This window comes from Rhinolophus sinicus, chromosome X (genome assembly GCF_036562045.2).
Source record: "Rhinolophus sinicus isolate RSC01 chromosome X, ASM3656204v1, whole genome shotgun sequence".
Lineage (NCBI taxonomy): Eukaryota > Metazoa > Chordata > Mammalia > Chiroptera > Rhinolophidae > Rhinolophus > Rhinolophus sinicus.
In genome coordinates, this window is record NC_133768.1 from 49211098 (window position 1) to 49283186 (window position 72089).

General features: G+C 34.9%; 1 protein-coding gene and 2 pseudogenes across 2 annotated transcripts; all 3 read right to left on the reverse strand.

The window, feature by feature from the left end:
- Positions 1 to 5656: 5656 nt before the first annotated feature.
- Positions 5657 to 35153, reverse strand: LOC109437976 (charged multivesicular body protein 1B2). Of its 2 annotated transcripts, none has more exons than XM_019717530.2 (8): positions 34996 to 35153; positions 17816 to 17913; positions 15771 to 15917; positions 15308 to 15376; positions 15118 to 15225; positions 11411 to 11454; positions 8916 to 8988; positions 5657 to 8260 (listed from the first exon to the last, which is right to left on the reverse strand). In XM_019717530.2, exons 1-8 carry the CDS (start codon positions 35009 to 35011, stop codon positions 8216 to 8218), a joined length of 600 nt encoding a protein of 199 aa, XP_019573089.1. In that variant the 5' UTR covers positions 35012 to 35153; the 3' UTR covers positions 5657 to 8215. The 2 variants fall into 2 exon arrangements, with proteins under 2 accessions (XP_019573089.1, XP_019573086.1); XM_019717527.2 differs by having other exon boundaries at positions 17816 to 17950; positions 34957 to 35070.
- Positions 35154 to 54696: 19543 nt separating this feature from the next.
- LOC109437980 (deubiquitinase OTUD6B) lies at positions 54697 to 62456 on the reverse strand (annotated as a pseudogene).
- A 5-nt stretch (positions 62457 to 62461) lies between these two features.
- Positions 62462 to 62965, reverse strand: LOC141569577 (deubiquitinase OTUD6B pseudogene; annotated as a pseudogene).
- Positions 62966 to 72089: the final 9124 nt, after the last annotated feature.

Below are 72089 nucleotides of genomic sequence, written 5' to 3' on the forward strand. Positions count from 1 at the left end.
TGTTTATTGCTACTACCTTCCCTCTTCGAACTGCTTTTGCCATATCCCACAAGTTCTGGTATGTTGTTTCCATTTTTGTTTGTCTCAAGAAACTTTTTCATTTCCTTTTTAATTTCTTCTTTGATCCATTGGTTATTAAAGCCAGTGCTGTTTAACTTCCATGTTTTTGTGAATTTTCCAGTTCTCTTCTTGCTATTGATTTCTAGTTTCATGCCATTGTGGTTAGACAAGATACTTGGTATGATTTCAATCTTCTTAAGTTTGCTGAGATTTGTTTTGTGGTCTAACATATGGCCCATCCTAGAAAATGTTCTATTTATGATTAAGAATGTATATTCTGTTGTTATTGGATAGAATGCCTTGCAACGTCTGTTAGGCCCATATGGTCTACAGTGCTACAGTGTTGTTCAAATCTGCTGTTTCCTTACGGATTCTCTGTCTGGATAATCTATCCATTGTTGAGAGCATTCAAGTCCCCAACTATTATTGTATTAGTGTTCATTTCTTCTTTTAAGCTGTTAGTTTTTGCTTTGTATATTTAGGTGCACTGCTATGGGGTACATAAATATTTACAATCATTATATCTTCTTGATGTATTAACCCTTTTATCATTATGACTTTGTCTCTTTTTATGATTTTTAGTTTAAAGTCTATTTTATTTAAGTATAGCTACTCCTGCCTTTTTGTTATTGTTACCATTTGCTTGAAATGTCTTTTTCCATCCCTAACTCTGAGTCTATGTGTGTCTTTAAGGCTAAAGTGAATATCATACATAATATATCGTTGGATCTTTTTTTAATCCATTCAGCTTTAATCCATTGTCTTTTAATTGGATAATTTAATCTGTTTACATTTAAAGTCATTGAGTACTCTGGTTTCTCTTCAGATCATATCAGTCTTTCACCTTTTAAAGTAATTAATGATAGGTCAGGCCTTACTATTGCCATTTTGTTCATTGTTTTCTGGTTGTTTTGTAGATTCCTTGTTCCTTGTTTCTTATCCTGCTGTCTTTTTTGGTGTGTTTTATTTTTTATTTATTAAACTTATTGGGGGTGACACTGGTTAGTAAAATTATAAAGGTTTCAAGTGTACAATTCTATAATACATTATCTATATATTGCATTGTGTGTTTGTGTGTGTTTTGATTTCTGTAGATACCAGTATGCTTTGACTTCTTTTTTGTGTTCTTTTGTATAATTACTACAGGATTTTCCCTTGTGGTTTCCATGAGGCTCATACAAAATACCTTAAAACTGATAACACCCTATTTTAAATAACAACTTCAATATAATTTGTAAACTTTTCTTCTCTCACATTTTTGGTTATTACTCTTATAATTTACATTTTTTATATTATGTAAGTTACGATTATCTTTACTCGATTGTTAACTTTTAATCTACAGTTGTAAGTACACTATTACCATATTGCAAAATCTGACTATATATAGCGGGTGCCAAAAAAATGTACACACATTTTGAGAAAGGAAAAAACTATTAAAATTACGCTGATGGTAATCACTTCAAGCACCTCTTGTAATTGTAAAAGTCAAACGTAACTTGTATTCATTCATCTTTTGTTATCGGTATATATTGAGTATTACAATTTTAATAGATTTTTCCTTTCTTAAAATGTGTATATATTATTTTGATATACACTGTATTCACCATTACAGTGAGATTTACACTACCTTTTTTGTTTTATGATAATTAGCATTCTTTTATTTCCACTCAAAGAACTCCCTTTAGCATTTCTTTTGAGGATTGTAAGAATATTGTTAAAATGTCAATATTACAGGAGGTATAATTCAGTGCCTTGCCTGGGTGTGGGCAAACCTAAGTTGGCAAAACTCATTTTTTGAGGATCCAAATCAGGCAGATCTGTACCATGCCAAGTTCTCTGGTCAGAGTGCACCACCAGCTTGGTTCTGGAGATGAGAAAAGCCACTGGTTGTGATTACTACTTGGGCACTGCAGGTATGAACCTGGGCCGCCAAGTCTGTGTGCTGGTTATTGCATGTCCCTCCCCCTTCTCTGTTACATTCTGATTCCCAGTGGTTAAGACTCACACAGTCCTGTGCAACCCCCATGGTGTGAGATCCAAATGGGGTTCCCACAAAGCAACCCAGAATGCTGGGGGTGCTGATTATCATCCCTGAGTTCTCTTTTCCCCACTGAGGAAAGCAGAGGCTCAGGGGATACCTCTCTGTGCGATGCTGGCCTGGGGAGGGGCAATGTAGTCAATGTGCAGCAGCTTCTCTTACCCTTCTAATGCAGTCTGTCTTGGTCTCTTGTTTCAGGGCCAGGGTGCTTCAGCTACACACACATGTTCTAGAATTCTCTGTGGTGTCTTATCCTTGAATAGTTGGTTAGTTGTTCTTGGGAGGGGGCTTGCAGTCAGGAACAACCTATGTTGCCATCTTGGTGATGTTACTCTCCCATTACATCTTTCATTTAACCCGACACTTTATGTTTGATTCATTTTAAAGAAATTATCAAAATTCCATATGGAAAGGCCTTGTTAATTATTGTGTTACTTCAACACCCAAATGCCTTTACTGAAGTGACATAAGATCACTATGCAATAATGCTGTTTTCCAAAATTTTTAATCTTTTTCCTCCCAATGATTTCATGTCATTTTCATAAAGCAAAAGCTAAACAGGTCAAGTTCCGGCATGATCAAGTTTAAGAAAGAATTCTAAGAAATAATTTTATGATCTTTCATCTGGTACATGGGCCCAACTTTGTTTAAATGACCAAGCAACACATTAAATGAAGACTTTTCCCCTTCCCTTATTAAATTTGAAAACAAACATAAAACAGAACAAGTAATTTATTTTACTAGGCATAAACTTTCCTTTAACGTTCTATGTGAACTTCTCTAACTGAAGGCTGGAAGGCTTTTAGCTATCTGGCAAACAAAATAACTCATAAGTTAGTGGTTAATATATAAACTACTTATTAAGTATAACAGGCACATTAGCCATTTATTTGTAGCAAGGCATTTCCAAGAACTTTGTACCTGCTACTATAGTAGGGAAGTAGTATATTTACAAAAACATAAACAGCATTATCGGTTGGCTGGATATATTATTTTTGCTATTTCAGTCTAATGGTTTTTCCCGATATATCTTTTTTGCTTGGGAGCATTTTCCAGTGTAGAAAATGAAACGCTTGTGTATGAATACAACTTAACTTTGTAACAAATTAATTCCATTTGTTAACTTACGGAAAAATGGTTATGATTTCCAAATTGGAAGAAAGTCATATTTTTCTGATACCTGAGACTGAAGAAAAAAGAAGCAATCCTTGCCTAGAAACACACTGCTAAACACCTGTTTTTCTCAGGTTGAACTACTCCTAGTCAAGAATTTGACAAGCAGCTTTCACTGTCTATCTTGGCAATAAAATCACAAAATCGTAGTAGTGGGAATAAAATTATGTGGATGAGACAGAATTGTCATGTAATTCCAGTTAGAATCCAGGTATAGCACAATGCCATGGGCACTGGATTTGAAGTGAGGCACATTTGTAATAAAATCTCAGCTGTTTTTTAGTATCTATATGAATCTTGGCAATTTACTTAGACAATTAACCTGTTTCCTGTTCTCTGAAAATTGAGATAACAATAATCCAGCTGCTCACATGATTCTTTTGAGGATTAAATAAACCACAATATATCAAAATACCCAGAACTATTCTTAATGTAAGGAGATGCTCAACAGATCTAAATCTCTTTGGTCTCCTCTTCTGTAAAATGGTGGATCTAAATCTCTTTGATCTCTTTTTCTGTAAAATGGATGGTGGGATGAACTAGATGTTCTCTAGGTCTCCTGAGACCAAAAAAAATAAAAATAAAAAATTCTAAGACACATAACATCTTACTACAGCATTTGGAATTATTTTGGGGGAATGGTAGCAAACAGAGAATAGAGGAAATGTACTGTAGTACAGCAACTCACTTCAATTTGTACAACCAATATACAGCAGGTCCTCAAATAATGCTTTGTTCAACATCATTTCATTATAATGTTGAGATACTGTAGGAACTTAACTCCTGTTTGTATCAATTAGCTTATGATAAACTTGGTTTCATTAAATGTTGTTTCACTTAAAGTCACGGAACCCATTGATGCCTTTAAATAAGGATATACTATACTCTGGAAAGATTCGTAGAAAGAGAACCTAAGGCCCAGAATGGGGTAAGTAAGAGAAATAGCCAAGTTAGAAATCAGTATCAGAGCTAGGGCTAGAAACACACTTCAATCACCACAGATTGGATCCAGGGCTTTTTCCTCTACAGTCTACACTACAGCCAACTTAAGTCTATCTTGGAGCTGTTATGTAGAAAATTATTAGGCTGTTTGTCTTTGGCATCCCATCAATCATTTTGTTTATTTATAAATAACTAGTACTATTAGATTCTCTTCAGATAGTTTGTCCAAGGTTCCATTCCTGTAACTCTCTAAACTATAAAGCAAAGTCACCTCTTATCATAATTTACCTATTCTATCTCCTGTTCCTGTTTCCTCTCTGTAGCAATGATTGGTAATAAATTAACCAGATAAAATAACGCAGCCCCTAATGTTTACCTAAGATGGTTCACAGGAAAGTGGAAGATTTTAGGCATCAAGGCATAGGAACAGGGATATAATTTTTGTCGGGGATGCTTTTTAAAAACTCTTTAAACAATAGCCACATTGCCTACAAGGAAGGTGAAGGTGCAGTAAAATGCTTCTGAGCATTTGACCTTACATAGTCTATCAAATTATATAGTCCAATACTTAGAAAAAAATCAGGACAAAACTGATTGATAAGGAATTAAAACTGAAGGTAAATTAAAGGTGCTATGATGTTTACCTTTCAAGATAGTATAGTCTGGCATGTGTTACTTTTCAATAATTGAATCACTTATCAAACTAGAAATGTAATTTATACTAACAAGGTACAGGTTGGTGGGGCTCTTGGTTTAAGAACAATTGTAATAAAGAACTTTTTACTGTTATTTATAATAATTCCAGAAGTAAAACTTATGAGGTGTGATCAAAAGATATGAATGTTTAAATTAAAAAAAAAAAAACTATTACAGTAAAAGACACATTGCCATTAATCATCTCAAAATACTCCCCCCTTGCTTCAAACACTTATACCATCGATCTTGCCACTTTCTGAAACAGTTCTGAAAGTCCTTTTTCATGAGTGTCTTTATACATCCTCCATCATGACAATGCTCCGTGTTACATATCACTTCTGGTACGGCAATTTCTTTCAAATAGAAACATTACAGTGTGTTTTCATCCACCTTATTCACCAGATCTGGCACCATGTGACTACTGGCTATTCCCTAAAGTCAAAATCATGAAAGGAAAATGTTTTGAATCAATTCAGGACATTGAGGCAGCCACAACAGCCCAACTAAAGACATTCATGAAAGAGGACTTCCAGAACTGCTTCAGAAAGTGGCAAGGACAATGGGATAAGTGTGTTCGAAGTGAGGGAGAGTATTTTGAGGTGGATTAATGGCAATGCGTCTTTTACTATAATACATTTTTTAATTTAAACATTCACCGTATTTTTGGTCACACCTCGTAATATCAAAGAACAATATTTTTAAAAGTCAAATCTGATATGGCTGATAAACAAATAAAACTATGAGCAGTTATATTTAGATCAGAACCATTTATATTTCTAGATTTAAGTAAGCCGTATTAACAATTTATCAATTTTTTTATTGAATGCAAAAGAACAAAAGCTACATTTCCCACCAATGGAAAAATAAGAAAATTCTATTTCATAGATATTTCAGTCTGCCAGAATCTCTTCTGTGGCTCCCCAGTATGTTCCAATATAAACAAACTTACCCTTTAAGTAGAAAGGACAAAGCATCAAGTATAAACACAATGGAAAATTACCACATTGAAGTCACACCATACAGTCAAGTACCAAGAAAGTTACATAGGTTTAAACCAAATTTACCAAAAAAGTAATTTCTCATTTCATTAACCAGTGAAAATAATCTTCATTTATATACTCTGTCATTTACAGTAGGGAACATATATGAATGCTTAGCAAAAAAGAGTATCCATAATTGCACTTTGAATGCCTTCATGACTTAGCAATGGAAAGATTTTTCTAAACAGATCTGCTCTTCAATAGAAATTAATGAAATATTAAAATTATTTCATGGACCAATCATGCAGTAAGTAATGAAAAAATACCTTACCTACTTAACCTAGGTTAGTAGTATAGTACTTGCTGAAATATAGCTTGGTCATGTCTGCACTTTTTAGACTGCTATACATGGTCAGACAATTAAGTTCCCGAACTCGTCTCAGAAAAAAGTGCTACATACCTCTGTTGAATAACACTACAGTCACCTCCGAAGTACTCCCCTTGGGAAGCTATGCACTGATGCCAGCACCTAGTCCACCCTTCAAAGCAATTTTGGAACTCTTTTTCTGGAATGGCCATCAGAGCTGTCATCGTATTACCCTTGGTATCCTGAATGTCATAAAAATGTCTTCCTTTCAACATTTCCTTTATCTTCAGGTAAAGAAAGAAATGATTGTAAGCCAGATCAGGTGAGTAGGGAAGGTGTTCCAATAGGGTGTCCCTATTTATTTACTGGCTAAAAACTCCCTCACAGACTGTGCTGTGTGAGCTGGTGCATTATCATGATGCAAGAGTCATGAATTGTGGTCGAAAAGTTCAGGTTGTCTAACTTTTTCATGCAGCCTTTTCAGCACTTCCAAATAGTAAACTTGGTTAACTGTTTGGCCAGTTGGTACAACTTCATAATAAATAATCCCTCTGACATCAAAAAAATGTTAGCAACATCATTGCAACAAGTTTGTGAACTTAATTGTCCAACGTCATATCAGAAAATTGCAGGCATATGTTAATCTGTTCATGTTAGTGGTAAAACAGAAATATTTCTCGGGAAATGGAAAGTAGAACAGCTAGCCATCAAATGCTTTTCCCCAAGTAGCCTGGCCTTCCAGAGTTTATTCTTCTTTATGACCTTAGGACTTCTCAGTGCCCTCACCCACTAGGTTGTGCATCCAATTTCCATTGGACTGGAAACTGTTCGCATGGCTAGGAAAAACATTTTATTCTAACATTTATTTCCACTTCATTTATTCCAGTTATTAAAGAGTTTTTGTTTAAAATAAAAGAACAAACACATTTAACCAGGGTTTACAGTAGTTGTTACTTGAATTGGTTCAAATTTGTTTTGTTTTTGTTGTTGTTGTTGTTGGTTCCCTTAAAAATGTAGGCCAAGATTCTCAAAAAGCAGTCAACATTCCAATGGAAAATGTAAATGATACTAAGTCCAGGTAAATTAATCTTTTAAAATACAGTGTAACAAGGGTAGAGTAGAAATAGAATCATTAAAAATGTGTTTCAAATTTCTTTGAAAATATGAAAGGTTAAATTTCTCTGAGTTTTAACAACAGTGATATTTAGCAAAGAAAAAATTTAAAAATTGAGCAAACCTTAACTTCTCGGATTTAATGTTGTAGATTTTTTTTCTAGTTATATTGGGAAATTATCAATGAAAAATTGTTTTAAATTTAAGGAATTCAAATGGTCATTAGATTACTAGTAAAATTGGTAAAAATTCCAATAATTTAAAATTTAAAAGCAGATTAAAAATCAACTCTATTTCCACTTGAACAACAAAAACAAACAGAAAACATAAAACACAAAAAATGGCACTCTCCATTGTATGACACTAAATGAGGTGTTTTTGGCTATGTCACCATTTTAAGTAAACATGTTTTTCCTTTTATTTTTATGCATTACATGTGAATGCAGACAGGGGTTTAAAACTGCTTTGAATTAAAAAGAAACCAAAACCTTTATCCTATACATTATTCTGTATAAAGTACTTTATTTCTGTAGTACTTTGGTGCTAGATTTTTAATGTAATTTTTTAGGAAGATGTTTCATATACAAGCTAAGACATCTACAAAAAAAAAGTCCGTCACACTTTTTAACATGATATATAGAACTGTAAAATCTGTCAAGATGGAAACTCTGGAATTTCTTAAAGTATTGGAAAGTACAGCATGGCAAAAGAAAGCAATACACATAAATAGTGTTTAAGCATTCTGTAGTATATGGTGTTTTTAGTGTAATTGGAGTACAACTTATCTATCTATACACAAAATATTTCAGAAGCAGGTGATGTAAACAAAAGCACTGGTTCTTTAAATTACACTTGATCACGTAGACGAGCAAGTCTCTGTGATAGTTCATCCTGGAGGAAGCAAATTTTAAGTCAGAAGACTATGACAAATATAAATCACTAACATTTTAAATAGCTCACATTTTAAATAAAATTAAAACATTTTCTCAAAAATTCACACAAGAACCAAAATTAAGAGTTTATTTTTATCAAATATGTGGTGATGGAAGGAGAACTGACTCTGGGTGGTGAACACATAATGGGATTTATAGATGATGTAACACAGAATTGTGCACCTGAAATCTATGTAACTTTACTAACAACTATCACCCCAATAAACTTTAATTAAAAAAAATATTTTTTTAAACATTTCAAAATAAGTGGAGAACTTAACAGAGCAGAAGCTATGAAGGGGAGCTAATCCAATCTCTAAATGAAATGTGCATGCAAATAGAAAATGTCCATCATTGAGATGCTAAAGGCTAATTGCATTTTGCTAATTAATGATGTCATATTATAGTAGAAAAATACTCTTTATAAAAGAGTATAATACTTTATAATACTTTTTAATAAAGAATATACTTTATAATACTTTATAAAAGAGAAATACTCTTTATAAAAGGTATATATATATATATTTATTTACATATACATATAAATATATACATAACATATATGTAATTCATGCATGAAGTTCATACCAATCAAGATAAAATCCAACTTCTACCTGTTCCGTGGAAGCAACACTTGTGCCAACAGATCCTGTCTGACCCTGTGGTAGTTCCATATTGAGATCAAGGCTACAATTTAAAAATAATTAGCATAAATGAACGTTAATATAGTCATTTTCCTTCTTATGTAATTATAAGCAATAAAATAGGCTTATTACAAACAAATATTCCACATAGTATTTTACCTCAATTTAAATATTAATAAATGTAAACAGAACTTAAACATCTTTTGATTGTCCACCTCAGGATAAATGAATTAGCTACTTTTAAAGCATTTTTTTGTTGAGCCCTAATGGTGACCCACGTAGGTGATCTTACGATAGAAAAACTAATAAAAGACAGGAAAATGATCTAGTCGTCTGAACAAAACACCAAAATAAGTCATGCAATGTATTCAATTTACTGGAAGTTACTATATGACCCACACTGTAAAGGAAAATTAATATGCAAAGATAAAAAAGGCTAGATAAATGTAGCCTCAGGATCCATATCTAACATTTGAGCTAACTTCAAATTCAGTATGTCTAGCTCTTGAGCTGCCCTTACTAGGAATCATTACTTGCACCCACCCATACAATTGAGGTTTAGAAAAGTTAAGTACACTTGCCCAAGATCACCCTAGTGACAGAGAAGATTTGAACCTAGGTCTGCCTCCAAGGCCTGTGATTTTAATTTCCATTATAACCGGAGACTCCTATAGGATATAAACTAGACTTTCTGCCTGTCTCTCAACTACTGTATACTGACTTCAGTTTGAATACACTGTACAGGGAAGAAAGTAACTTTAACAGCCATTAGGAGAGTTTATAGATAGGTTGTTATTTAAAAAGTGAAGATACACTATACTAAAATTTTGTTGAGGAAATCACAAATTCAAACAGAATTCAGATACTTAAACATCTTTAAGAATGGGCATCAGTATTTCAACATCAGTGATTTTACCTATTTCTACTGCTCCAGTCTCCACTCTTTATTGATATAACTAAACTCTCTAGATTTTGGGCCCCAACCCCTCCACTACCCCAGGAACATTTGGCAGCATCTGGATGTGTTTCTGACTGTCACAACCTGGGTAGGGGTGCTACTGGTATCTTGTGGGTAGAGGCCAAGGATGCTTCTAAACATCCTACAATGCAAAGGACAGCCTCCAGGAATATCTAGCCCAAAATATCAGTAGTGTCAAGGTTAAGAAATCCTGCTCTAAATCTTACTAAAACTTTGTCTACTGAACTTGATTCCCACTGAGGGTCAGCAAGGCTATAATGTGGCAATATTCATTTTACAAGACCTTCTTTGCTATATTTTCAAGCCCTATGTTCTTATTTAGTCTTTGGTAGGAATGGAAACAAGTCCTTAGCCTCATTGTACTAAAATGGAGTCTTCTGACACACAATGCCTTGGTCTCTTTTGTAATACTTAACAAAAATCACCTTTCTTGCTATCTTCCCTGTTGGTATGTGGGCTAGCTACATCAGGACACTAACAAAGCAAAACAGTGTACAACCTAACCATCAGCCCTGCTCTTAAATATTGCAAACTTGATTAACTTTGGTTTTAATTTACTAATGACACATTAGTGATCTAAACAGCTGACAAACTTAACTGTTCATTCTACATAATCAAGATACAAGAATGCTATTCACCAACTCTATTTTCCAGGTGTCTTCAAATTTTCTCTTTCCAGGAGAAAAGAATAGAATATATGAACCCTATTTCAATCTACTATTCTATCTTTAAGGATAAAGTATAAAACTTTAGTATCACCCAGTTTTATCTTTATCTTTATCTTTGAAAAAAATATATTTTAATCTTTCCCTACAATGGTCTCCTGAACTAAATAATACACTAGAAAATACTGATATAACATGACTTCTGTAGCACAGATACTATCATGGTCAAGTCATTCCCCACAAACATGAAGGGCCTGAAATAAACAGCCCATTAATAGATACCCTATTTCTAATTGCAGTACAACAAAGTGTGTCAATTATTTATTTATTTTTTAAAAATATATGACCAGCTGCAATGATGCAATGCTACAATCCTTTAAACCCCTTGGACATTTTGCCACATATTGCTCAGTTTGCAGAAATCAAAATGGGCTTAAGACTTAATGGCCTGATCGTAGCAGCATTTCTTTTTATATAAAAAAAGAATCCAAACATTTGATATGTGCTGAACACAGAAGGTATCGAGAAAATGTTTAAACTCTCCTGACTCATTCAATTACCTTCCTCAATTTCTTATCACACACTAAATTAATGTATCTTCAGAGATTTTTAAGAAAATACTGGAATGTTCTGAACATTTTTGCAAGCATGGCAAAGAGCTGGATGACTATTTCAAGGGTCCTTCCAACACTAAATCCTAGGGTCAAAAACCTAACTCTAACCATTGGTGCTGAATACAAATATTTTTATCCACATTACATAATTTTAGGACCTCCTGATATCAAATCAAGATTATCCAAAACATCTGAAGAACTTCTTACCCAGCTTCATCTGCCATTTCCTGAAGCAGCATATCCACTTGATTCTAGAAAGAATATGAGAATTTGTATTTTAATGACTATTGCTTTTTGGGTGGTTTCTGTTTCTGATTTTGCTTTAAAAAGGGGGAACTGGCCTACAATTTTTAAAAGAGAAATTTAAAAAATATATTGTTTACCACTAGAGGGAGCTGAATTATTTCAAAAAAGATTTATTAATATTTCTGAATAATGTTAAATGATAAAGCCTTAAATTATGAGGCTATGTAAAAATATTAGCAGTGATATTCACATATAATTTGAATCTGGGTAATGTAGCTCTCAGAGTAAACCAATTTATAAAGTTCTTTTCTAATCCACTTTGCTTGTATTTAAATAGATTTGAATTTTAGATTAATCATAACCGTTCTGTTAGTTGATACAAAACTGATATTAAAGATTACTCTTTAAAAATATCTAGAGATGAATAAAATATAAGTATATTGAGATATTTACTGCAGTACAGGATTTCTCAGGAAATAGTCTGATTAACAAAAAAAAAAAACTCTTGTGTTTGGGGCGGCCAGACAGCTCAGTTGGTTAGAGCGCGATCTCTGAACAACAGGGTTGCCAGTTCAATTCCCACATGGGCCAGTGAGCTGTGTCCTCCACAACTAGATTGAAGACAACGAACTGCTGCTGAGTCCCTAGTCAGGTGGCCAGATGGCTCAGTTGGTTAGAGTGCGAGCTCTTAACAACAAGGTTGCCGGTTCAATTAAGATGGTGGGCTGTGCCCACTGCAACTAAGATTGAAAATGGTGACTGGACTTGGAGCTGAGCTGCGCAATCCACAACTAGATTGAAGGACAACGACTGATGGGTCCTGGAGAAACACACTGTTCCCCAATATTCCCCAATTAAAAACAAACAAACAAAACCTCTTGTTTTTAACTTAGTGGTTAAAAATATTTTGGACATACAAGTGGGATTTCTAAGATGAGTCCCAGCTCTACCATTAGCAAGGTGTATGATTTTAGCAACTCACTAACTACCCTTATTGTTGGCCCTTAAGTTTCTCTTTTCTCATTAACTTTTAAAATATTTCCAAAATGCAGGAAAAGTTCAGAAAATAATAGACTGACTGCTTATGTGCATTTACATTTGGTAAAAAAAAATTTACTTTATATCTAAAATACCATTATTTGTGTGTTTTAAATTTACTTAAACAGTAATATAATATGTATACTATTGTGCAACTTGCTTTTCTCATTCAGCATTGTAAGATCTAATTATATTGAGATCTAAAGATCTAGTTCATTCACATTCACTCCTATGTAATACTACAGTATATAAATACTTTCAATTTTATTTATCCATTCAATTCTAGACATTCAGACTTTTTCCTTAAATTCTCCTGAATACAGACAACGGTGCAATGAACAGTCTCATGTATAAGTATTTTTGTACACATGTAGAGGTTTCTTTGTGTATAAATTTGGAAGTAGAAGAACTAGATTATAAGTTACATACACTTTCATACACTCTGATTTATTCAAATATTAATTGAGGACCTACTTTATGCCAGATATTGTTTTAAGTGCTAGGAATGCATCAATGAACAAAAATGATTTTAAAAAAAATCCCTGTCTTTGTTAAGCTTACATTCTTGCATGTGCATGTGAAAGAGGGGGACAATTATAACTTTTAAAAAAATTATATGGTATATTAGAAGGTGATAAGTACTATGGAGAAAAATAAAGCAGTGATGTAGGAAGTATAAGGAATGGCGGGTGTGCTGTTGTACTTTTAAGTTGGATGGTTAGGAAAGATTCATTGAGAGAAAATAACATCTGAACAAAGAGCTGAAGGAGATACGGAGTGGGCAATGAGGATGACTGCTAGATGGAGGAAGAACATTCAAGCAAAGTAAACTGCAAGAGGAACGGCTTTGAGACTGAAATGAACTTGGTGTGTTTGAGAAATAACAAGGAGGGTAAGTCCCTAAGAAGAGTGCTGAACAGTAGTAGGATATAAGGTTAGAGAAGCAGGGAGAGGCAGATCCCACAGGACCTTACATACAGGCCATTGTAAAGAATTTAGCTTTTATTTTGAAGGAGATGTGGAGCCACTGGAGGGTTTTGAGCAGAAGAGTAACATGATCTGACTTGTTTAACAGGATCACTCTGGCTATGTTAAGAACAGATTATAGATATTACCAAATTGCTTCTCCAAAGTGGATATGCCAATTTAAATTCTAACTTCTCATTAGCAGAGTATGACAATTTGGGCCCTAAATGTGTTAAACCCTCTCCGTTTCTGTTCTAAGTTTTGGTTGAGTTTTTATGGAGAATGTTTTGTATATATTTGAATGTCCCCAGCACCTAACCCAATATCTGAAACAGGAGAGGTCATTCAATAAATGTTGGGTGAATGAATCTCAAGATTTTCAGAGCTAAAAGACATTTAAATATCATCAGATCCAACCCCTAATTTTACAGCTAAGGATACTGAGGTACACAGGTACACATTTATTATTTATTAATAAATAAATATCTTAAGATCCCAAAGTTAATTAGTGGTAGAGTGGGGATTAGAAATCCAAATATCCTGACTTCAAGTCATTTTTCCAATTCACCTGTATTTCATAAAATCACCTGGGGATCACTTAAGGTGCGTGAATAAGAATCAGAAACACTAGGACAGTGCTTCTCAAACTCAGTGCATTAAAAATCATCTGAGAATCTTAATAAAATAATTCTAATTCAGTATGTCTGTGGATGGGGTCTGAATTTCTGCATTCCTAATGAGCTTCCAGATGATGTATATGTTCCTAATTCTTGAACGAGATTTTGGGGATCAAGGCTCTAGAGAAGGTAGAAAAGTAATGGCTAAATATATGCTCACTATAAGACATACGCATGAATTCTTTCTTCTTAACTCTAAAACTTGAATATAGCTTGTTCTCTTATTATTTACCTGTTAGTGAAAAGAGTTATCTGCAAATATTGATGGATGGTTGCTGATTTCTTCCTAACCTATTTTGTAAATTATATTTTTTCCATATTAGCATCCCAAGTAGTAGTAACAAGTTCTTTGTTTATTTGATTAACCATGTGATAGGTACTAGGATCAAAGAGAAGAGTGATAATGAAATTTTCTATCTGAATATTTAAATTTCACAAAACTGTTTATGGCTTGTGTCACATACAAACTAGTTTCACATTTTAATTAATTTTCTCTGCAGCACATCTCTAAGTTGTTTAGTAAACATCCTAGTTTTCTGAAAAATAATCGATCTTGTCATTTACTTTGCGTTCACCTGTGACTTGTGCATAAATAACATACCTAAAGAATAGGGGGGAAGCAGAAAAACATTTGCAATAAGATGAATTAGCTGAGGCTCAGGATAATACCTAATACCCACTGGCCTCAGTTAGCATCTATTGTAATGCCTTCATCAGTAAGAACCACTGGCAGCAAGGAAAAATCAAGGTCTAAACGCTCTGAGATATGTGACCTAGTATGAGTCTTAGAACTTCAAAACAAAATAGGGAATGTCATCTTGCAACATGTTCTCAGGAATCCAGGGGCAGAGCATAACTTCCTACTTGCATTTTGGAGATACACCATGTTTACTTTGCATTCTAGATATGATTTAGGCTCACAAAGCCATTCTATTTTGAAGTTGGGTAATTTGAAAAAGTTATTCTAAGTAGAGAAACTATTCTTACTTGTGGTGTTGTTAGGGTTGTAGTGCTACTCATTGTGTCTTCCATTTGTTGTGTTTGAACATCCAGTGTTTCAAACTGGTGTTCAAATTTGTCCATGAGGGCAGAAATCTGTAAAAAGAAATATGGCCATAAGAAAAACTTACACTGAAAAGATGCTATCTGACATCAAATACATATATATATTTTTTACCTTTTCAAGGTTCATACTCCTCAATGTAGCATCCATAGACTTAACTACACCTGCCATGGACTTGGTTACCTATTGGGAGTATAAAAACAAAACAAAACAACAACAAAAAAAGTTTGAGCGTACTATAAGTAATCTCAAAATGTATGTAGTCTCTTAAATACATTACTTACAGACCAACTTATGAAATTTGTCTACCCTTTCCTTAACAGTAAAAATATAGTGTGTATTTCTGGTCTAGGCACCGACCATCTTTTCACTGGAAGACAAGTAATAGGCCATAGTTTAAAAGCCACTGACAAAATCATTTTCCTCACCAAGCACTCTGACTATTTCTCTCTTGCCCATGAAGGCCTTTACCAGCACCATGTAGCACCTTGCAATGAATTTACATTTCTGACAACTCCTAATACTCTCATTAAACTTAAATCAAGAGTTACTACTGTTTATAGGTATCAAGCCTTACCTTGCCCATTGTTACTGCAGTTTGAACTCTGGCTGCCACAGCATCAACCCTAGCACTCATTCTCAAAAAATTAATTGCTTGGTTCTTCTGGCGGATTGCATTTTCAGCATGTATTCTTGCAACTTCTGTATTGCCTTTCTGAATGGCCTGTTTTAAGCAGAGCAAAAGTAAGTAATGGTGAAGACAAAGAGCAAAAGTAAATATTGGTAAAGAAAGGAAGCAAAAGTACAGATATTTTAAAAAGAGAAAACCCCAAATTAACTATTTTTAATAATATTTAAGAGCTTTTACAATTAGTTTTTAAGGAAATAAATGGAGAATTTATAGTTCTTTTTTTTTTTATTTTTATTGGGGTGACAATTGTCAGTAAAGTTATATAGGTTTCAGGTGTACAATTCTGCAATACATCATCTATACATCATCTATACACTGTGTGTTCTTTAATTTTTAAATTATGATTAGAAAATATATGCTTGTTAGTATTTTAAGAAATTGGAATATAAAGTTTAAAACATTTCCCATAATCACATCACTGAGCCATTACCACTGTTAATATTTTAGTGAGTGTATAGTATTCCAAGTACAAAAACCTATTCATTCCAATATAAATTTATTTTAAAAGTTAAATGCATAAAGCATACTGTTTTCTCACCTAATATTTAAAAAGACATCTTCTTAAATCAAATATATAACTACATCATCATTTCTAAAGCCTGTGTAGTATGAATGTGCCATTAACCAGGGCTTTCTCGTGTGTGGTACAACTACTACTGATAGTACATGAAATGATATTAGATGTTAATACAGACATAAGTATCTTCATTTTAATTATGCATTTATTTAAATGTATATTTGAAATGGATGTAACTAAGATAAATTCATGCTTTTCCTAGTATAAGAGTTTTGGGCAGGGCTAAAGTTAAGTGTCAATTTAAAGGAAAATGTCAAATAGTTCAGATGGTCCTCCAAAAAAGCAAAGTCGAGAAGGTACAGAAGTGACTGAAATTTGAGAACATGGATTGATTAAAATCCCTGATTGCTGGGTAGTTAGTCTGTTTCCAATTCTTGACTAATACAAGCAGCAATGTGATAAATATGTGTACACTAGGATATGCAACCTCACACACTTCCCAAGTTTTTTTCCCCCCTAGTTAACATCCATAGCCACACATAGTTACAATTTTTTTGTGATGAGCATTTTTAAGATCTACTCTCTTAGACACTTTCAAATATACAATATAGTATTATTAACTATAGTCATCATACTATACATTATATCCCCAGGACTTATTTTATAACCAGAAGTTTGTACCTTTCGACCAACCACCTTCACCCACTTCACTCAAACCACCCCCCAGCCCTCAACAACCACCAGTCTGTTGTCTCTCTCTGAGTTTTTTTTTTTTTTAAAGATTCCACATAAGTGAAATCATATGGTATTTGCCTTTCTCTGTCTGACTTATTTCACTTAGCATAATGCCCTCAAGGACTATCATGTTTCAAATGGCAGGATTTCCTTCCTTTTTTATGGCTTTTTTTATTGTTTATTTTGCTTTGTATCCTTTCAGTGTAATACATCATAGCCATGAGTACAACAATATTCTGAGTATTGTGAATCCTCCTAGCAAATATACAGTACACAAATCACAATATGCATTAATGTTATATACTGTTTAGGTATAAAATTTTAGAGACTACAGAAACTAAAATGAGCCAAAATGTTAAATATTATTCTTCCATGTAGGCTTTATACTTCTCAGTAAGAGTGGTTTTGGCAACAAAGCAAAGAATAGTCTTTAGATGCAGGTAACAGAACAGTTATAGTCTGTATGTGAGCCACACTTGAACACATAAATAGTAATAAACAAAAGAGCCATTATTAACTATGTCAGATAATAAAATTTAAATAGATATTTTATTTAGAATGCTAAAGCCAGTAATCTTTCTTCAATATAAAATAAACTGAAACAATTAATCACTCTTCAATGATTAACTGAGCTTATCTCGTGAGTCTTAAAAAAGGTAAAAATATTTAAAACGCTTACCTTTTTAATCTTGGCCTTTTCAGCCTTTTCTTCTTTATCACATTTCTTGGCATTCCTATTAAGTTCTTTTGCTGTAAACTTCAAGTTAAATAGGTGTTCTGTAAATATGTTAAGGCTATTCATTTCCCAACCTAACTGAAAACAAGAAATTAAATTTATAAAAACTATCAGATAAAATTATGCTATTTAAACCAACTCTTCACAAATAATTTGAGAAAGCAGAACAATTTTTATCCTTTCCACATTTGTTTTCTATTTAAAACTTCATTAAATTAACAGCAAGAAAGATATTTATTAATTATGAAGGGAAAGTAGCAACTTTATAGTAGAGAAACCTGACAGACACAACTTTATCTAGGATAACATCACCAGTAGTAAGACATTTCAACATCATTTACCTTCCAAAATGATGAACTGAGACGGGTACAGAATCACTTCTACGGTGGTGTTGCCAAAAAAAAACAAAAAAACAAACAAAAAAAACCCACACATAACCTCAATCTACTCAAGAGAAAACATCAGACAATGCTGAACTAAGACACATCCTTGGATATAACTGACCAGTGTACTCTTCAAGTTTCGATTTCATGAAAAGCAAAGAAAGACAGAGGAACTGGTATAGAGTGGCAAAGACGAAGGAGACAAGCAAACTAAATGCAATATGGGATCCTGGAACAGAAAAAGGGACATTAGTGGAAAAACTGGTGAAATCCAAGTAAGGACTGTAGTTTAATTAATAATATTGTAGTGATGTTGATTTCCTATTCTTGATAATTATACTATAGTTTTGTACGATGTTAACATTAGGCAAAGCTTGGTGAAGGATATAAAATAACTGCTATTTTTGCAATTTTCTTTAAGTCTATAACTATTTTAAGATTAAACATTTTAAATTAAAAAATAGTAATAATGGGAAGAAAAGTGTTCTATTCAATAGGACTCCAATTAGTGATCCATAAATCTTTCATTTTCACGATACAAACAAAAAACAAATATGAAGTATTTGCACATGAACATGACAAAGCAGTGTGGATTATTTTAAAATCAACTGGTTTGTGTCATGATTAAATGACTAGTTAAGAAGTCTATGTGTTTCCTGCCTTGTAGAAAATGGTAAAATCTACTTTCTTTTTAACCCTGAATCTGTATTTCTTCAGAACATCTATGAAAAAGGTTAGTTTTTTTTTTTTTTTGAAAGGTACACATACAGTGTATAAAGAGCTGACTTTAGGATGCATTATATCACTATCAAAAAACAAGAATTATTTGATGGTTTTATTTACCAAAGCTAAATCATAAATTAAGCTACCTTGTTCATGTATCAATGGCTCCATGGTTCTAATTTAACACCTTGTTTACGAATAACAATAAGAGGGATGACTTTGCTACCCTGAGTATTTTTCATCAATGATAGATATACCTAGAATTGTTACGAAAATGAGTATATGTGCGTGAATTTCTGGGTACTTTTAATGTAAAATATACTTTACATTTATAAGTAAGATTTATCATTTTCAGCTAGTTTACTGAGAAAGTTATAGTTTCTTAAGATTACAGATCGGGTTTCTCAACCTAAGCACTATTGACATTTTGGGCCAGACGATACTTTGTTGTAGTACTGTCCTGTGAATTCTGGGAAGTTTATTAGCATTCCAGATTACTAGTCACTGGAGGACACTAGCATCCTCCCCCCTAACTGGAACAAAAATGTCTTTTTATCCAGTCACCTGGGTGGGGGATCACCTGGGTGGGGGGTCAAATTCCAACCGAGCTGAGAATCCGAATCACTAATATAGATGGAAATAAAGACAGAAAAAGAAATAAATTTTTCATTTCCCAAATCATCTCCCAAACAGAATCACACTCTCTATAGAAAAAGTTACTATAGTTAAAAGCTCAATTAAATAGCCAATTATTTTAGATGAATTCCTATAATTAATATTATTTGTTGCTTTTAAAAAATAATTTCAGCTTCCCTTAAACCTGAAATTTACTATAAAATGCAAGTACTGAGGATTGACAGCTAAATTATTTAATATTAATAGTTAATATTGATCATGGTATAAAATACTGGCCAAAAATTAATAGCAGATCCATTATAGAAGTCCATTTGAGACCAGAATGCTTTTCCCCCTTCATTCTAAGACATGAACGATTTCCATAAATATGGAAGTCTAGAGATTTAGAAAAACACATGGAAATACTGCATAAAATACAACAAATGTCCTTTTGAATACAGAGTTTAGCTTGCAAAAAAGGAAGGGAAATACTCAGGGTACAGAATCAAAGAGGAAGAAGCAAATATCAGCAGCAGGTAAGCCCTGAAGCTCCTGAAGCCAAAGCCCCCTACTGGGCCCACAGAAGATGAGGTGCTGAACTGTCTGAACAAAGCTAGAAGGAACCCCTGAGGGCTACAACATTAGCATAAGGGTGGGATAGAAAAATAGTCTTCCGAGCTGGTGAAGGAGATGACTGTGGTAACTGTCATGGGCCTTGGTTCATAGCTGGGGAGAAAACAAAGGAGATAAAAGAAAATTAGATAAAGCTGAGGAGAAAATCAGCAAACTGAATATAGATCTGAATTGAGATTAGAGTGAAAATTAAGGTTAATATGAAAGAGAAGAAAATACAAAAAAAGGTCTAATATTAGGTATCCCATGAAGACATAATAAAGAGAACCTCTGTGAAAGGTTATATTCAAAGAGATGATGCCTGAGAGTCTTCCATAACTGATGAGAGGAATAAAATCTTTAGATTCAGGAAATCTCTCAAAAAAAATCCCAAGCAGGATGAATAAAAATACATCCACACTAAAAAAGTAAATAATAAAATAAATATATATATAAATCCACACTTGGATACACCATAGTAAACCTTGGAACACCAGACAAAAATTACTTTTAAAGAGCCATAGTGAAAATTCAGATTACTTACAAAAATCAAACTTAGCAGAATTTTGAAACAAAATGCTAAAGTAACTTCCAAAGGATGTACAGTGGATTTGTATTATTCATTGCTCCTAAGGGAAATACTTGGTTAGATTCTTGCGAGCCTCTAGACACTATCAATATATAATCTTGTTTCATGTGTATTTCTGTTTTAACACACCTTATTTAATATATATTGTTGATTCATTAACATTGAAGTCACAGCCAACAGCAGTATAACACATGCCTGAAAGAACCTTATCTAACACACATATTCTCCAAAAGGCATATCACAGTCTTGCACTTAGGAACACTATGCAGTACTTCAAAATAATACCCGGGGATCAGTGAAATCACCAACAGAAAGCACAAAAAACGTGGCACTAAACAGAAAGCAAGAGAGATACTGCTTATAGCAGAAGAGCTGAAGTAAGAAGGCAGAGCCTTGCACCGCTCAACCTCAGATGTGGATCTGCGCCTCCAGCCACTCAAATTTGTCACTGCCTGAGCATGTCCACAAATGACCCTGACGCACAGCAAGGACTGACTTTCAGGTTACAAATAGATTATAGCAACCAGGCAAATTTGCAAATACAAAACCCACGAATAATGATGACTGAATAATGATGACCAACTGTACTTCACAAGAAAGAAAGTTAGGTCTGACATAATGAAAGGCTTAGTGAGCATAGAGACTGGTAAACATGGGCAAATCCAAAGAAACACTGACTATAAAATAATCTCAATGTCTAATTTGGGAAATAAAAAAAAGCAGAACAAACATAATCAGACAATGAAAACATATAAGACAGAGGATGGGGTGATTAAAGTTAAATGTTTAAAAATCATTGTATTATTTGGGAGAAATTTTCTGATTATTTAGATATTAGATTAACTATGCATGTTAAAATGTGAAGGGCACTGCTAAGGAAATAGCATTAACTTCCAAAATAGTAGAGGGAAAAATGGGGTGAACCACTTAATCATTCCACAAGAAGGTAGCAAAAAACAGGATAAACAGAAATAAAATAAAAGGATAGAAATAACCCCAAAATATCATGTTGGATTAAAAAATAATGAAACAAATTATAGCTATGCACTTTAAATAGAACTTTAAAACACCAAGGTGAGATGTAAAAAGACAGAAAAAGTTAGACAAATATTAATACTAACCTAAAAAAAACAGGTGTAGCTTTATTAGTATCAATCAAAACAAACTATGTAAAGCAGTATTAGGAATTTTTAAAAAGTAGGGGTTATTATTGTGGATGAAAAAGGGGCCACATACTAAACCTGACAAGCTCAGGGCAGGCCTGCATGGCAGGCCCTATAAACTTAGAGATCAAAATTAACCACATAGGATGGTCTGAACATAAAAATTCCTAATTAAAAGAGGGTCATGACAGGCACTCATATCCATGGCCTGTAGTTTCCTTGGCAAAGATCGATCTTTACCTTAAGTAAGCCTGTCTATTGTCTTTTTTGCATCTAACATACCTTGGAATGTCAAAGTAATCCCTTTTTTCCAGACCCTTCAGGGCATAGCCCATAGAACCCCTCATTGTCATCTTGTTCCGGGAATACCATCTCTATGTATTGTAAATGTTAATTATTAACTATCCTGCACCCACCAATGTAAAATAGCTATGCAACTCTCCGTTTTACTTTTTATCCAATCCCAGAGATTTCCCCCACTTTGTTTTCTCCCACCCCATCAATCTACCACAAATGGATTTCACATAACCCTTCTTATATCTCCTCCTTTGAGTCTAACGTAGAAAATAAGCTGCAAAACTGCTATTCTCCAGAGCATTTTCTTAATCTGGAGATTTTCTTTCCCGGCAATTGTCACTTTGGCTCAAATAAACTCATTAAAATTCTCTACAGGTTTGGACATTTCTTAAGTTGCCACTATAAAATGATAAAAAAATTAATTTACAAGCTGATTAAATAATTCTAAATCTCCATGTACCTCCTACATAGCCTCGAAGTGTCTTTGTGTATACATATATAAAACTGACAGAGAAAATGATCACGCTTGGGAGATTTTAACAAAACTCTCTCAGTAACTAACCAAATTCAGTTAAGATAGAAGTTACAGATGACCCAATTAAGAAGTTTAATTTAATAAGCATATAGAAAACTATAGTCAATCCTGTACCCAATAATTTGAGAATACACATAGTTTTCAAGCATATGAGACATACGAAAACCTATCATGCATTAGACATAAAGCAAATCTGAAATAATAGATATCAGATGAACTTGCTGTCTAACCACAACTAAAGATGAATTAATTAATATGGGAATTCTCTTCATATTTTTTCTGTAAGAATCTAAAACTGTTTGATATAAAAAGTTTATTAAAATATATTTTGGGAATTTAAAAATCTACATATGGATTAAAGAAGAAACTAAAACGAACAATTAAAAAACAGAATTGAGTAACAATGAAATGAGTGGAATGTAGCTTGTGGGATTTAGAACTAAAGCCACGGAATTTTCTAGCCTTAAAAATTCACATTAGAAGGAAGGCAGGCTAAAAATTAACACAATAAGCATTCATCTCACAACATCAGGAAAAGTATAGAATAAACTCAAAGAAGCATATGGGAAAAAAATCTCAGAGGAAAAAATAGAAACAAAGATTTAACAGAAAAAATCAAAGGCCAAAGTTGAGTTCTCTGTAAAGACCCACATTAGCATACCTTTGTAGAAACTGATCAAGAAACAAAAAAGTTATAAACGAACAGTGCAGGCATGAAAAAGGAGAAAATAACTGCAGATACAATAAAGATATGTGAATAAAAAAATATGAACGTAATGCCAATAAATTGAAAGTCTTAGACAAAATGGACAATCCTAGGACGATATTAAAGAATTAAAAAATAAATTTTAAAAAAATTATTGATTCAGTATGTTAAAATATTTTAACATATAAATTAATTAACTAGCAACAGACACAGGCCTACATGGTTTTACTGGTGCATTACAGCAATCATTTAAGAAAAAAGCAATTCCTATCTTATACAAACTCTTCCAAAGAATAGAAAAAAGAAGGAACACTTTTCAACGTTGATACCCAAATCAGAAAACAATACTATATGTGAATGGACAATTACATATCAAACTCCTCACTTATGAACATAAATGCAAAAATACTAGACAAAATATTAGCAACTGAGCAATGCATTAAAGATACTTCAAATTTATGATGTGCTTATCCTAGAAATGCCAAGGATGGTTAAACATCAAGCAAACAAACAAACAAAAAACAAACAAAAAAATAAACTATCCACGAATTTTAGATTAAAGGATTAAACATTTAGATTAAAGGATTAAACTATCCACATTAGATTAAAGGAGAAAACACAGATGACAATCTCAATATTTAAAGAAAAAACATTAAATAAATCCAACATTCAATAGATTCATCAAACCAACATTCAGATGAATGGTTTGTGACCTAATTCCCAGCAAACTATGAATGGAAAAAAACTTTCTAACCTGAAAAAACAAAGTGTATCACCATCCTTAATAGTGAATAGTTAGAATTCCTTTAAAGTCAGTAACAAGAAAATCCTGCTATATATGTTTTTAAACTAAGCACTGCTATGGAATCCCAGCAAGCATGATAAGAAAAGAAAAAGAAATAAAAGGTATACAAATTACAGTGGAAATCATTAAAGCATTATTACTTTCAGGTAACATAATATCAACATAGAAATGTGAAAGGACATATATTCTCCAACCCAGCAATCCCATTCCTTGGTATATACCCTAGAAATATTGTCCTCAGTCGACATAGGAAATATGTACAAGAATGATAATAGCAGTATTTGTAATGACAGGAAAAATGGAAATAATCTAAATGTTTGTCACTAGGAGAATGGATAAATTGTGGGATTCAGTTCCAGACCACTGCAATAAAACATGTATTGCAATAAAGTGAGTCATAATCTTTTTCTGGTAGAGGGTCTTGCCTTCAATTTGTAAAAACCACAACATCTGTAAAGCACAATAAAATGAAACATGCCTTCATTCTGTAAAAACACAATTTGAAGTTTACAGTGTTAATAGCTACTTTGTATTCCCATGTTACTTTATATATCATGTTATGTGTTTTTTCTGTACATAATGATTCCTTGTTTATAAATCTGATTCTTCAACTGGACTATGGACACCCTGAAATCAGAATCAGTCTTAATCATCCTTATATCATTAGCCTAGTGCAGTGCTTAAGAGAAGTACTCAATAGCTTTAAATAAATGAATAGCTAGAAAAGTGTTTTTGCAGTGGTACATGATATACTTGGAAAAAAGCATCACTGATGCTGGACAAGAGAAATCAATATCACATTTATGTTTGTAAATAAGTTTACACTAATACAATGCTGTTTCTATTATTAGGATTCCACATAAGATTTCATTCAGAAAAAAACACACAAAAAAACGGTTCTAAAAGAGTTAGAAAACCAAGGTCAAAGCAGATCTCAGACTTTTTAAATTTCGTGGATTGGTATAATTAAAAGAAAGAATATACCAACACAAAAAATGTAGGAAAGAGAGCCTCAGAATAAAGGACAGCTTTTAAAGTTGAATACAATTAGTTATGGAAAATGTTTTTTTACATTGTCCCTTTTTTTTCCCCACAGCATTCATTTTATTGTAATCTGCTATCAATGTTACATCATAAAGTCAGTCTATCTCCTCCTGAAGACGAAAACAATCTCACAGAAAGGAGCAAATAAAAACACTCTACCAAACCAAGTGAATTGGCTAGAAGTAACTTTATTAACCTCCATGCAGCTTAGGAGGGAAGGGACGCAATAAAATCACATTTGTCAGTAGCTTGTTCAGGGAGTGTGAGATTCAAGTATTATATACTTGAAAACTCCATGATGCTTTGTTTAAACAGTTTTTACTGGGTTAATGGAATCACTGACTAAGGTCACTCACACCCATAGATATACACAGCCTTGATCTATTTATAAGAAAGGCTTTAAAAATAAGGTAATTTGGGGGTAATTTTAGTGCATATTTTCTATCAATGACCTGCTCATTCTCTCCTAAACCTCACTACATAAAACTGTCTGGAGAAGGTGAATTATTAGAAATACCAGGAACCTTCCTGACAGCCACACTCTCAATTCCAGCAGCAGTGAGGCAAGACTTTGCAGGATCGGAACCTCTTACTTGTCCAGCTTCCCTGCCTACTATTTCTTTTCTTATTTTTATTTATTTATTTATTTATTTATTTATTTATTTATTTATTTTTTAATTTATTTATATTACTTTCAGGTGCACAAGACAAAGTAATACTCAGACGTTTATCATTTATATCCCTCACACTGTGTGAACCTCCCTCCCCCCATCCACTATCACTCTGACATCGCACAGAGCCATTACATTTCCACTGTCTCTATTCCTAAAGCTATACTCCGCTTCTTGTAAGTATATACATACACACACACACACACACACACACACACACACACACACAAAATTATAGTTGGCATTCATTATTGTTCAGCTTCAAGTGTACAGTGCAGTGATCAGGCATCTACATCATCCCTGAGGTGGTCTCCCAAATGGGACAAGTGTCCATCGGATACCCTACAAAATCTTTACAACATTATTGATTACATTCCCCAAATTTTCAAAACCCCATGGCCATCTTGTAGTTACTGACTGTTTTCTAATCCCCTCACCTTCCCCTTTATCCCCACCCCCTCTCCCATCTAGCAACCCTCAGTTTTTCCTCTGTGTCTACATTGTCCCTTTTTATTTTTCCCATTTTGATTGGATTTTGAAACCTCATCATAGACGAGCAGTATAACAATTACCAATAAAGCTCTTTAAAAATAGAGTTTTGGACCCAATCTCTGGAATTTCCCATTGGGTGGATCTGGGATGAGTTTCAGAAATTTGTAGTTTTTAAAAGCTCACCAGGTGATTTTCATGCACATCTAGGTTTAGAAAAAACTGACTTAGAATCCTCTTCCACAGGAAAATTGAAATACTGTAACGTTTCTGTTGCTATCATAAGCAACATGAGAAATCATATATAATTGAAAGCAACAAAGGAACAAGACAAAGACAAAGAAACAAAAACTCATAGACACACACAATAGTTAGTGGTCACCAGAGGGCAAGGGAGGGGGTGATGGTAGATGAGGGTAAATGGGATCAAATATATGGTGATGGAAGGAGAACTCACTTTGGGTGGTGAACACAAAATAGATATAGATGATGTATTACAAAATCGGATACTTGAAACCTATATAACTTTACTAACCATTGTCACCCCAATAAACTTTACTTTAAAAGAAAAAGAAATCATGGATCTCTATTTGATTCTTTTGAGATACATATATGAGTACAGACTACAATGTCTGACAATTAAGTTCGCGAACTTCATACACTTACATTGGCAGCACAGTACAAACAGCTTGGTAAGGTTTCATAACTTTGGTATATCAGTGTCTCACAGCTGTGTTCATGTCGACATGTGGCAATGTCTTGCTGAGTGGCATTCATTATTGTTGTTGCGTGTTTTTGTGTGCCATCACAAGAATGACTGAGCTTGAATTAGAGCAATGAACAAACATTAAATTTCTTGTTAAACTTAGCAAGAGTGCAAGTGAAATCAGGGACGTGTTAGTCCAAGTTTATGGGGATAATGCCATGAAGAAAATGGATTAAACGTTTTTCTGAGGGAAGAGAACTTGTCTCTGATGAACAGAGGTCAGGGAAAGGGCGGCCGGTTGGCTCAGCTGGTTAGAGAACAGGCAGTGCTCATAACACCAACGTCGCTGGTTCCATTCCCACATGGGCCAGTGAGCTGTGCCCTCCACAACTAGACTGAAAATGACAACTTGACTTGGAGCCGATGGGTCCTGGAAAAACACACTGTTCCCCAATAAAAATTAAAAAAAAAAAAAAAAGGTCAGGGCAACCAGTAACAAGCAGAAATGACAAAAACAGTGCAAAAATTTGTCGAACTGTGCGACAAAATCGTCAGCTGACTGTGAGAAGTATAGCAGACCATTTAAACATTGATAGAAAAACCAGTTAGCAAAACCTTAACTGGAAATCTTGGCATGAGAAACGTGTGTGCAAAAATGGTCCCGGAGAAGCTCACCGATGAACAAAAGCAAAGGAGAGTAGAAGTTTGTCAAGAACTTTTGGAGAGGCAAGATGATGTTTTGGGCCATTTTACCACAGGTGATGAAACATGGGTGTACCAATATGACCCTGAAACAAAGCATCAAACTGAACAATGGAAGTCAGCCAATTCTCTAGGACCAAAAAAGTTCCGTCAGTCCAAATCAAGAGTCAAAACAATGTTGCTAAACTTTTTTGATATCAGAGGGATTATTCTTTATGAATTTGTACCAGCTGAACAGTTAACCAAATTTACTATTTGGAAGTGCTGAAAAGGGTGCATGAAAAAGTCAGACAAAAACGACCTGAACTTTTCGCCAATTCATGGCTCTTGCATCATGACCATGCACCAACTCACACAGCACTGTATGTGAGGGAGTTTTTAGCGAGTAAACAATTAACTGTATTGGAGCACCCTCCCTACTCACCTGATCTGGGCCCCAATGACTTTTTTCTTTTCCCAAAGATAAAGGAAATATTGAAAGGAAGACATTTTGATGACATTCAGGACATCAAGGGTAACATGACTGCTCTGATGGCCATTCCAGAAAAAGAATTCCAAAATTGCTTTGACGGGTGAACTAGGCACTGACGTCGGTGCATAGCTTTCCAAGGGGAGTATTTTGAAGGTGACGGTAGTGATATTCAGCAATGAGGTATGTAGCACTTTTTCTTGGATGAGTTCGTGAACTTTATTGTCAGATTTCCTTTATCAGAATGCTTCCATTGCTCCTTTCTCTTATCCTTCCTCTTTCCCTCCCTTCCTAGCTCCATGATTACTTATCCACAATTGCAAAATCCAAAAAGTTCTGAAAATTAAAGTTATACATAACGTTATATTTGGTAACAAAATATGATCTGACTATAAAAATCGGGTGACAAAACCTGATCTCAACTAACAAATTGTGTATAGGCTTTTAATTTATTCTACTTAATGTTCACATGCTTCAATGTAGAAATTAATGTATGTGATTATGAGGTGATACCCAAAGCTACCAAGATATAATGCAATATATGGCATATGTGCCTTAATGCCTTTCTAAAAATTTAAAGAAGTACAAATTCTGATTTGAATATTAAAACAAATGGCAACTCAAATCAAAACCTGCTTCCCTGTGTATGGCAATGTTCTCATTATTCATTGTATTAAATGGTTATTGTTTAAAAAAATGTTCACACCTTAAAAGTATAAAAGTACCTAAGAATGAGAAATAATGCAATTTTTAAATGTTTCTTTTTGGAAAGGTGCTCTATATAAACAGTTACTTTCTTGCACAATCAAAGTATTTATATGTCCTTGTCAGGAATATTTTCTCTTTAAAAAGATATGGGGCTTAGTAAATAGTCTAAACTTTATACTTTTGAATACTTATAAATTAAATGTTAAAGTACCTCAAATAATTGAAAATGTAATTTACTTTTAGGTGCCAGGAGGGATATTTTGACAATGAAAAGTCCTTCATACAATCCTACAATGATTAGTGAAATAAAGCATGAAAATATTGATTAAATCACAATTACTAGCAGTTCTGAAAACTACAGCCCTATTATTACACTTGTTCTTAAATTCAGAGTAACAATTCAGTCCTATAAAAGCAGAAAATGCACGTGCATTCTCTCTCCCTCTCCCGCTCCCCCTCAAGCCAAGTTCCTTTCAATTTAAGAAATATTAACTACCATGAGGCTAGTTGTCCATTAAGGATATGTGAATTTTTACCATTTCCTATTCCAAATAATTCTATACATTCAGAAATAAGAAAATGAATTCTCAACCTTACACTAAAATATAAGAGAGACAAGATTACCAACAGTTTAAGTAGAAATAAGCATAAGCACATAAATATACAGAGGAAGACTACATATCTTAGACTAGACTATCACCACTGTGAAATAAATTCATGTGTCTATGTAGCTCAGACAACTTGTAACACCAGTGTTTTTCTGATGAGGAATCTTTTGTCCTAGGCCAGAAATCAAAACACCCCAGGGTCTAAAACCTTGTTTCTAACTCGTGTACTTGTCACAAGCAGGGTATGAGATTCTTAAGTGTCTGCTATTCAAATAATCACCCTTTGTGTATACTACAGTAAGTGAATATCCTCGATATTGAAGTGTGGGAATTGATTGCTGATGTGGAAAATAATGGCATCAATTCCACTACTAATTTGAGCTATGAACTAGACTTGATATATTGTTGGCTACAAATCCCTGGAGTATTTCCCTATTTGGAAAAATAACACTGGCAGAATAATCTCCTTCACTGACTCATCACAAATCCAATTTCGCAAAGTGATTGCTATTAAGACAGCACTTGTTTTACTTTGCCCACTGAAAAGACAATGGCCGAAATACTTTATTATTGATGGATGAACATTTAGAAAGACCGAACGATAATATTTATTAACATGTATAGAATAATGCATAATGCCCTAAAATAGGTGTTGGGTAATCTCAGGATCCAGCACCCTGTGCATCAGTGATGTCGGGCTCCACCAGTTACCTGACTCTGTGTCTTCACAAACAATTCCTATGCCTAGTGTACTCTTCTCCCTCCCATTCCTACTACCCTCCTCTGAATCCCTGTGAGGTTTAGCACCCACAACCAGCCTTGCCTTTTGGCTAACATAAACAATAACACTGACTCTGAGAAACTGGTCTCAAAGACCTCCATAAATGGCAATAGGTTTCCCTCCTCCTGTCAAAATCCATTCAAAAGCAAAAAACTCATTCATCTGGTTGGCCCTTGGGGTTGATAAATAAGGAAATCAATGAATCATCTGAACATTTCAATTATTTCAAAATTTCAGAAAGTAATACCCCACCTTCCAATTCTATAAAATTAAAATTTTAAATATTACATCATATAAGTGTACCTTTTAATAGGAAATACCTATGAACTAGACTTGTCTTCAAGAGAATCTAAGCTAGGCTTTCCCTAACATGATTGTGGCAATTCATGGTTTTACGCACTGTTTTAAAGCAAAATCTCAAGTGCAATGTCAATATACAGGAAAAGTAGCTCTACATAACTCTAGGACTCCATCAGACATAACTGAATTGCACTATAAGTTGTAGAGTCACAGTGCAAAAGTGAACACAGCAGACTTTGGAGCCCAGGCCAGATCCTTTACTGTATGCTTACAAACTCTGTGGCTTTCTTAGCTTTAATTTCCTCTTCTATAAAATGAGACTACCACCTGTCTTCTAGAGTTGTTTTGAGAGTTTGAGATAATATATACAAAATCCCCAGCACAGAGCTTGGCACATAGTAGTGCTCAATAAATTGCCATTACTACCATATTTCCCCAAAATTAAGACCTAGCCGGACAATCAGCTCTAATGTATCTTTGGGAGTACAAATTAATATAAGATCCGGTCTTATTTTACTATAATGTAAGACCGGGTCTAATAATATAATATAATATAATACTGGGTCTTATATTAATTTTTGCTACAAAAGATGCATTAGAGCTGACTGTCTGGCTAGGTCTTATTTTTGTTGATATCTGAGTCAAAAAAATCACAATACATCTGTTAACACTAGCAAAGCCTCAGAGACTCTGATATGCAATTAGTTCTGCTTTACGATATAAAGCCTTTCATAATGGTGAACAGACATTGTTAAGGTAACTAGCAATCTTTGCTTAAAACACAGTCTCATCTGCCTGAGAGACTACAAAAGGAGACAATGCTACCAGTCCAGTTCACATCCATTTCTGTACTCACTCTCAGAAAAAATATATATATAATAGATACTATATCTATTATATATACTATACATACTATATCTAGTGTCTATTACCTATTTCATTACTTCTCAAACTTTTTCAGGTTAGAATCCCTTAGAGAAACAGATGTCAGCTATAGATATTTTCACCAGGAAAAAGGCACATACTAATATACAAAATTGTGCGTACAATTTCAAGGAGTTTAGTAAATCCACACATGAGAGCAAGAACTGCTGTTCTAGTATTCACCTAAGTTAGTATGTGCTACCTTATATTGCTATTTACCCGCACCCATGTGTGTGCTGACTCAGATCAAAAGTTGCTCAGAGTTGGTAATGGGTCTTATAACCCTCTGTATCGACAGCCTGGGTGCATTGTTCAGCCCATAGCAGAGAGTCAATATATGTTAAGAATTCTTAATAGAAGGTTATTTACCCATTTTGTGTCCATCAATGGCTAAGCGCTATACAATGAAATGAGAATTCAAATATTAAATAAGGACCCAATCCTCAAGAAACTCAGTCTAATGTAAAGAGAGAAAAAAAGGAAACATGATTACAATAGTGAAAAAAGAGGCTAAACGGAGGGGGAAACAGATGGGAAAAGGGGCAGAGTGGGAGTGGGACCTGATGCTCTCAGATTTTTAGGTTTGTTGGAGATGATGGGTTAGATTAGAAAGATGACATGGAAAGCTTCCTGGAAAATGAAGCATGCTTAGGTCCAACGAAAACAACAAAATACCAGAAAAGGGGTAGAAACATAGAGAAGCAAAAAAACCCAACAAAACAAAACAAAACAAAAAACCAAACAAGAATAGGGGAGTGGGGAAGCATCCCTTAATTATTCCTCTTCTATTGTTTCATTCCTATAGCTAATCAAACACTACTCCTGAAACACTGTTAATATTGCACGTATATTGCTGTTAATTCTATACTTGTAAAACACCTATATGAACATGCTACAACAAATAATTTTGGCCATTCCATCCAATTCTTTAACGTAAGATTTGATCAAATCCACCATGATAAATCAGGATAAATTCAGTGTGTTTTAACTGTCCAAAGACACTAGTCACAAGTACCATGCTAATTCATTAGTTAGCACATTTAATCTTCTTATATACTATAACAATGAGATTTTTGCATTATATACAGCTGACAAATAAATGTTACTGAAATTTCAGTTCAAGTTATTTATTTATGGAAGGCAGGTCTGAGTCCATATGTCATTTTCCTCCTGTCTACTCTAAGGAAAAGGTCTGGATTCTACAAAATGGAACCAAGAGAAGTAACCACTGCCAGACAGTATGAGTCAAGTTAAACTTCCTCACCTCACTTTAATAGACTAAAGGGTAGTTAATAGTTCATTTGTTAGGTATTAAACTATTGATAACAGTATCATTAATTTTAGTCAGGCATACATTTCAGTGAAATAAAATTAGTAACTAATTATCTTGTTATTAAAAATCACATCAGGTAGGCTTAGGTAGAGAAAAATTAACTTGCATTATCAAAGTAGAAAACACAAGCAATTTTAGAGCTATTACCTCAAATACTGGGGAAAAAGATAGCAATTTGTACTCTATCTTTTTCTTTTTTTTAATGGGTATCTTGGCTCCTGGCTTCTCTTTTTTCTTTTTTTAATTTTATTGGGGAATACTGAGGAACAGTGTGTTTCTCCCATCAGCTCCAAGTCGTTGTCCTTCAATCTAGTTATGGGGGGCGCAGCTCAGCTCCATGTCCAGTTGCCATTTTCAATCTTTAGTTGCGGGGGCACAGCCCACCATCCTATGTGGAAATTGAACCAGCAACCTTGTTGAGACCTCACGCTCTAACCAACTGAGCCATTCAGCCGTCCCTCCGGAAGCTCAGCGACAGCTCATTGTCTTCAATCTAGTTGTGGAGGGCACAGCTCACTGGCCCATGTGGGAATTGAACCTGCAACCCTGTTGTTCAGAGCTCACGCTCTAGCCAAGTGAGCCATCCGGCTGCCCCTGTACCCCTGTAAAATTTTACTATTTAGTATGCCCTTCTATTTCATTTTATTTTCATAACAGCTTTATAAGGTTGGCAGGTCAGTCAGTATATTTGTAGATGAGTAAACCTTGCATGGCAGAGGCTATATGACTGAAGTTAATTTTTCTGTACCTAAGCCTACCCGATGTGATTTCACATGTTTAAGAGGCAGAACTGGGATTACAAAGTGATCTTCTGACTCACAGTCCAGTGGTCTTTCCTTTATAACACTGTATTTTAAAATCATCTAACACAACCACACTTCCATAAACTATATCCTTGAAACTGCAGTGATAACTGGGCCTTTTAATTATCTATTCTGTTCATAAAATGATTTATTTCTGCACCTCAAGTGTTTACATTTTATTCTTGATTTATCTTGGACAGTCCAGCACAATATATGTTAGTTCACTACAATATATGTTATCAATATTCCTAGTATGGCTTATATAATTTAATCCTCAAACCAAAAGTATTTCTATATTTCAGACTTACAAACTAATGACGGCAAAAGAGCTTTAATATGAGCTATCAAACAAATACTATTACCCATATTTTGCCATTTTGCCAAGTTTCATTCAATGGCAAGATACCAAGCTACTCTATTTCCTATAATGCCCACTCCTGGAAAAAGGAGGAATTACACCGATATGGAAAACCTGTGATGGTATTTCAGTTGTGAAAAGCAATTTAATTCCTCAATTCAGGGCTTCATACAGGTTGGTTCTTAACCCCACCTCATTCTTAAGAGGGAACCGAGGTGCAACGGGTGAATTTTTATTGCTTTAGGGAACTATATGAGTTTACCCATGTGCTAAATTAAATACACAAGCACTAAACTTACTCGGGAGGGCCGGTATTAAGTACTTTACCTCATTACTAGTCACCTCTACGCAAAAAAAGGAAGTTCCACAAAACCTATTTGCCCTCGTATTGCATTCAAAACCCATACCTCCGCCCCAAACCACTGGCAAACTCCTGCCGCCTCTGTTTCTGCACCATCCACCCTGATTGCTAAGTGGATAAAGTCAGGGAAAGGACACAGGTGACACTAGCCCTCAAGGAGGGGAGGGTTCGCGCTCAAGAATCTTCTCAAACCAGTCCCGCCACTCCTCTGACTCTTATCAAAGCAGTCCCAAGTCCCCTGATTCTAGGATGGCGGCGACTACCAGAAAACAACAACAACAAACAAAACAAGCTGCTGACGCTAATCAATCGGCATCAGTGCCCTCACCCCTCCACAACTAGACATAAAAGGTCACCACCCGGCTCCTCCCAGGGCCCCAGACCCTATCCGCCCCTTACCTAAGCCCTAGCAGCAGCTTTTCAGACAAGAAAGGATACTCTCCATATTCGACATGAGTCCACGACTTTTCTCGGGAGGCGACAGCCAGGGGCAGCGGCAAGGGTTTGACAGGAGGACGCTCTGAGTGTCTTCTTAGTCCCCAGCTGCGTCCAGACAGGTTCCCTGGTTTGCGATCCCACTTCCTGTTTTTGCGCTAGGCCGGCCAGGAGGCGGAGCCGTCTGCGCCGGAGGGGCGGAGCTGGGACCACGCCAAAATGGCTGCCTCCCGCAGAGGAGGTTAGGGTGGGCTGCAGTCGCTGGGGGGCGTCAGGGGGCCAGAGGGCAAGAGGTTACGCCCCTCCCCCTCGCGTTCCTCTCCTGCACCTTAGTCGAACCCAGCGCCTAACGGTTTTCGTCACCCAGCTAACCTCCTAGTTCTTTCTTTTGTCTTACTCCGCTCTTAACCTTCCTCCCTACCTCTTTCCTCAGATTTCATACTATCTTTGGCCCCTCACTTCTGTTCTCAGAGATTAAATCTTACGGATGAAGGAAAAAAAGGTATAGGGCTTTTAAAGTACTTTTATTTTTTAAATTATAATCGTGTGAAATAAAGACCTAAGGGATAAGCGGGGCTGGTAACTTTGAATTATGAGTTTCAATTGAAGTTTTAAAAAGGATCATGATTCTTAAACTTTTAGGTTAGAAAGGCTGGACAAAAAAAGTAATCCTAGGTTTGAGGTAAAGTTGCTGTGAGCTATATATTCTCAATTAATACATTATTATTTTTTACAATAGGTGGTGTAAAATTTGAAAATTACTACAAAATCTCTATAATGGGAAGGGAGGTTAATCGACATACTAGTGTTTGATATTTTATATGTGACTTACGAGAAAGGGTCTCTTTGGCGTCGAGTCACTGCGTTTCCAACTCAAAACTCGGAGATTCCACGGAACAACTAAGAGATGTTACTTCGGGGATAATAGCTAAAATAATTATTCTCTTAGTGAGGAATTTTACAAGTTTGACTTTAAATTTTTTCTCATATTTGAAATTTCAGTATGTGGGGGAAATAATGAGTATATAATTGGCTGAGCTCCTTTTTATCTTCAGAATTGTTTTCTACTGAACGAAATGTTTCTAAAAACTGTTTTACTCTTGTGTTAAGGATGATTGGTAGGCTTTAGACTGTTACCTAATTATAAACCCTTGATGCTGGAAAAACAAACCTTTTTAAATATATGGTTAATCTGGAAACCACTTCCACAGATGAAACTATATAAAGATTATTTTTTGATGTCTATGTGTGTGACTGTGTGTATTTGAGATGTAAGTTATATTTCTATAGAGACAGACAAAACTTGGTAGATTTCATAGTTTCATCACTTTCCATGCTCACCAATTTTATTTCACTGTTTGAGATTATTTTTTTGTATAAAGGTAAAAACAAAATTTAAAGTTCTTCCCTACGTGCTTAATATGTATTAACACAGCTCTTTCAATAAATCCACGTGTGGACTAGAACAATCCCCTAAAGTTTAAGCATTTCCGGGTTTTATGGAAATTTTTTTTAGATATGTGTTGGTAACCTAAAAGAATAAGTCTTTTAAAAAATGTTTTTAAAGTGTTTTTGCATATTATAGAATTTCTTAAGAGAGGGTTCCTTAGGATAGGAACAGATTTTTAGTAAAATTAAGATGTGAAGATATTTTTTCAGTTACAGAATTTGTTACTGATGTCCATCTTAAGTAAAAAAAAAAGATACATAGCCTATATCTTCGAGAAGTTTTTATTTTTATGAGTTCTGAACTAATTTTGACTCCTAAAATTGACCTTATTTATTTAATTGGATATCTTATTTCTTTAGATTTTTTAAATCTTAGGTACAGTAATAGAACTATTTCAAGTATATGTATATTCATTTCTAACTGCTCCTGTTGAAAGCAAGGAATTAAAATCTGTTCAAATCATAAACTTGTTTTGTTACAGAGAAAATATAGAAAGAAAAGAGGTCAAACTTTAATTGTTTTTGTTAAATATTGAATAGCAATAAAATAATATTTGCAAAGCATGAGTATAGAATAAACAAGACAGCAATCAGTTGTGACCTGTCACCCAATTTAAGAAAATTACCATTCCCTTTAAATTCTTATGTACCCCTTTCCTAATCCCATTCCTTTCCTTTTTAGAGGTAACTGCTGTCTCAAATTTACAATTTCCCTTTTTTTCTTTATAGTTTTACCATAGTATTTGCATCCCTATACGTTATGTTACTTAGTGTTGCATGTTTTTGAACTTTGTGTAAATGAAATCATACTGCTTTTTCTTTTTTGACTTGTTTTTGTAACTCATCATAATATTCTTTATCTGTGTTATTATGTGTAACCATAGTTCATCCATTTTCACTGCTTATAGAGTATTCCACTGTATGACTATATTATAATTTATTCATCCATTCTGCTGAGAGACATCTGGCTTGTTTTCAGGTTAATACAGCCTCTGAGAATATATTAGTCTTACTGTTAACACATACTCTGATTAAACCTAAGATCAATAATTTTAGTCTCCTAAACATGTTAGGATGAACTCTGTAAATACTTATCATAGTGATGATTAAGGTTAATATTTTTAAAGCCAGATGTAATCTTTAAAAATATAAGTTTACTCTCACCCTAGGCACAATTATTTATTCATTGTTTATTGTATTTATTCATATTCTTATTGTTTTGGGTTATCTTGGAACTCATCTTTGTTTCTTACACTCTATCAGATTTAGTAATAACTCATACCTTGTCTCACCTAAATAGGCAACAACCTTCTTCTCCTTTCACCGTTTATAACAGGGCTATAATGATAAAGATGATAGGTATAGTACCTCCCAAATTCTTGTTTTGGGACTTAGTTAACTCTAAACATGAAGGTTTCACTGAAGCAACGTCAGTCACATATTGATCGATAAACTCAGATATGGTAAATTTCACCTGTGGATATTCAGAAAGATGTGTTTTAAAATATCTGTGAATTTTCACTAGGATAATTGAGATGTAAAGAACCAATACAGTACCTTAACTCAGCAGCTATTGAATATGTTAATGTTTGACATGAATGAAGTTGATGTGGCAAATTATAATTCACCCAGGAAATTGAGTTATTTTCATGATTAATCATTCTTAGTTCTCAAAATATTTTGCAATCCACTGTTACACATAATAAGCTTTGCTTTTAGAAGTTAAAAACATTTGTAAAACAATTGCAGTTGAAATTACTTAATTTTTAAATTTTAATTCTATTTGTTGTGTGACAACACATTTTTGATACTTTTTAGCAAATAATTTCAAGATTATTAAAAAATTAAATGGTACATAACAAACTTCCTTTGAAGTGGAAAGGAGTATACGAGAAATGCATGTAGTATTATATAGTATTTGTCAAATTTCGGTGTATTTGTTAAAAATACAGATGGCTGGCCTCGCCTCTGTAGATTCTGATAGAATAAGTTTGGATATGAGCCCAGAAGTCTATATTTTGCTTCTGTTTGTGTAATGGAAATTAGCGTTTTAATATAGAGTAATATACATCCTATATTGCCTTATATAGCTCAATTTGGGTGGAACTTCATAGTTTACAAAATGCTTATTATACATCATTTCATTTGATACTTCAAGTAATCTGCAGCAACCTGTGCAGGCATTATCATCCTCTTTTTACCATTTAAAAATAAAAAGGAAAAACAAGCTCAGAGAAATTAACATGATTAGCCCAAGCAAGTTTTGAGCAAATGGAGTCTGTATTCAATTCAGTTCTCCTTGATTTCTAATCCAATATTTTTGAATGTGTGTAACAGATGGGCAAGGAGGAATTATATGTGAGACTACTTCTGCTTCCTGCTTTCTATAGTTTACATGCCAATTTAGTGTAAAAGTAAAATGAAGAATTCCAGTTGGCTGGTAGTCTTTCTGGTTTCCATAAGAAAATTCAGTTTCCTAAAAATTCTAGAGTAGTAAAAACTGAGGATCTTTCCTCATCATGATGGAAAAACTTTCCCTAGGCAGACAAAGAACAACTTTTTTATTTCGTTATTCTGTTTTTCATTTGATTTGCAAAATTTCCTAGCCTAGAATTCTTCAAGTGACAGGTGAAAGATTGGAGCTACAGAAGAGGTAAAACTCTTTTTAGCTGAGGCAAGTAGAGGATGAGGTGGGAACAGAAGTTTAAAGACAAGAGGAATGGGTTTGAATGGCTGCCAAAAGTGACCTGAAAAATAATCCAATTTATAATTAAAAAGTGAGAGATTAGCACAAGGAGACAAGATAAGAAGCTGAGTGTAATAGTCAAATGAATAGAAAAAAATGAAAAAATTACTCTTGGATAGTTAGGAAAAATACATTCACATTTACCATTTCTGCAAATGATAATTTCTAAGATTTCATTGTTATTTTAGTAATAAATGGTATATTTGGTGATTATAATATGTAGTTATCAGAAAGAGCATTTCTCTACAAATCTTTGATTTTAACAGAGCATTCAAGACTTTAAAATTTCCCTTTGCCGGGAAGCATTTTTTAAACATGAATAATCTAATGAAACTATATTGTGTTATTAGCTGAATTGATTAATTCTTAAAGGGTGACTTAGTGAGAAAGAATAAAGCATTTGCTATTATTAGAGATAGGTTCCCACTTTGGGATGATTCCAAATTAGTTTTGAAAGTTGTATGATTCACAAATTCTTTAACATAGGTGTAAGTGCTCATAGTCAAACTGATTTTTAATAAACATTTTCCTTGTCTCTATTATTTTACTAACCAGGAGCTGTTTGAAGAAAAGTCTTAAGAAAAAGCAAAAATAAGAGAAGCAGGTGAAAGCAAGGTAAAAAACAAACAAAAAGCCCACTAGCTTTCTTAAAAGACTGCTGTTCTGTACTCCTGTATCCCATTTTATTGGCCACAGAACCTACACGCTTAGTTTCAGCTACTGCTTTTATTTACTGTTACTTTCTTACCACCCTTTATCTAGATTGATTTTGGAATCTCAAGTCAAAATTCTATCAAAACTCCCATGGTTTTAGAACTTTATCTGGTAATTGATTAGAACAGAGTTAGCATGCTTTGTAAATATTTTGAGTCCTCTATATTTTAGTACACACATTCTGTGATTTTTGAAAATCAGTTACAGCGTGGTCCATACTACTTCTAAATCAGGGTTTCTTAACTATCACTATAGACACTTTGGGCTTTCCATTTATTTGTTTTTTGGGGACTGTCCTGTACATTATAGGATGTTTAACAATATCCCTGGCCTCTACCACCTAGATACCCATAGCTCCTCCCAACCCCAATTTGTGACAACCAGAAATGTCTCCAGAGATTGTCAAATATCCCCTGGAATACAAAACCACCTGCAGTTAAGAACCATTGCTCTAGCTCTAGAATCATCTATCACTGCCGTAATATTAAACCAACAGATACACAATGGAATAGCAACAAAGACATCTTTCAGCTTACTCCTTTGCAGGACTAACCATAGCAAAAGCAAAGCAATAATAAATAGCATCTCTAGATTTTGAACCACTTTACTGAAATTGGTAAAACTAGGATCCATGGAAGGGATTTTTGAAGTCATTTTAACATTTTTTTCACTTTGGAGGCAATGGAAAGATCAGGGAATTTAGAGTCATTCAAAGCTAGGTTTAAATTTCTGGATCCTATACTTAATATCTGATTGTCCTGGACAATTTATTAAGCTCTTTGTGTTTCAATGCCCTCATTTGCAAAACCATGGATAATATTTATTTTCTTGGTTTATTGTGAGGATTAAATGAGATTATCCTGAATGTTAGAATGTATAGGATAGAGGCTCTCAGAAATAGTAACAAAGGAATGCTCTCTGTGGCCAAAAAACCCTCAACAAAGAGGTAAACATCATCAAGAAAGGTATTTGAAACAAAAGAAAAAAAAAGCACAATACAAAAGCATAATACCTTGGTGCTTCAAAATATTTAGGCATTTCTGTTTACCATTCCTTGAGAAAGAATTAATGTCAAGAAAGGACCCAGAGCAAGACATTTACAACAATGACAGAAGGGCTTTTATCAGAATAGACTGTTTAATGTTCTTCTCCATAAAAAGAAAGGGTAAGTATTGATTGAAACTGTATGTAAAATCATGGAGTGTATGGGGAGAGTAAATATGAATTTATTGCTAGGATCTTGAGCAAGTAAGAGTAGGTGATCTTCCTATGACTCAGCCTACTCAGTGTTAGAAGGGAATATTCATTTTTTTTTATTTTAAATAAGTTTAATAGCATATTCTTTCAATATTACATGATCCTCTCTAGTTTTATAAGAAGTTTTAATTTTATGAAAAATTGTTAAAATATAGAAAATTAAAGAGTAATATATTAAACACTCACGTTTTCATCTCCTCCAAGAATTTACAACAGTTAATATTTTGTCACATTTGTTTCAAGTCCTTCTTAAAAAAAAATAAAATAAAACAATATAGATGAAGTTGAAGTCTCCTTTCACCACATTCATTAGTCTTATTCTCTGCTCTCCTTCCTGAAGACAACTATTTTCATGAGGTACTATGTATTATTTTCCATGTATAAATGTGCATTAATAGATAATATACAATATTTATATGTGTTTTTAAATTTATATAAATATTATACTTAGTGTATGTGTAGGTTCCATACTTTTTACTCAATATTGTTTTTTTTGAGATCTACACATGTTGATGTATCTACATTTGTATATGTAATAATCCATCATATAAACATAGCACATTTTAATTATTCATTTCCCTCTTGATGGACATTTATAGGTTGCTGTCATTTTTTTCAATTACAGGCAATGCTGTAGTGGCTCACTGTCTTAATGTACACTTAAGAGTTCTTAAGGTATATACTGGAAGTGGAATTATTGGGACATAGGGTAGAAATAGCTATTTTTTTATTTTTATTGAAGTATAGTTGATAATCAAAATTATATTAGTTCTAGTAGTTTCAGGTGTACAATAAAGTGATTCAACATTTTTATACCTTACAACGTGATCACCCCACTAATTCTAGTAATCATCTGTCACCCTGCAAACTTACAACAATATTATTGACTATATTCCCTTTCACCTTCTTCCCCCACCCCCTACCCTATCCTTTTTGATAACCATCCCTTTGGTCTCTATTTCTATGAGTCTGTTTTTGTTTTATTTGTTTGTTTTGGGTTTTTTTTAGATTCCACATATAAGTTAAACCTTATGGAATTTGTCTTTCTCTGCCTGACTTATTTTGCTTAGCATTATACCCTCTAGGTACATCCATGTTATAGCAACTGGCAAGATTTTACTCTTCTTTATGGCAGAGTAATACCCCATTGTATCAATGTACAACATTTTCTTTATGCAATTGTCTATTGATGGGCATGTTGGTTGTTTCCATATCTTGGCTATTGTGAACAGTGCTGCAGTAAACATAGGGGTGTATACATATTTTCAAATTAGAGTTTTGGATTTCTTTGGATAAATACCCAGGAGTGGAATTGCTGGGTCATAAGGTAGTTTTATTTTTTTTATTTTTTGAGGAACCCCATACTCTTTTCCATACTGGCTGCACCAATTTGCAGATCCCACCAACAGTGTACGAGGGTTCCCTTTTCTCCACATCCTTGCCATCACTTGTTGTTTGTTGATTTATTGATGATAGCCATTCTCACAGGAGAGGGGTCGTGTTACACCCTCTTCTTTGATTTGCTCTTCCATTTCTGTAACTTTTAATACCATCTATACACAGATTACTCCCAAATTTAGATCTTCAGGCTAAACCTCTTCTCTGAACTCTGGCCTCAAAAACCCTACTGCCTACTTTATAAACTGATGTCTCTCAGGCATCACACACACACACCCTACACACCTGTTTCTCTCTTTACTACAGTTCAGTAGATCATACCAACATTCGTCCATATTGCTCAAACCAGAAAGCAGAGATTAATTCCTTATTCTTTCCTCTTTCTTACATTTCACATTGAATCTGTCACCAAGTCCTATGGATTCTACATCAAAAACATTTCTGAATCTGTTCATTTATCTCCATATGAAATGAAATGATACTGAAAAGTGTCTGTTAGGTTTCTCCATATGTACTTTGTGTATAAACTTAAGAAAAGTTTCAGTGCAGTTAGGATGGGGGGTGGTAGAAGCCAGATGAAGAGTTAAAAGTGAATCAATAGGGTGGTTGCAGAGGAGGATGAGAGATCAGGGACCTCTTTTGTTAGCTTGTTTTTGTTTTATTTAGATTGAATAGATAGGTTCAAAATTTAAACACTCCCACCATGTATGTATGTATGTATGTATATATGTGTGTGTGTGTATACCTATCTAAAACAGTGTGGTTTCTCTCCTGTCCCTGTCCCTCACTGCCTGATCTGTTTCCTCATCCATGAATAGGTAACATATTGCTTTTGTTATTTTTAAATGTCATTCGAGAGATTTTGTTTGCAAATATAAATATATAGTTATATTTTATCTCCAAGAGAGGTTTCTTTCTGTTCCTTCCTTCCCTCCTTACTTCCTTTGTTCCTTCTTCCCTCCCTCTCTCCCTCCCTTTCTCCCTTTCAAGATGAGAAATCCTCTATTTGAAGTCCTTGATAAGGTCCTCATTTCTTAATGCCACTTTTCCTTTTTTCTCTTTCTTAAAAAAGAAAGGATGTGAATTACAGTTTATTGGAGTGACAATTGTTAGTAAACTTACATAGATTTCAGGTGTACAATTCTGTAATATATCATCTATATATCACATTGTGTGTTCACCACCCAGTCAGTTCTCTTTCCATCACCGTATATTTGATCTCTTTTACCCTCATCTACCACCCTCCTCCCCCCTTACCCTCTGCTAATGACTAAACTATTCTCTGTGTCTATGAGTTTTTGTTTCTTTATTTGGTTGTCTTGTTCCTTCGTTGTTTTCAGTTTTATGTCCCACGTATCAGTGAAATCATATGGTTCTCGACTTTTTCTGTCTGGCTTATTTCGCTTAGCATAATATTCTCAAGATCCATCCATGTTGTCGCAAACGGCACTATTTCATCTTTTCTTATGGCAGAATAGTATTCTATTGCGTACATATACCACCACAACTTCCTTATCCATTCATCTATCGAAGGACATTTTGGTTGTTTCCATGTCTTGGCCACCATAAAGAAAGCTGAAATAGACATTGGAGCACATATATCTTTACAAATAAATGTTTCCAGATTTTTGTGTAGATACCCAGAAGAGCGATTGATGGGTCATATGGTAATTCTATTCGTAATTTTTTTTAGGAACCTCCATACTGCCTTCCATAACGGCTGCACCAGAGCTTTGTCTCCAAGTCCATGTGATGCAGTTATCACATGAGCCTTTCCTTTGGGCTGTCATTCAAGTTGGAATCTTCTCTTAAACTCCAGTAATTCTTATTCTCCATTTCAGATTTGGTTCAGATGTTATCCATAAGAACCTTTTTTTGTGGACACCTCACTACCTCTCTGTATAATTATATCATTCTTTGCACTGACACATTGTATTTATAATTTTCAGTTAGTGTTTCCCACTATATTGAAGTTTTTAAAGGTAGGGACTCAAGTTATCATTTATCATATGGGCCTGTCATACTGCCTGGCACCTAGTAGATACTTCAAAAATGTTTACTGCAGTCAGTTGATTTAAATTGTGTGCATATCTTGGCCAAAGCTATACACCTTTGAGCAGTGATGCATTAAAGGATCAAGAGCTCTGAGTTACTGCAAGTGATCCACATTTTGGAATTGACTGAGATTAAATAAAATCTCTAAAACATAATTAGTTAAAAGTATTATTGAATTTATCAAAGTTATTATTGTTATATTGTTATTTAGTCAGTGATACTGAACATGACAACTATTGTCATGGGAGGTTCTGGGAATTTTCTTGGTATTAAAAAAAGGGGTCTTTATACCCAGAAAGCTTGGGGACCATTACCTTGCACTGTAAATCTTGAGAAGCAGGAACTTATTCCTTCTATTGACCTATTGTTTTCTTAAAACACTAGTAACTGATACTTGTGAATGATAATAATTAAATATTATAGCCATGCTGTCTCAGTCAGTGTTAATTGAGCTCTTGTTTTCTGCCAGACCTTTCACTAGGTGTTCAGGGAACCCAGAAATATAAAAGGTATATGGACTTACTCTTGTGTATACACATAGTGATGATTTTTGCTTCAGTTATCTGATAATAACAGGTACATGCGATTTGGAGGCTTGGGTTATTCAAATAATACCCCATTTTATTTGAATGCTATTTCACTTTGTATTAGACACATCTTAATGAAGAAGCTTTGAGGAGGTCAAATTTATGAAATCTTCTTTGAACTCAAGGTCCATAAGTTTAGTACCTATGTTTTCTTCTATCCAGTTTATTTTTTCAGGTCTTATGTTTAGGTCTTTCATCTATTTTAAGTTAGTTTTGCTACATTGTGATAGATAGCAGTCTAGTTTAATTCTTTTGCATGTGGCTCTCTGATTCTCCAAGAACCATTTATTGAAGAGGCTTTCTTTTCTCCATTGTATGTTTTTGGCTCCTTTGTCAAAAATTATCTGTCCGTATTTATGTGGGCTTATTTCTGGGTTCTCGATGCTATCCCATTGGTGTGTCTGTCTGTTTTTCTTCCAATACCATACTGTTTTGATTATTGTTGCCCTGTAGTACAAGCTGAAGTCAGGGAGGGTGATAACTACAGCATTTTTTTTTTTTTTTTTTTATTTTTTTTTTTACTATTGCTTTGCTTATTTGGGGTCTTATGTGGTTCCATATAAATCTGATGATTTTTGTTCTATTTCTTTAAAAAATGCCTTTGGGATTTTGATGGTGATTGCATTAAATCTGTATATTACTTTGGGTAATATGGTCATTTTAACTATGTTGATTCTTCCAATCCATGAACACGGAATGGCTTTCCATTTCTTCGTGTCTTCTTCAATTTCATTTCAAAAAGTCTTATAGTTTTCAGTGTATAGGTCCTTCACATCCTTGGTTAAGTTTATTCATAGGTATGTTATTATTTTTTATGCAATTGCAAAAGGAATTTGATATCAAAGGCAAGGTAAGTCAAAGGTAAAATAAATGAATGGGACTATGTCAAACCAAAAAGCGTCTGCACAGCAAAATAAACCATTGACAAAATAAAGAGGCAACCAACCGAATGGGAGAAAGTATTTGTAAACAACGCCTCCAATAAGGGGTTAATATCCAAAATACATAAGGAACTTATACAACTCAACAACAAAAAACAAACAATCCAATTAAAAATGGTCAGAGGACCTGAATAGACATTTCTCCACAGAGGACATACAAATGGCAAATAGACATATGAAAAAATACTCAACATCACTAATCATCAGAGAAATGCAAATAAAAATCACAATGAGATATCACCTCACACAAGTTAGAATGGCTATCATCAACAAGACAAATAGTAACAAGTGTTGGAGAGGCTGTGGAGAAAAAGGAACCCTCATACACTGTTGGTGGGAATGCAGATTGATGCAGCCACTATGGAAGGCAGTGTGGAGGTTCCTCAAAAAATTAAGAATAGAATTACCGTATGACCCATCAATCCCTCTTCTGGGTATCTACCAAAACAATCTGAAAACATTTATCCATAAAGATATATGCTCTCCAATGTTAATTTCAGCTTTCTTTATGGTGGCCAAGACATGTAAACAACCAAAGTGTCCTTTGATAGATGATTGAATAAATAAGTTGTGATATATATAGGCAATGGAATACTATTACGCCATAAGAAAAATGAAATAGTGCCATTTGTGACAACGTGTATGGATCTTGAGATTATTATGTTAAGGAAAATAAGTCACACAGAAAAGTTGAGAATCATTATTTCACTCATATGTGGGAGATAAAACTGAAAGCAACAATGGAACAAGACAAAGAAACCAAAACTCATAGATACAGACAATAGTTTAGTGGTTACCAGAGGGTAAGGTGGGGTGGTGGTGGTAGAAGAGGGTAATTTTCCTAACCATTGTCATTCCAATAAATTAAAATTTGAAAAAATGGAAAAAATATATAGAAACTAGAGTGCATAGTACCCAAAGATCTGTTAGAAAGCATTAAAAAAAAAAAGAAGCTTTAAAGGGAAGTGGTCATGACTATTGTTTATTCTTTATCATAACTAAAACTAAAGAGAAAAGTTTCATAGTAAATACAACTGTTCTCAAATAGATACTCAAAGTAAAAGTCCAAATTTAAGGTGAATCATACTAAGAATTTTTTAGATTTTATATCATCCTGAGGAAACACTCCATTTTAAACGTCTGAAATAAAAGGGATTTTGAAAATGTATCAGTAAAATATCAAGACAGAAATATGATAGATGCCCTAACATTTGAAGTAATGAATTACCTAGCATTGAGAAGGAAACTTCATATGCCAATTATTAAATTTCAAAGAAAATGGTTTGGGAATACTGTTTATCCTTAGCACCTAGCATTATGCTTACCTAGATTAGTTTCTCCATTAGCATTTATTATTCGAATAAAAGCACTGCAAAACTATTTACTTTCAACTCTGATATGATACACCACAAGTAAACCTCGAGTTGATGATGAAATTGTTATATAATTTTTATTGATTTAATAACTTATCTGATTATGAAGCACGTTAATTTTATAAAATTTCAAAAATGCCATTTTTTTTAAAAAAGACTAATCACCAAAAGATAACCCATTATATTTTATTGTTTTTTTCTATACATATGTTTATTATGTATATCACATTTTTTGTAATTTGGATCATAGTATATAAATTTTTGTATACAATTTAATATCTTGAACACTTTCCAATACTATTTTTCTTTTTTCTTTAATTAAAGTTTATTGGGGTGACAATTGTTAGTAAAGTTACATAGATCTCAGGTGTACAATTCTGTATTACATCATCTATAAATCCCATTGTGTGTTCACCACCCAGAATGAGTTCTTCTTCCAACACCATATATTTGATCCCCTTTACCCTCATCTACCACCCCCCTGCCCCCTTACCTTCTGGTAACCACTAAACTATTGTCTGTGTCTATGAGTTTTTGTTTCTCATTTGTCTTGTTCTTTTGTTGTTTTTGGTTTATATACCACATATCAGTGAAATCATATGCTTCTCTGCTTTTTCTGTCTGACTTATTTCACTTAGCATTATAATTTCAAGATCCATCCATGTTGTCACAAATGTTCCTAATTCATCTTTTCTTACCGCCGAATAGTATTCCATTGTGTACATATATCACAACTTCTTTATCCATTCATCTACCAAAGGACATTTTGGTTGTTTCCATGTCTTGGCCACCATAAATAAAACTGCAATGAACCTTAGAGCACACTTGCTTTATGTATAAATGTTTTCAGATATTTTTGGGTAGATACCCAGGACAGGGATTGCTGGGTCATATGATAATAACATTCATAATTTTTTGAGGAACCTCCACACTGCCTTTCCAAAGCAGCGGCATCAGTCTACATTCCCACCAACAGTGTATCAGGGTTCCTTTTTCTCCATAGCCTCTCCAACACTTGTTACTATTTGTCTTGTTGATGATAGCCATTCTAACTGGGGTGAGGTGATATCTCATTGTGGTTTTTATTTGCATTTCTCTGATGATTAGTGATGTTGAGCATTTTTTCATATGTCTATTTGCCATTTGTATGTCCTCTTTGGAGAAATGTCTCTTCAGGTCCTGTGCCCATTTTTCAATTCGGCTTTTGTTTTTTTGTTGTTGACTTGTATGCGTTCCTTGTATATTTTGGATATTGTCACCTTATTGGAGGCACTGTTTGCAAAAAACTTCTCAAATTCAGGTGGTTCCCTCTTTATTTTGTTGATGGTTTCTTTTGCTGTGCAGGAGCTTTTAAGTTTGATATAGTCCCATTAATTTATTTTAGCTTTTACTTCCCTTGCCTTTGGAATCAAATTCATAAAGTTTTTGAACCCAAGATCTGTAAGTTTAGTACCTACGTGTTTTCTATACAGTTTATTTTTTCAGGTCTTATGCTTAACTCTTTGATCCATTTTGAATTAATTTTGGTACATGGTGACAGACAGCAGTCCAGTTTCATTCTTTTGCACATGGCTATCCAATTCTCCCAGCACCATTTATTGAAGAGGCTGTCTTTTCTCCATGGTATGTTTTTTGCTTCTTTGTCAAAAATTATCTGTCCATATTTATGTGGTTTTATTTCTGGGTTCTCAATTCTATTCCGTTGGTCTATGTGTCTGTTTTTCTGCCAATACCATGCTGTTTTGATTATTGTAGCTCTGTAGTACAAGCTAAAGTCAGGGAGTGTGATACCTCCAGTATTGTTCTTTTTTCTTAAGTTTGCTTTGGCTATTCAGGGTCTTTCACGGTTCCAGACAAATCTGATGACTTTAGGTTCTATTTCTTTAAAAAATGCCATTGGGATTTTGATGGGAATTGCATTAAATCTGTATATTGCTTTGGGTAATATGACCATTTTAACTATGATGATTCTTCCAATCCATGAGCATGGAATGTCTTTCCATTTCTTTGTGTCTTCAATTTCTTCTCAAAAAGTCTTATGGTTTTCAGCATATGGGTCTTTCACACCGTTGGTTAAATTTATTCCTAGATATTTTATTCTTTTTGCTGCAATTTCAAAAAGAATTGTTTTTATTATTTCTTTTTGTGAGATTTCATTGTTAGTATATAGGAATGCAATGGACTTTGATACGTTGATTTTGTACCAGGCAACTTTACAGTATTCCTTGATTAATTCTAACAGATTTTTGGAGGAGTCTTTAGGGTTTTCTATATATAGCATCATGTAATCTGCAAAGAGTGACAATTTAACTTTTTCATTCCCAATTTTGATGCCTTTTATTTCTTTCTCTTGCCTGATTGCTCTGGCAAGGACTTCCAATACTATGTTGAAAAGTAGAGGTGGTAGGGGACAGCCCTTTTGTGTTCCTGAACGCAGAACAAAGTGCTTCAGTTTTTCACTGTTAATTATGAGATTAACTGAGAGTTTGTCATATATGGCCTTTATTATTTTAAGGCATTTTCCTTCTTTACCTATTTTATTAAGTGTTTTAATCATAAATGGATGTTGTATCTTGTCAAATGGTTTTTCTGCATCAGTTGATATAATTATATGATTTTTGTCCTTTATTTTGTTTATGTGATGTATCACATAGATGGATTTGCAGATGTTGAAGCATCCTTGTGCCCCGGGGAGGAACCCGAGTTGTTCCTAATGAATAATCTTTCTGATGCATTGCTGTATTCGATTTGCTAGAGTTTTGTTTAGTATATTTGCATCTGTATTCATCAGAGATATTGGTCTGCACTTTTCTTTTTTGTGTTGTCCTTACAAGATTTTGGTATCAGGGTAATTTTGGCCTCATAGAATGAGTTAGGGAGTACTGTCTGTTCAATTTTTTAGAAGACTTTGAGCAGGATTGATATTAGATCCCCTTTGAAGGTTTGGTAGAATTCAGTAGTGAAGCCATCTGGTCCCGGACTTTTGCTTTTGGGAAGGTTTTGGATGACTGATTCAATTTCGTTACTGGTGATCGGTCTGTTTAGATTTTCCAGTTCTTCATGGTACAGCCTTGGAAGGCTATATGTTTCTAAGAACTTGTCCATTTCTTCTAGGTTATTGAATTTGGTGGCATATAGTCCTTCATAGTATTCTTGGATGATCCTTTGTATTTCTGTGACATTTGTGATAACTTCCCCTTTTTCATTTCTGATTTTGTTTATTAGTGTCTTATCTCTTTTTATCTTAGTGAGTCTAGCCAAAGGTTTGTCAATTTTGTTACCCTTTTCAAAGAACCAGCTCTTTGTCGCATTAATTTTTTCTATTCAGTCTTTGTTTTCTATTTCATTTAGTTCTCCTCTGATTTTTATTATTTCCTTTCTTCTGCTGACCTTGGGTTTCATGTGTTTTTCTTTTTCTAGTTCTTTAAGGTGTAACATGAGGTTATTTGTTTGGGATTTTTCTTGTTTCTTCAGATAGGCCTGTAATGATACAAATTTCCCTCTTTAAACTGCTTTCGCTACAACCCAAAAATTTTGGTAGAATGTATTTTCATTCTGAGTTTTTTCTATGTATCTTTTGATCTCTCCTCTAATTTCTTCTTTGACCCGATTATTCTTTAAAAGTATGTTGTTTAATCTCTATGTATTTGTGGTTTTCCCTGCTTTCTTTTTGCAGTTGATACCCAATTTCAAAGCCTTGTGATCAGGGACTATGTTTGGTATTTTTTCAATCTTCTTAAATTTGCTGAGGCTAGTTTTATGTCCCAATATATGGTCTATCCTTGAGAATATTCCATGTGCACTAGGAAAAAAAAGTATACTCTGGTGTTTTAGGGTGAAGTGCTCTGTAAATGTCAGTTATGTCCTTTTCATCTAATGTCGTTTAGGGGTGATATTTCTTTGGTTTCTCTTTGGATGATCTATCCATAGCTGTCAATGATGTATTTAGATCCCCTACTATAATTGTTTGGTTAATCTTTCCGTTCAGTTTTGTTAGTAGGTGCTTGCTATATTTTGGTGCTGCCTGATTGTGGGCATAAATATTGATGACTGTTGTGTCTTCTTGTTGTATAGGCCCCTTTACCATTATGAAGTGTCCATGTTTGTCTCTTGTTACCTTTTTCACCCTGAAGTCTGTTTCTTCTGGTATCAGTATAGCTACACATGATTTTCTCTCGATAGGATTTGCTTGGAATGTCAATTTCCACCCTTTCACTTTGAGTCTATGCTTGTCCTTGTAGCTGAGATGTGTCTCTTGGAGACAGCATATGGTTGGGTTTAGTTTTTTGATCCAAACTGCTACTCTGTGCCTTTTTATTGGTGAGTTCACTCCACTTACATTTAGGGTGATTATTGATATGTGAGGATTTCCTGTCATTCTATCTTTAGTTTTCTGTTAAGGCTGTGTCTCCATTGTTTTTTTTTTTTTTTTTTTTTTTTTTTTTTTGCCGTTTTGTTGTTGTCTATTATTTCTGTGTGGTGGTATTCTGTGATTTTTCCCTTTGTTTCTTCTTTTATTAGGTTATATCTTTCAGTTCTAGATTTTTTTTTTGAGTGGTTACCATTAAATTTATGTAAAAGAAAGTTTGAAATTTAGAGTATTCCATTTTCTTCAGCATGTTTACTTTCTCCATTCCCATATTCTGGTTCAAGCCGTTACTCTTTCCCTTTTTATGTTTTGGTTGCCACAAATTGTCCCTGTTGATGGTACTCGAATAGCCTCCTTTTTGTTTCTTGTAGTGCAGGTCGTGTATTAGAAAATTCCCTCAGCTTCTCTTTGTCTGGAAAGTACTTTATTCCTCCTTCATAACTAAAGGATGTCTTTGCTGGGTATATTATTCTTGGCTCATAGTTTCTCTCTTTTAATAGTTTGAATATTTGGTTCTACTCCCTCCTGGCTTGTAGAGATTCCATTGAGAAATCTGATGATAATCTAATGGGCTTTCCTTTGTAGGATACCGTCTTCTTTTCCCTGGCTGCCTTGAGGATTCTTTCTTTGTCATTGATTTTTGACAGCTTCAATACAATGTGGTTTGGAGAAGGCCTGTTGGGGTTGCGGTAATTAGGTGTTCTATTTGCTTCTTGGATTCGAGGATCCAGTTCTTTCCACAAGTTTGGGAAGTTCTCATAGACTATTTGTTTGAATATACTCCCTGTTCCCGTCTCCCTTTCTTCCCGTTCTGGTATGCCCATTTATCTTATAATGCTCTTTGTGATGGAGTCAGAAAGTTCTTGTAGAATTATTTCATTTCTTTTAAGTTTCAAGTCTCTTTCTTCTTCCGCCCATGTCATTTCCAAGTTTCTATCTTCAATGTCACTGATTCTTTCCTACGACCTAGGCTTGCTATTTCATTTTTCATTTCTTCTATTGAGTTCTTAATCTCCAAAAATTCTGTTTGGTTCTTTTTCAAAATATAAATCTCTTTGGTAAAATGTTCATGTTGTTCTTTGATTGTGTTTCTGAGTTCATTAAACTGCCTTTCTGTGTTTTCTTGCATCTCGTTGAGTTTTTTCAGAATGGCAATGTTGAATTCTCTTTCACTTAAGTTACATATTTCCATATTTTTAGGTTCATTTTCTGGCGACTTTTCACTTTCTTTCTGAGCTGTCTTATTGCCTTGGTTATTCATAGCAATTAATGATTTATTATTTTTCTTCCTAGACATCTACAGGAGTGGATTCTGCAACAGGTTGACAGGAAGAGGTCTTTTGTTTTCCAGTACATGTTGGTAGAATGCTTTATTTTCTCTCCAACTGCAGACTTTTTTTCTCTCTCACACTGTAGTGCTATGTTTTCTCTGCACTATTCCAGCCTGTCACACAATGGGGGGATTTGCTGCAAGTCAGGTTTCTCCTCTGTTAACAGTTCGCCTGGGTCATCGGGCATTGTGTCCTTGTGGGGATGTGGAGAGCTTTTGAAGTTCCAAAGCTCTTCCTTCAGCAGATTCAGAGCCTGTGTGTTTCAGCAGTTCTGTTTACTCCTGCAGGGATCCGCCCAGATAGGCCGAGACAGGGGCGGGGTGGGTTGTGATAGGTAGCCCTGAGCAATGGCAGCGACCACCACCACAGCCTGTCCTTCCACAGCACAGCTCCCTCCCTTTTGCTGGAACTGGTTGAGCTGTGAATCTGTGTCTGTGGACCACAGTTGTGAGAACTGTAAATATTCTGTTCTTTTGATCTGACACTGTTACTGTTCCGCTTCTAGCACTGGGTTGGTGGTGGTGAGACGATCTCTGGAAGGGTAGGGAGGGGGCAGCTAGTCTCAGTACCTAAGGCTTCCATTCTCTGCTCAGCAGTGAGGGCTTAAACCCCCATTTTCAACTTTCTTCCCTCAGTCTTTGCTCCAAGTTCTCTGTTGTGAGCGTTGGGTTCCGCCGTGTTATATGCTATCCCCTCAGCCCTGTGTGCCATAAACAGAGCCCTAACAGTCCTAGTTCTTCCCTTTTCTGCAGCTGCGGTAGTTCCGGGATGCAGCGAGCTTGGAGCATCGAGCTAGGTCTGCGTCCTGCACCCACGGTGTCCCGTCTCCGCACTTCTCCCTTTCCTCCTCCCCTTCTTGTGCAATTTGCCCATCTTTAGGTGAGTTCAGTAGTGAGCCTCTTCCTCTTGACTGTATGCTGTGCAGGGAGTCCTTTGTGGAGTTATAGTTGTTCAATTTGTTGTAAATCCCAGTGGAGATTTTCCAGAGACTCACCTCACCCTGCCAGTTTGATGACGTCACTCCAGTTTGGCTAATTTCTAATGATCATCCTCAAGTTCACTGATTCTTTCCTCAGCTGTGTCAAGTCTTTTGACGAACCTGCTGAAGACATTCTTTATCTGTTATCTTGTTTTTTGTTTGTTTGTTTGTTTGTTTTGTTTCTTTTCTTTCTTTAGTAAAATATTTAAGATTTATTTCAACAGAATGTTCAGCATCCTATATTAATAAAAATATCAGCAAATAGTATTGCATCTTGGTCTGCAAATGATGTTCTCTACAATGGTCTTATGTTTTAAGAAATACCACAAAGGGGACACTGGTTGAAGTTTATCTCTGACACATTTTTAAAAAAACAGTTAGCAGCTTTATCATAAATCTGATTTAAGGTAGTTGTGTTTTCAGTAATATTTAGAACAATACAGCACTTGGTATGAATATTCATATTTACACACTGTACTAAAACATAATTGTGTAACATTTTAAACTAGCTGCAATTTTCAGTAGCTCTGTTCACCAACCATATAGCAGAATTGTAATGTTCTCCTAAGCCATCTGCATGTCTCATACATACAAGTATTAATGTATTTTTGGATATACTTCTTCAACTATAATAGGAGGAGAATATGCCAATATTATCTCTTTCGGTGTTTGTGATATATGAGACAGGTCTCTTAGCTCAAGCTGACCTCCCTATGCAGCTGTATTTGTAATATCATTGCAGTATTTTCCAAACTCTTCTGGAATATGTGTATCTCCTATATTAGAGTTTGTTAAAAATGGCAGAAAGTCGATAGGAATGGCAGCAGCGGAGCACACTTTTTGAGTTCTCCTCCAGATCTTATCACAAACGGGACATACAACCCATCAAAGGACTCTCTCCTCATCACGCAGAACACCTAAGAGACTCGTGCAAGGATTACTTGCAGGTGGGCAAATTGGGCAAGCAGGGAAAGAGGGAAGGGAGCGAAGTGGAGACGTGGCCCGCCTCTGCACCTGTGGGGACGGGGTCCACATCTGTGGCGGTGAAAACGTGGTCCGCATCTGTGGCTGTGGGGATGCGGACCGCACCTTCCGCTGTGGAAAAGCAGCCGGCATCTGCGGCGTTGGAAACACGACCCGCATTTGTGGCGGTGTATATGCGACTGGCATCTGTAGCTACAGAGACGCAGGAGATCCCAGGATGGAACAGAGAACACAAAAGCCAGGAGGTGGGCTCTTTCCCTGCATCCCACAGCTGATCTCTCCCACCGAGGGGGCAGCATATCCAGCATTTGAGGCAATAACCTCAGCTGATACCTCAAGTTGGGCCCTAGGCCGGACAAAGGACACAAACTCCATAACTGGGCCCCACTCCCTGCTCTTCCAATCCTACCCCCACCCTTCCAGAAACTTAAACTGGCCCCTGAACTGAAGTAGTGTCAGATTACAGAGCAGCCTTAGTGCTCAGGCTCTGGGAAGACTGGCAGGCAGCTCTGACCCAGGGAACAGGCTGAGAAGAGTGATTTTTGCTGGGCTAGGAGAGAAGAGACTCCTCCACCCCCAGCCACAACTTTTTCTGGCCTGCAGAAAAGTGTGACATGGCTGGGCTTGGAGAGAGAAGACCCCTCCATCCCTAGCCCCCACCCTTTCTGGTCTGCCTAGGGCGAGGCAATTACAACTGCAAAGGCACTCCCAGGGGTCATCAGTAAGAGGCAGATGCAGCTCCCAGCTTTCAGCAGCTCAGAAATCTCCCGCCCTCCACACACACACACGCGCGCACACACACACACACACACACACACACGGAACAAGTGCCCTAAGACTCAGGAGAACTGGACACAGTGCTGGTGGTGCTACTCTCAGTGTGCCTATGTGCAGGCAAGGGCAGAAACTGCACTGACTTTGTAAAAACTACCATGCAGACCCCTCAGCCCTATGCATCTAAATCTGCAGTCCCAACGTCACACTGGGAACCAGGTGACCGGCTCTGCCTGCACAATATGCACGGGACTCTTTGGTACAGCAGAGGACAACCTGGAGATTACTTGGTGGGCTTAAGCCAAGACTGGCGCTGCTTTTTGTTTTGTTTTGTCTTTATATCTTTGATATCTTTGCCTGTGTTGAGTGTGGATTATCGGTTGTTTTTACATGTGAATGTATTTTGTTTTTTCTTTGTTGTTGTTGTTGTTGGGCTTGGCGATTTGCTTTGTTCTGAAATTGTCGTACCAGGGCCCAGCTTAGGAGGCACAAGATTCAACATACCCAGAGGCCAGCTCCAGACGAGACCAGAGTACTACTGTGCTTGACCTACAAGTGACACAACCAGAGGGGATTCTTTACAGGCACAAGAGCCGTAGAGACCAAACCACATTTAAGTGGTCAATCCTCACGCAGCAGAACACCCTGCGGTGGGCAGAGCCAAGTCTCACAACTAGTAAGCCTAGGAGTTAACCCCACCTATTCACAAGAGAAAAGCAATTAAAGATCTTCTTTAACAGGACAATATACACAAAACAAGAGTTACCTTCGGAGCACACACAGAGTTGAAGAAGGAAGTAGTGCAAGTCAAATATAAAGGACACATACTACATAACGTAACCCAGCAAGAACTAAGAACTCCAGGGGATCTGCCTAATACATGGAAGCAAACACAGTCAGCCAGAGTGGGGAAACAAAGAAACATGTCCCAAATAAAAGAACAGAAGAAACCTCCAGAAATGGAACCAAATGAAACAGAGGTAGCAAACCTATCAGAGACAGAGTTCAGAACACTGATGATAAGAATGTTTAGGGAGCTTAGAGACGACATAAAGAAGGATGTAGAAATCATAATGAACAACCAGTTAGAACTAAAGAACACAACTACTGAAATAAAGAACTCACTTGAAGGAATTAACAGCAGGTTAGATGAAGCAGAGGATCGAATCAGCGACTTAGAAGACAAGTTAGCAGAGATCACCCAAACAGAACAACAGAAAGAAAAAAGAATAGAAAACAATGAAGATGGTTTAAGAGACCTCTGGGATAACATCAAGTGCAACAACATGCGCGTCATAGGAATACCAGAAGGTGAAGAGAGGAAGCACGGGATTGAGAACATATTTGAAGTAATAATGTCCCAAAACTTCCCTAACCTGATGAAGGAAACCAACATACAAGCCCAGGAAGTGCAGAGAGTTCCAACCAGGATAAACCCAAACAGGTCCACACCAAGACACATTATAGTTAAAATGGCAAAGGTTAAAGACAAAGAGAGAATCCTAAAAGCAGCAAGAGAAAGACAGAGGGTTACATACAAGGGAACTCCCATAAGACTATCAAATGACTTTTCTACAGAAACATTGAAGGCCAGGAGGGAGTGGCAGGAGATACTCAAAGTGATGGAAAACAAAGGCCTATAACCTAGATTGCTTTATCCAACAAGGCTATCATTTAAAGTTGATGGAGAGATAAAGAGCTTCCCAGAAAAGAATAAGCTAAAGGAATTTATTAGCACCAAGCCAGCATTGCAAGAAATACTAAAAGGACTTCTGTAAATAGAAGAAAGATGAAAACAATCTAACTACAAATTTAAAAATGGCAATAACTATGTACCTGTCAATAATCACTTTAAATGTAAATGGATTAAATGCCCCAATCAAGAGACATAGGGTGGCTGAGTGGATAAGAAAGCAAGACCCTTTTATATGCTATATACAAGACACTCACCTCAGATCAAAAGACACACACAGGCTGAAAGTGAAGGGTTGGAGTAAGATGTTTCATGCATATGGAAATGAGAATAAAGTTGGAGTTGCAATACTTATATCTGACAAATAGACTTTAAAATGAAGAACATATTAAAAGACAAAGATGGGCACTATATAATAATAAAGGGATCAATCCGACAAGAGGACATAACCCTAGTAAACATCTATGCACCCAACATAGGAGCACCTAAATATATAAAACAGATATTGACTGACATAAAGACAGAGATCAACAGTAACACTATCATAGTAGGGGACTTCAACACACCTCTGACAACAAGGGACAGGTCTTCCAGACAGAAAATCAATATGGAAACAACAGCCTTAAATGACACATTGGACCACTTGGATTTAATCGATATTTTCAGAGCATTTCACCCCAATGCTGCAGAATACACGTTCTTCTCAAGCGCACATGGAACATTTTCCAAGATAGACCATATGTTAGGCCACAAAACAAGTCTTGATAAATTTAAGAAAATTGAAATCATACCAATTGTCTTCTCTGACCACAGTGCTATGAAACTAGAAATGAACTACAAGAAACAAACTGGAAGACACACAACTTCATTGAGGCTGAATAACATGTTACTAAGTAATGAATGGGTCAAGCAGGAGATCAAGGAAGAAATCAAAAGATATCTCGAGGCAAACGAATATGAAAACACGACGACCCAAAATCTGTGGGAGGTTGCAAAAGCAGTCCTAAGAGGGAAATTCATAGCATTGCAGGCCTACCTAAAGAAACAAGAAACATCAGTAATCAACTGTTTATCTTCACACTTAAGGGATCTGGAAAAAGAACAGCAAAATAAGCCCAAAGGGAGTACAAGAAAGAAGATAATAAATATCAGAGCGGAAATAAATTAAATAGACACCAGAAAAACAATACAAAAGATCAATGAATCCAAGAGTTGGTTCTTAGAGAAGATAAACACAATTGACAAACCTTTAGCCAGACTCATTAAAAAAAAGAGAGCACCCAAATTAATAAAATCAGAAATGAAAGAGGAGAAGTGACAACAGACACCACAGAAATACAAAAAATTTTAAGAAATTACTATGAGCAACTATATGCCAACAAATTTGACAATCTGGAAGAAATGGACAATTTTCTAGAGGCATACAACCTTCCAAGGCTAACTCAAGAAGAAACAGAAAACCTGAATAGACTGATTACCACCAGGAAATTGAATCAGTAATCAACAATCTCCCAACAAACAAAAGCCCTGGACCAGATGGCTTTACAGGTGAATTTTACAAAACGTTCAAAAAGAATTATCACCTATTCTCCTCAAGCTCTTCCAAAAAATCCAGAGGGAGGGAAGACTCCCAAACACTTTTTACGAAGCCACTATCACCCTGATCCCCAAATCAGACAAAGACACCACAAAAAAGAAAACTACAGGCCGATATTTCTAATGAACATAGATGCAAAAATCCTCAACAAAATATTAGCGAACAGAATTCAGCAATACATTAAAAAGATCATACACCATGATCAAGTGGGATTCATCCCTGGTATGCAAGGGTGGTTCAACATCCAAATCAATTAATGTGATACACCACATTAACAAAATGAAAAATAAAAATCACATGATCATATCAATAGATGCAGAAAAAGCATTTGATAAAATCCAGCAGCCATTTATGATAAAAACCCTTAAGAAAGTGGGAATAGAGTGATCATATCTCAACATAATAAAGGCCATATATGATAAACCCACAGCTAACATCATACTCAATGGGGAAAAGCTAAAACCATTCCCTTAAGATCAGGAACAAGGCAAGGTTGCCCACTTTCTCCACTTCTATTCAACATAGTGCTGGAAGTTCTAGCCACAGCAATCAGACAAGAAAAGAAATAAAAGGCATCCAAATCGGTAAGGAGGAAGTAAAATTGTCATTATATGCAGATGATATGATACTATATAGAGAACCCTAAAGACTCCACCAAGAAACTATTAGAGCTGATAGATGAATTTAGTAAAGTAGCAGGATACAAAATTAATATTCAGAAATCAGTTGCATTTGTATATACCAATAATAAAACATCAGAAGGAGAAATTAAAAAACAATCCCATTTACAATTGCTTCAAAGACAATAAAATACCTGGGAATAAACTTAACCAAAGAAGTAAAAGATCTGTACTCAGAAAATTATAAGACACTGAAGAAAGAAATGGAAGAAGATACAAATAGATGGAAACACATACCATGTTCATGGATAGGAAGAATTAATATAGTTAAAATGTCCATACTGCCTGAGGCAATATACATATTCAACGCAATTCCTGTCAAACTACCAACAACATTTTTCACAGAAATAGAACATATAATCCTAAAATTTATATGGGACCATAAAAGACCCCGGATAGCCTCAGCAATCTTGAGAAATAAGAACAAAGTGGGAGGTATAACGATACCTGACATCAAATTATACTACAAGGCTACAGTAATCAAAACAGCATGGTACTGGCATAAAAACAGACACATAGATCAATGGAACAGAATAGAGAGTCCAGAAATAAATCCATGCCTATATGGCCATTTAATCTACGACAATGGAAGCAAGAATGTACGGTGGGGTAAAGACAGTCTATTCAATAAATGGTGCTGGGAAACCTGGACAGACACATGCAAAAAAATGAAGCTGGACCACCTCCTTACACCATATACAAAAATAAATTCAAAATGGCTTAAAGACTTAAATGTAAGATCTGAAACCATAAAATTCCTAGAAGAAAATATAGGAAGAAACTTCACAGACATTACCTGGAGTAAGATTTTTACTGATATATCCCCTCGCACGAGGGAAGTAAGAGAAAAAATAAACATGTGGGATTACATCAAACTAAAAAGTTTTTTCACAGCAAAGGAAACCATCAATAAAACAAAAAGGGATCCTACTGAATGGGAAAAGATATTTGCCAATGATATATCTGATAAGGGGTTAATATCACAAATTTATAAAAAACTCACTCAACTCCACTCCAAAAAAACAAACAACCCAATTAAAAAATGGGCAGAGGACATGAAGAGACATTTTTCTAAAAAGGACATACAGATGGCAAACAGACTTATGAAGAAATGCTCAACCTCACTAACCACCAGAGAAATGCAAATAAAAACCACAATAAGATACCACCTCACCCCAGTCAAAATGGCTATCATCAATAAATCAACAAACAACAAGTGCTGGGGTGGATGTGGAGAAAAGGGAACGCTTGTGCACTGCTGGTGGGATTGCAGATTGGTGCAGCCACTATTGAAAACAATATGGAGGTATCTAAAAATCTGAAAGTGGAATTACCTTATGATCCAGCAATTCCACTCGTAGGTATCTATTGGAGAAATCCAAAACTCTAATTCAAAAATCTTTATGCACTCCTATGTTTATTGCAGCATTATACACAGTAGCCAAGACATGGAAACAACGAAAATGCCCATCAGTAAATGAGTGGGTTAAGAAACTATGGTACATTTATACAATGGAGTATTGCACAGCCATAAAGAAGAAAGAAATCTTACCATTTGCAACCACATCGATGGACCTAGAGAACATTATGTTAAGTGAAATAAGTTAGACAGAGAAAGACAGATACCATATGATCTCACTTATATGCGGAATCTAAAGAAAAGAATAAATGAATGAACTAATCAGAAACAGTTTTGGAGACATAGAGGAAAAACTGAGGGTTGCTAGAGGGGCGGGGGGGTGGGGATAAGGGGGAAGGTCAGGGGATTAGAAAACAGTCGGTAACCACAAGATGTCCACGGGGTTTTGAAAATTAATTTGGGGAACATAATGAATAATGTTGTAAAGATTTTGTAGGGTATCCGATGGATACGTGTCCCATTTGGGAGACCACCTCAGGGATGATGTAGATGCCTGATCACTGCACTGTACACCTGAAGCTGAACAATAATGTATGCCAGCTATAATTTTATATGTATATACATGTGTGTGTGTGTGTGTGTGTGTGTGTGTGTGTGTGTGTGTGTGTATGTATATACTTACAAGAAGCAGAGTACAGCATTAGGAATAGAGACAGTGGAAATGTAATGGCTTTGTGCGATGTCAGAGGGATAGTGGAAGGAGGGAGGGGGGTTCACACAGTGTGAGGGATATAAATGATAAACATCTAAGTATTACTTTGACTTGTGCGCCTGAAATTAATAAAAAAATAAAATAAAATAAAAATGGCAGAAAGTCTTCCACATGGCTGTGCATATATTCAGCCATTTGACTTCTTTGTTTTTCCTTTTTAAAATTTTTCAATTATAGTTGACATCCAATATTATTTTATATTAGTTTTAGTTGTACAACATAGTGGTTAGACATATTTTATGAATTGATCTCCACAGTTAGTCTGGTACACACCTGGTGCTATACGTAGTTACTATATTATTGACTGTATTTTCTATGCTGTACTTTACATTCCTGTGACCTTTTTGTAACTACTAATTTGTACTTCTTGATCCCTTCACCTTTTTTACCCAGCCCCCCCCACATCCCTCTCATCTGGTCAAAGGGCATTCCTCTTCTTTCAGTTGGTCTTCAGTGTCTCTATACATACAATGGCCATCAGATGGAATCTGTTTGATTTCCAAGTGTCTAGCTGCCAATATTTGAGCAAGTTTTTCACTTGCTACATGTGTAGCTCCATGTAGGTTCTCAACTTCAGCTTCAGCTATCCTTTCTTTCCACTTCTTTTCTAATGTACCTTTTTTGTCTTTACTCTCCCTTAGTAGTCAGCTTCAGTTGCTCCAGTTTCTATGTTTCTGTTCCGTTTCTGATTCCAACTCAGCAACATCATCAGTGAGTTGCTGCCTCCTCTTTTTGTCATTCTTGGAAATAGCATTCTTCATATCTTGAATTTTGGCTTGCAACTCCTTCTCTTTGTGAGACCTTCTCACCAGCTGCTCCTTCTCATCAAGCCCCTCTATCAAGGCTGTCTCAATGACCAGCAGGTAGCCCAGCACTGATGATGGAACAATCCTACACCATTGGCTGGCAGGCATCTCCCATCCCTCAACCCTCACTTGGGCGGTATGGGGGATCATTGGTCAGGTTGGGACCCAGTCCCACCTTCAAGGTGGTACTGGATTTAGGCCATGTCCATTGGAAGGAGGAGACAAGAGAATGGAATGCTGCATGCATGCACCCTCCCTTGACAGCCTCCCCTCTGAAAGGGGCGCAGCATGGGGACAGGCAACAGGAAGATGTGCCGGGATGTGGCTTGGCTTGCTGAAGTTTGCAGGTAATTGACTAGTTGGTTAGAGCCCCTTGAGCAATAATAAAGCTGCACGCTAGTCCTGAAGTGAGGCATGCAGAGATGATTCTCTGTTGTATTGTTTTTTCTTGCTTTTTTGTGACTCTTAATTTTTTGCTTGATAATTGAACAGCATGTGTAGGATAGAACAAACTAAATAGCATGTATATCTGGAAATGAGGTGATTTTATCAGGAAATGAAGTGGATGTGGTTTTTGCTCTTGCTGTGATTATTCTCAGTGTCCCCACCAACTTCAAATTCCTCTAGTTACCTTGTGCTTACGGTAAGTCCTACATTTCTGCAGTGTTTTTTCAATGTTTGTACTACACCTGTAGCTTTAGCCTTTCCCTGTGATCCTACCCCTCAGAGAAGGTGTCTCTCCATATTTTTACTTGAAACATGATGCTGGTGCTGGGGCTCAGGGGAGGACATTCGCTGTTGTCTTTGCTTTAGCTTCTGTCATTCATGGGCATTGTGTCCCTGGTTCTCCTGAGGAGAGCTTTCTCAGTGACCCTGCCCTTCCCCAGTGGTAGAGGGGTTTTGTTTGTTTGTTTTTATTTTTGTTTTCTATTGCTTTTCTATAGCCACAATGGGTCTTCATCTGTGCCTTGAAGATGAAAAGGTTTGCTGTTTTTCCCCTACCAGCTTAGGCTTTTGTTTCTATAGAGAAGAGAGTGATCTGGGCAGAGATTCATGTTTTTTCCACATGGAAACCACTCTCCTCCCCCAGGCCTATACCATGAGGTAGTCTTTCTCCTGTCCTGCTCTCAATTTATTTTTTTAGTTTTATGTATTTATTTATTCATTCATTTATTTGTTTGTTTGTTTTGTGAGCAGCCAGAGATATCTGTGGAGAAGAACCTACAGGTAGGTTTGAACATGCCATAGTCCACAGATCTCAGAGTTTCTATACTCAGAGTTTCTATGCTAGCTAATACTCAGCCTTCAGCAACTTGTTAAAAAAGTGTATCTGAAATTTTCCTGCTTGTATAGCAGCATATTATCCTTCCATGTTACTCCCCAAGTTACCAGTGCTCATGTCCCATCTGTTTTTGGAAGTACCTGTCTTTCCTTATATTTCAGGCCAGTTTGTTGCTCTGCGAGCTTGCCTCTCTGATAGGTTTACAGAAATTAATGATTTTGTATATCAACCAGTTTTTGTTGTTGCTGTTAGAGTGGGACTGATGCTCTTTCCAACTTCCTATGTACCAAATGTAAGCCAGAAAACCCTGCTACAATGTTTTTATTAGAATAATAAGATATAGCAAGACCTAAAATTTGTGGACAGAATGTGAAAATCACAGAAAGCAGAGCAAACATAGCTATAACAGACAGACCACATTTGGACAGGTTAGGAAATTAGAAGGAAAAGAAGATAGAGAAATTAAGAAACTTTTGGTTATAAAGTATAAATGCTTTAAACCTTGGTGGTTTAAAAACGATGACATAGCACCCGAAACTAATATAATTTTTTTTTAAATGATGACATAGCTAATAATAATCATGAATGAGATAAAATGTCAGTATGCTAATTTTCGTAGCTTGGAATCAATAAATTTCAACAAAATGAAAATAGGTAGTTAAAAATACAAAAGCGTTTTAATGTCAATGTAGTACAGTTGGTTTTTTGTTGTTGTTTTTTTTACTTTAAAGGAATCTTTTAAAATTTATCTTGCTGTGAAGAAGTATTGATCTGGTATTCAGCATTTTTTCAGTTTAAGTTCAGTTTCTTTGTCTATTAAATTCACTGAAATTAATATTTTATTTAAAATAATATCATATGATCTTTTTGTAGTAAAATTATTTATTTTAGCTTTCCATTTGATGAATACACATAGAGAACAAAGTGCTCCAGATTGTGTTTTCTCAAATGTTAGCACTGGTAGGATTCAAGGTAATTGGTAATTTGTTTATATCTTACTTGTATTTTTTACTGTTGCTTAAATAGTTGTAAGTGAACATGTATTACTTTTATCTAAATAAAGTCTGTGCTAAGAATCAGTGAAATGCATTTTGAGTAAAAATTAAACACTGATTGCTTCTTAGAGTTGAAAAACCGAATCTGCCACAAAACTCAGTAAGATGGCAACATGAAATACATTTAATACACTGTTAATTACCTAATAACATGCTATTATTTCCCTTTCTTAAACCAGGAATTTCTGACAGTTTTATAAAATGGAATTTCACAGTTTTAAAGAGACCTGAGTATCCTTTACTAGCAGTACTTCTAATTGATTCTAAGTAAATATCTTTGTAGTTTCTAATAACACAGGGTTTCTCAACCTCTGCACAATTGACATTTAAGCTAAATGATAATTCTTTCTTGTGGGAAACTGTCCTGTGCTTTGTAGGATGTTTAGAACATCTCTAACCTCTACCCTCTAGATGCCAATAGAAATCTTCCCACCTAAAAGATGTGACAATCAAGTATGTCCTCAGACATTGCCGATAGCACTGGGGTCAAATTCCATCCTGGTTGAGGACCACTGTAATAACAGCACTTTGGAGGAACTATTCATTTTTTTCATAGCTTTAATAATTAATGAAACGCTATGGGATTCTGTCTCACTGACCCTATCATCAGCCATAACTAAGGGAGAACTTCAGTAAGCTCTTTCCCAAAATCTTCCTCTGACCTTATTACCTGAATCATTATTCTTTTCAGTTACTATTATAGCTTGCTGTTTTATCCTTTATTTCCCCCAATATAAGAACTCATAAGTCAAGAATGGTTTTATACATCATATACATATCACCTAGCCTGTACCTTACACATTATATGAGTTCAATAAATGTTTAGAGATTTAATTCAACTTATTCTTATTGAGAAAAGCATTGTACTAAGCCTTGAATAATATACAAATATGGAAAAGGCTAGTCTGCTCCTTCAAAAAACATATTAGTAACAGGGCTAAAATAAATATATAAAAAATAATAGGAAGGAGAATATCCCCGAAGCTATATAGGAAGATACAAACAAATGCCAGTGGTAAGAGAGATCAGAAAGGTTTCAAGGATGTGGTGGCTTTTGAAATGGACCTGAAGGATGACTATTAGGCAGGTTTGGGGAGATTAAAGGTTAGGAAAGGGTTTTTATAGGCATAGTTTAAGGGAAGGATTGAGGAGTGAGGAACAAATTTTTGGAGATAAAAGCATAAAGTATGTTCTGGAAATAGCATGAAATTTTGATAATATAAAACCCATTAGATCTTTCTTGATGAAGTCATGTTCTATTTTTAACTTCTGCCTAACAAAATATCCTTGTCATCAAAGAGATCAATGATGTTTTAGGTAAGGGATATGTATTAATTTGCTAGAAGTTTATTAGTATAGTAAATGTTTAGAAAAATGATATTAAGGCTAAAGGACTCTTATACGGCTTCAATTTTTATCTTATAAAATAAAATTTATTTAAAGTTATCCTTTATGATTTTATACAGTTTTTCTTTCTGTTTATTCCATTTTAAATTATCACAATACTATGATATATATTTACTAAATATTTTCCATCATTGTAATATGAGTTTGCTGCATCCAAGTGGCAGTAGAGAGTTACATGGCTCTGAAGTGTAGATGAATTTGGGAGTAGAAAAGAGCTGTTAGATTTCAGTTCCCCTTTTTCTCATAGGAACAGCAACAACAACAACAAAACTTTCTATTCAATACAAGTACTTAAAATTCCATTAGGTAGAGCACACAGTAACCCAAAGTAAGCTTTGGGTGCAAATAGAAATGAATGAGAAACTTATGCTTTTAGGTATAGTCCCTTGGAATGGTTCTTAAAGTGAAATCCAAAGACCGTTAGGAGTCCCTGAGACCTTTCTGGGGGTCCGTGAGGACAGAACTGTTTCTATAATACTAAAATGTTATTTTCATCATACACTTTGTTGATATTTGCACAATGCTGCAAAAGCAATGATGAGTAAAACTGCTAGTGCCTTAGCATGAATTAAAAGCACAGGTACTAAACTCTTGTAACAGTCATTTATATTCTTCACCACAATGCATTCATAGGGGGGAAAAGCCAGTTTCATTTAATGTCCTTGAGGAAGCAATAACAATTATTAATTTTATCAGATCTAGACCCTTGAATATATATCTCTTTAATAATCTACACAACAGAGTGGAAAGTTGGCAGAAAGCCCTTCTTCCTATACTAAGTATGATAGTTGTCTCCAAAAAAAGCACTTTCAAGATTTTTGAATTATGAGAATTCCCTGGCCGCTTTTTTCATGGAACACCACTTTCACTTAAAAGAACTACTGACAAACTACGAGTATTCTGACTTGGGGATTTGGCAGACATTTTTTATTTTTCAAAAATAAATGAAATGAGTCTCTCACTTCAAAGACAACTGGCAGTATTCATTGCCAATAACAAAATGTAAGCTCTCCAGTGAAAATTAGAATTTTGGATTTTTAAAAAATTTCTCAGTTTTTATTTCTGATGGGTAAATCTGGATAACTATAATCTACATAAACAAAAGCACTTGGGTTTCTCAATTCTTGAGTGTAAAGATGTCGTGAGGCCAAAATGTTTGAGTATTGCTGGTCTACCGTTTTAATTACCTTGTAGGCTACCTTGTTAAGAAGCAGTCAATTTTCTTTCATAATTGTTTGTCATTTATGTTCCACCTACCACCTCTTATTTTATGTTAATCCTGAGCTGTTCATTAAGTACAACTCAACCAGCTTAGATGGATTTGCAGACTTACAGGTCCCAGTTTCTTTATTTTCTTTCTGTGCTTTTTCTCTCTTAAAATATTCCTCAGATGACAGGAACAGCTTGATATTTTCTTTTGTTTCCTTCTTTGCAAAATAAACACTTTAATTTCCTTCATACTTCTCTTTATTAAGCCATTTATACTGTTTATTGGATATATTTTTAATATCTTTATCAATTTGTAACTTTTTCTAGATCTCTCACAAACTGTTACAGATTTGAGCTTTATGGCAATTAGGAGTTTTAAGTTATAAAATTGAATTAAGGCACAGCACCCATAGATATAACTCACTTTAACTTACTAGTTAGGACTTAAAATGTGTCATTACATTTCCTACCAGCAGCTTTTTCTTAAATACTTTTCACTAACTGAGCACTTCCTCTCTTAAGAAAAGATGACACTGGTTACTAACAGCCTCACTAGGTATAGTAAAATATATAACATTAAATAGGTATCCCTGTAATGTATGCTGTACTTTTAAGAGGTCTCTAGACATATAAGAGATACTTAGTAAAGTCTGTTGAATACATAAACAAACAAACGAGAACAGGAGCGTGTCTGAGTATCATGATCAGGATATTGAGAAGATTCAAAACCATACAATATAAAGAATTGTTGGAAAAATAGGGTGTTTATGTGCCTAGAGAAAGGACAGCTCATGAGAAGGCTAAACACTATTTTTAAATATTTGAAGAGCATCTATGGTAATGGATAACTTCTTCTCTACCCACCTAAGCAATAGAACTATAGCCACTGGGTAAAAGTAACAGAAAGATTTCATTTTGGTATAAAAACTTTCTCACAGAGCTATCCAAAGCTGCAATGGGGTGCTTTAGAGTGTGTTACTTGTCATTAGAGATATTTAGGGTTGAATTTGTGAATGCATTTTAGGTAGGCCTGTTGCACGGTGAATTTAAGAATTGATTGGATGATTGGACTGGATGGCCTTTAAGGCCCTTAGATCCTATGATTAATAACTTTTCATTTTTATTTTTTGAGTCTAATTTGTTTTACAAGATAAAATTCAGCAATGAAACATGCCTTGTAGCAAAATTAAAGCATGATGAAAAGCATTATATTATTTGATAATGAGAAGCGGGTATACTAAATAGTACTGCCTTGTATATGTCTGTACTGGCAAGGCTAATTAGCAAATGAATGAATCAGGGTTCTGGTTACATTTTTTGCTACCAGTGTAATGAAACATGTCTCAAAAGCCAGGTACAAAGCTGTGTCTCTAAATAAAGGGAGGCATCTTTGAGAGGCTGTACATTGGGCCTTAAGGCGTGAAGCACACAGGTGAACCTCACTTAACCATTCCTTCACAACTTTCTAACTCTCTGAGCTACCCACAACATTTTGTTTCTTCTATACAATCTGTATTCAGTACTAATCAGTTATATTGGTTACATCCTACAAAAAGACCCTGATAAAACAGCATTGGACAATAGATAAATAACAGCCTTTTATCCTTATAGATCTATTTTCTCATCCATGAAATGATGCCATACCATCTGCCCTACCTGTCTCTCAGACTTATGAGATAATGTATATAAACATAGTTCATAAACACTAAAGAGTTGTTGAAATATAAGGAATTATGTTTAAGATAAGTTAGAATGATTTATTATAGTCTGAGGTAAAATTTCAACATAAAATGTTGACTGTGCATGGGGTCCCATCAGTGAAATTCAAATGTGATTATAAAAATTCAAATAAATATTTATCTACTCTTGGATGTTTATAGATTTAATTACATGGAAATCATAAACAAAAATTCTGGCTTTGGATAATAGATGTATAAGTGGGAATTGGCATTGACTTACTTAACTGTTTTTCATTGACTAGAGACATTCCCAGTGTGAAATCAGTCTTTATATACAGAGCCACAGTCGTTACCCATGGTTGAAAAAAATGTTTAAAACCTCTGAAAATAAAAAATGTTTTCATAATTAATTTTAGTGGTAAAACCTGACCTAACTTGAACTAGTTTGATAGCAAAACCTAAGAATGTGAGGTGCTAATTATTATATTTATTATCCCATTTAGTGTGATATGTTTCACTGCAGAAATATTCATGTGTTTGATTACAGGTCAATACCCCAGATCCCAATGGAGATGTTATGTAATATATACTATATGTATACATCTTGTCTTTCTAAAATCTGAAAAATTCTGAAATTCAAAAAATATCTGCGCTGTTACCCCCCAAGCATTTCAGATAATGTACTATAATAACATTTACATCGTCCCCATCTTTCTTTGCATTCCCAGTGAATATCTAGCTGGTTTAAAAATAAGTAAAGACTACGTGGTATACAAGGAAATATAGGAGATAAGGACAAAGCTATACACTGTATCACAATAACTTTGTTGTTTAAAACAATCAATTTCTTACCCAAAATATTTTGGTACTTTCGGTTTGTTCTTGTTCATTTATTTTGCCAAAGTTATATTAAGTGGATATTTATATATGGAATTTTGATATTAACTTTGCTGACTGCATGTAATCTTTGAGTTTACTCCAGCGAGTTATCGAGTTATCTATTTTTAGGGACCAGTCAATCTGCATAAGTGAAACAAAATGGCAAATATGTGTATTAAAATTATACTGAACTTGACACTCCAAAATATAAGGTAGTATAGCTTTTAAAATATAGCAACATTTTACTGGTACAATAAAGTGAAAACTCCTAGGCAAACCGTTCTTTATTCTGATAAGCCCATCAGGAGGTAGACGTTAGTGCTCTTTATCTAACTCATAGCTAATGACAAATAGTTTTCATTCAAGATAGATGTCATTGGTCAAGGATGTAGCAGACATCTATGTACTTCAAATTTTGAGTCTTTTCCATTACTAGCAGCCTATTTTCAGAAGCTTGTTCAAGGATGCTTTTGTACTGTCTACACCATATTCAAAGTCCATTACTCTGATTTCTACTCTTCTGTCTCTTCAGAGAATAATTCCTCTAGTACTTTTCTCAGGAGTTCAATAAAGGAATTGAGTGTTTTACCCTAAAATGTGACAGTTCACTCAGCAATTTTAAAGATCACTGTTGTTTGAAAACAGTATCTTTAATGATTTTTTAAAAATATATCAAACTGATTCAAAAGAGATATGGTACTATTAATCAAATTGGAAATTGTGATCTTTGGAATGAATGGGGCTGAAATCAGGCACTTAGATCACTAAATTGCTACTTAGTGATAGTTGTCTTTTGACTTCTCTTTTGTCTTTTTATTCTCCCAAGACTTCTTTTTCCTGTTTTCTTCCTCATTGCTTCATGTAGTCTTTATTTTGTTACTAATTATTTTAACCTTTTAAATTCCTCCTAACCCCCCCACCCTGTGCCTACTTGTCTCTTAAATTAATCCTGTGCTATTTCAGCTATTCCTCTACTCATTAATTTATTTGCATAACTTGTTCTCTATTTTTTCACCTGAATCTTGACCCTTCTGATTTTCTTTACATTCTTTTGAGTGAGAATTAAATGGGTTAATTAAAACAATACCTGACATATTATAAGCATTATATAATTTTTAGTTAGTGTTACCATTTAATAACATGCTTAAAAGTTCTACACTCAAAAATTAAAATTTAAAAATCTATATTCAGTATTACATATCATGAAATGTCATGTAATTTCCTTAAGAAATTGAATAGATATACTTTTCAAATTAAGCTCTGATATAACATTCTCTTTTATATATACATGGATTATACTCTTACATGTTATTCAAAAATTATTTCTTCCTTTGACATATATTTTACTGCCAGAAAATTTTTGAGCAGCTATCTTGTTTCATATTTGGCCCTTCTAAAATGTCCTTAGTCTCTTCTACATTTTACTGCAAAATGATATACATGGGCTATCCAAAACATATCCCATGGATCATTAGCTTTGATAAATAATTTGCTTCTTATATCTGTTTGCTTGCCTAGCTTCTCAATTTAGATATTTTTACTAATAACAGTTATGGGATGATTTCTATAAACTAGACATACTGTAACAAGACATTATGTTGGGAAGAACTCTGTCTTTTAAAATGGTTTTATATTCATTTTTTTGTATCCAAAACAATTATCAAATGCTAATCAACCACACTACTTTTTAACTGTTCATAGATTTTTAAAACATGCTCATT

What these genes read in the sequence shown, in the direction of transcription:
- LOC109437976 (XM_019717527.2), bottom strand. Translation starts at nt 17,938, where the DNA reads ATGAATAGCCTTAACATATTTACAGAACACCTATTTAACTTGAAGTTT. An exon ending in AAAAGGCCAAGATTAAAAAG is followed by an intron (nt 15,918 to 17,815) that starts GTAAGCGTTTTA and finishes TGCTTAAAACAG; the next exon opens with GCCATTCAGAAAGGCAATAC. An exon ending in CTGCAGTAACAATGGGCAAG is followed by an intron (nt 15,377 to 15,770) that starts GTAAGGCTTGAT and finishes TACTCCCAATAG; the next exon opens with GTAACCAAGTCCATGGCAGG.